This window comes from Arachis hypogaea, chromosome 16 (genome assembly GCF_003086295.3).
Source record: "Arachis hypogaea cultivar Tifrunner chromosome 16, arahy.Tifrunner.gnm2.J5K5, whole genome shotgun sequence".
NCBI classification, from domain to species: domain Eukaryota; kingdom Viridiplantae; phylum Streptophyta; class Magnoliopsida; order Fabales; family Fabaceae; genus Arachis; species Arachis hypogaea.
In genome coordinates, this window is record NC_092051.1 from 105717054 (window position 1) to 105789142 (window position 72089).

At 36.6% G+C, this 72089-nt stretch overlaps 4 protein-coding genes and 1 non-coding gene across 24 annotated transcripts; 1 reads left to right on the forward strand and 4 right to left on the reverse strand.

Annotated features, from left to right (window-relative positions):
- Positions 1 to 5408: 5408 nt before the first annotated feature.
- On the reverse strand, positions 5409 to 10623 carry LOC112754602 (uncharacterized). Of its 19 annotated transcripts, none has more exons than XR_011874413.1 (9): positions 10287 to 10442; positions 10010 to 10208; positions 9156 to 9305; positions 8986 to 9068; positions 7766 to 7863; positions 7628 to 7697; positions 7390 to 7498; positions 7248 to 7284; positions 6835 to 7129 (listed from the first exon to the last, which is right to left on the reverse strand). XR_011874413.1 is itself a non-coding variant. In XM_072220924.1 (7 exons), the coding sequence occupies exons 3-7, from the start codon at positions 9237 to 9239 to the stop codon at positions 7119 to 7121; spliced, it is 288 nt and encodes a 95-aa protein (XP_072077025.1). In that variant the 5' UTR covers positions 9240 to 9305; positions 10010 to 10208; positions 10287 to 10442; the 3' UTR covers positions 6835 to 7118. The 19 variants fall into 19 exon arrangements, 5 of the variants coding, with proteins under 5 accessions (XP_072077025.1, XP_072077028.1, XP_072077026.1 ...); XR_011874416.1 differs by having other exon boundaries at positions 7576 to 7697; XR_011874414.1 differs by lacking the exon at positions 8986 to 9068 and adding an exon at positions 9755 to 9910 and having other exon boundaries at positions 10287 to 10428.
- Positions 10624 to 14250: 3627 nt separating this feature from the next.
- Positions 14251 to 19782, reverse strand: LOC112754604 (dynamin-related protein 5A). Of its 2 annotated transcripts, none has more exons than XM_072220928.1 (9): positions 19238 to 19782; positions 18900 to 19060; positions 18203 to 18300; positions 17843 to 18001; positions 17174 to 17234; positions 16023 to 16144; positions 15144 to 15272; positions 14844 to 15039; positions 14251 to 14658 (listed from the first exon to the last, which is right to left on the reverse strand). In XM_072220928.1, exons 5-9 carry the CDS (start codon positions 17211 to 17213, stop codon positions 14477 to 14479), a joined length of 669 nt encoding a protein of 222 aa, XP_072077029.1. In that variant the 5' UTR covers positions 17214 to 17234; positions 17843 to 18001; positions 18203 to 18300; positions 18900 to 19060; positions 19238 to 19782; the 3' UTR covers positions 14251 to 14476. The 2 variants fall into 2 exon arrangements, with proteins under 2 accessions (XP_072077029.1, XP_072077030.1); XM_072220929.1 differs by having other exon boundaries at positions 18203 to 18317; positions 19238 to 19576.
- A 567-nt stretch (positions 19783 to 20349) lies between these two features.
- LOC112754605 (NDR1/HIN1-like protein 10) lies at positions 20350 to 22020 on the reverse strand. The gene has a single exon (XM_025802301.3). It carries the CDS (start codon positions 21472 to 21474, stop codon positions 20788 to 20790), a length of 687 nt encoding a protein of 228 aa, XP_025658086.1. The 5' UTR covers positions 21475 to 22020; the 3' UTR covers positions 20350 to 20787.
- A 1104-nt stretch (positions 22021 to 23124) lies between these two features.
- LOC140180171 (putative fucosyltransferase-like protein) lies at positions 23125 to 23460 on the reverse strand. The gene has a single exon (XM_072220597.1). It carries the CDS (start codon positions 23458 to 23460, stop codon positions 23125 to 23127), a length of 336 nt encoding a protein of 111 aa, XP_072076698.1.
- Positions 23461 to 69503: 46043 nt separating this feature from the next.
- On the forward strand, positions 69504 to 69611 carry LOC112761132 (small nucleolar RNA R71). The gene has a single exon (XR_003181541.1). It is a non-coding gene; the product is annotated as a small nucleolar RNA R71 (small nucleolar RNA).
- Positions 69612 to 72089: the final 2478 nt, after the last annotated feature.

The window sequence follows — 72089 nt, forward strand, 5'->3', positions numbered from 1 at the left end:
CCGTTGAAAATACATAAGTGAAAGGTCCAGGCATGGCCGAGAGGCCAGCCCCCATGATCTAAGAACTAGGCGTCCAAAGATGTTCAAAGATGTCTAATACAATAGTAAGAAGTCCTATTTATAATAGACTAGCTACTAGTGTTTACAGAAGTAAGTAATTGATGCATAAATCCACTTTCGGGGCCCACTTGGTGTGTGCTTGGACTGATCTTGAAGTCTACACGTGGAGAGGTCATTCTTGGAGTTGAACGCCAGCTTTTGTGCCATTTTGGGCGTTGAACTCCACTTTGCAACTTGTTTCTGGCGCTGGACGCCAGAATTGGGCAGAGAGCTGGTATTGAACGCCAGTTTGCGTCATCTAAACTTGGGCAAAGTATAAACTATTATATATTTCTGGAAAGCCCTGGATGTCTACTTTCCAACGCAATTGGAAGTGCGCCATTTTGAGTTCTGTAGATCTAGAAAATCCATTTTGAGTGCAGGGAGGTCAGAATCCAACAGCATCAGCAGTCCTTCTTCAACCTCTGAATCTGATTTTTACTCAAGTCCCTCAATTTCAGCCAGAAAATACCTGAAATCATAGAAAAACACACAAACTCATAGTAAAGTCCAGAAATGTGAATTTAACATAAAAACTAATGAAAACATCCCTAAAAGTAACTAGATTCTACTAAAAACATACTAAAAATAATGCCAAAAAGCGTATAAATTATCCGCTCATCACGCGCTCATCGATGCATTTCCAATTCTTGTTTTCTCATGCATTCTCCACTTTGTATGCTTTTCTCCTCATTTCTTCCATCCAATACTTGCCTTATGAACCTGAAATCACTCAACAAACATATCAAGGTATCGACTGGAATTAAAATGAGTTAAAATTACCAATTTAGAGGCCTACAAAGCATGTTTTTACACTTAAGCATAAATTAAGGAAGAATTACAAAAGCATGCTATTTCATTGAATAAATGTGGGAAAAGGTGATAAAATACCCTAGAATAGGCACAAGATAAACCACAGAATCGGGATTTATCAGTTCTCATTAGGAATCACAATCGAATGCTCAATTATTGGTTATGAGTTTCACGGAGGGGGTTTGGGTTAATAAGGCAAGAAATTAAAGCAACAATTAAATAAAGCAAGTAATAAAGAGAGACATTCATGGCAAGGATTGAGAATATAAGCTTTCTATCCTAGTCATTAATTATCATAAAACAATTAACAAGAGCTAATCCTATTTAGTCATCTTCAACAATGGAAGAAGGTACATGTTATCTTCACATGAGAGAAAGTCAAATAAGACTAGTTAATATCAATCCACAAGTCCTAATCAACTTACTAATTGAATTAGCAAGAGATTAGAGTCAATGAAAACAATATTAACTAACAACTCTAGATGACCAACATGAGTTGGGTATTAATGACTCAAGATTGCCTAATTTCTCTTTCCAAGCCAAGAATGCTCAAAAAGCTACTCTAACATTCAACTAAGCATTTTGTCAAACACTTGGAAGGCATAAAAGGAAAGCATGGTAAAATTGTAAGAATAATAAAATCTACTACTACCTAATGCAAGAAATTAACACTAACAACTCAATTAAACATCAAAGAAACATAAAACATAAATTGTATTAAAGAAAATCCAAATCTAACAAGAGTGCATCGACATAAAAGTGACATGAAAGAGAAATTAACAAGAGAACTAAGAAGAACAAAGATATAAGAACAAGAAATTGTAAAGAAAACAAGATGAAAACAAGAATTAAAGACTAAACCTAGAAGAGATCTACCCTAAATCTACCCTAATTCTAGAGAGAAGAGGGAGCTTCTCTCTCTAGAAAACTACCTAAAGCATGGTTCTAATCTAATCTAATTGCTCCCCCATTGACCCATCTTGAGTTCTGCATCAAATAGCCTCAGAAATGAGTTGGATTTGGGTTTGGGAAGCTCAGAAATCGCCCCAGCGAATTCACTTTAATGAGGTCACATGATGAGCGTCACGCGTGCGTGTGGTCGACGCGTGCGTGTCGCTGGCAAATTTCCTCCTCATGCGTACGCGTGGGTGACGCGTGCGCGTGGCCATGAATGTCCTTCTCACGTGGACGTGTGAATGATGCGTGCGCGTGGCCTTCAATTCTCCAAATGCTCATTTCTTCACGAATTCTCCACTTTGCATGCTTTTTCTCTTCACTTCCTCCATCCAATACTTGCCTTATGAGCCTAAAATCACTCAACAAATATATCAAGGCATTGAATGAGAATAAAGTGAATTAAATTTAGCTATTTAAGGCCTAAAAAGCATGTTTTCACTCTTAAGCACAAATTTGAGGAGAATTACAAAACCATGCTATTTCATTGAATAAATGTGAGATAAGTTGATAAAATCTCCTAAATTAAGCACAAGATAAACCACAAAATTAAGGTTTATCAATGTTCCACAGACATGGCAAGATGAGTCATTCTCATACCCGTTCCGAAACAACGTGCAGTCATTGCGACATGCATCGATCTTTTGGTATTCAAGACCCAAATTCTTCACCATATTTTTTGTTTTATCAAAAGAAGTAGGAATATTCAAATATGGCATTTCTTCTTTCAATAATTCCAAGAGAGAAGTGAACGACGCATTACTCCAACCATACAAGCATTTTAACAAGTAAAGATAGATGGTAAAGGATAACCTTGTGAATCCTTTACACCTTGAGTATAGTTCTTGGCTTGTCTCATCTACCAATTTATAAAATTCCTTTGCACATTTATTGGGCCCCATGTTTTGTCCATCAAGTTATATAGTATCTCTAAATCTATCACGTAATAACTCATCAATGTTATCATTGCAGTTATATTCACCGTCTATGTCACTGTCAGTCTGTCAACATCTATAGCAACAAGTGATTCCCCATGATTAAACCACCGCCTATAACCTTCTACGAAACTGTGGCATATTAGATGATCATATACATCATCTCTCTTTAACCAAAGTCTATTACAATACTTTGCACATGGACATTGAATTCTTCCCCTTGAAGAACTCCCGTTTATGAGAAAGCAAAGTGTAAAAATCTTTCTACACTAACTTGATATTCTTTCTCATGACGTGGTGCAGGCACGGACCCGGTAACAACAATAGGGGGCACTTGCCCCACGTGTTTTCAATTTTTTTTTAAATTATAGTTATACATAATGTATTATGTGCCCCACTTCAAATTTTAAATGATTTTACTACAAATAAACTAAACTCAATTAGCTAAAGCCTCAAATTTATTTTTTTTATCTTTTTTATCATTTTGATTATTAGTTAACCTAATCAAATTTAGTTCTTGCACTGTCATTTCTTTATTCCCTTAAACCCTCTTCTTAGTTTTATATTTTCAATCTTTCCTTTCTATTCTTTATCTAGTGGTTATCTTTTCTTCATCAAAAGGTAAATTTTAAATTCTCCATGTTTTTTTTATATAGCTCTCTCTATATCTTTCAATTTCATTGTTTCTCTTTTTGATATTTTTAATTATAAATTTTAATTTAAACCATTATAGTTTAGGTATTAATCTAGTTTTTTTTATTCTCTTTATGGATTTATATATTTTATTTTATTCTCAATTTATTCATCTGTATTACTTATTTTTTTATCTTTTATTCTATTATATGTACTTGCGTATAAATTTTTGAAATAAATTAATTAATTTACAAATTTAGAATATATTTTTTTATTTTCAGAAATAGTAATAAAAAATATTTTAATTATAATACATAATTAAACAAATGCATAAAATCTTTCAACTGACATTATATCAAATTAAATTAAAAAAATATATACAAATTTTATTATTTTAAAAATAAAAAAATTATAAATTAAGTTTCTATTATTTTATATAAATATACTTTTCATATACATATTTAATTTTTTTAGTATTTATATATAATTCTAGTTTCAACTTCTAAATACTAGTATATCATTAGACGTTAACATGTCCATTGATTTAGTATTTATTATTAAATGTGTATAAAAATAAATAAAAATAAAATTAGTTAGGATAACAAATTATATATAATTTAATTAAAATACTTTCAGTCCAAATTTTAGAAATAATTTTTTTATAAATTATATATAATGAATAGTATTTTAAGAATAAAAGTGTTCACTAACTCTTTTTAATTTTTATGTCTTGATATAATTAATAATGTTCAACAAAATTTATTTTAGTAAACATATTTTTGCCCTTCACTTTTAAAATTTTTTAGGTCTGTCACTGACGTGGTGTATCCATCCAGTCCTTGGACACATCCATCGAAAACATATATATTTCAAATAGATAGCTAAGTTTCTAGATTAAAGTCCTTATTGTTAGTCTCACTAACTGCGAATCTAGCTTCCTAATTAACTAAGAGACAATGGTGTGCAAGCCTCCAAAATACTTTGAAGGAATTAGACATAAAATAACAAAGAAAATTGAATTTTAGCAATGCTTAAAGAAGGTCCTAAAGTGATGAGTGCCTCAGAAAAGCACTTAAACTGTACACATAACATCAATAACAAATTAATATATGTATTCAAATTCGCCTAAACCAATCTTAATTACTGTCTTAATCCGTACCACAACAGCAGCAAAGTGGTAGTGCAGCAGAAATAGAATTAGAGAGGTAGCAGCAACAGCAAATAACTATTCGGCAGCAAATAATTAGTACCACAAAAACAGTAGAATAAAAGAAGTGATTGCAGTAGTGGATAGAATAAAATAAAAGAAGTGACAGTAGTAATGGATAGATAAATATAAAAATCTGAACAAAAATAGACTTAGCCCTAAGTAAATACTAAAATAGAAAAAATGTGCATTGATTATATTGACTAATGTATATATAGTACAGTGTATGATGCATGAATTTATTAGGTTTTTAGTTTAAAAAATTACCCATTAGTATTAATTCGAATGTAAGATAAATTATAATGATAAGTGTCATTGCATCATTAATTATCAACTCATTTAGAATTGGATTAAACCCTGTTCTCGATATGTGAATTAAGTCATTAGTCTCAAATACAATTAAATCAAATAAACCTCCCAAATTACATCTAATCTAGACTTGAAACACCGATGCATGCATTAGAGGAGTGGAATGGCGACTTGCTGAATCACCTAGCTAGAATGAATATAAAGAAAACTTAGAATATTTTAACATCAATGATCAAGTCAAATTATTCTTATACAAAACAAAATTCAAAAATTTTAAAATGAAACGGTTTGATCATTTCTAGTAAAGAAAATTGATTACATGTTTTGTCTAAATTGTTAAACTTGTTTATACATGAAATTCAATCCTACAAAATTAGGATTCCAAACCATCAACAAGCATGCATCGTCTAAATCATATAGAAACTTGCCTGCACATAGTCGTTAAATGTGATGTGGGCAAACATTCTCCTTATATACTATATATCTATATATTAGATGAAAAAATTCTACCCATTATTTACTTTGACTAATGCGTGCATCCAAAATAATAGTCAATAGTGAACTAGCACTTCAACACCGAAACAAAAGAAAAAATCAATGAACTAAACTACTGTCAGATATGATTCCCCGTAATGACTTCCTACACCAGTGATATGATCAAACTAGATTATATCTTGGTCTCATAGCCAAGCTGAATCCAAGCACCAGTGAGTTGATTTCTTTTGGTTTCAAGGATAGAAGAAAAAGCTGCTTATTGACCTAGTCAAAGAGGAAAAGACAAGTTAGATATAGTAGATCCAATAATTATGAAAAATATTGACAATGTAACTAATGCCACCCAATCAAATCCCCGTGCATATTCAGCCACCACCAACATAACAGAATCCATATAACTAGTTTATAATTTGGCTATGTTATATACTCATTAAAATGTGGGAAAAATCAATTAATTCAATAAGATACAAATATATAAATACCTACAAGACAATTATCATTAGCATCGGTATTAATAATTCATCTAAACTATAATGAGATTATTGTCGCAATTGGGCCTATAATGTTCACCAAATTAGAAATTGATAAACCTGGGTAGCTATACTAATCAAACAATAAATAAGAGACTTTATTCAGAAACAAACATTAAGTGAACTGAGGCAATAGCACACGTTTTATGATAGTTTTGATTTTTAACACCAACTATACTAAGAAGAGAAAAATGAACCATGTCCAGAGGATAAGACATTGAGCTATTAACTTGTTTGGAAGCTCATAGTAATAATATAAATAGACAAGTAGTGAGTAAATATTCATTTTAACCACCAAAAAATTTGATTTCTGATGCTATGAAAGAAAAAAATGATAAAATAATTGTTTCTGGAACATTTGTAAACTTTTTTATCTGCAAAATATGGAAAAAATAGAAATAAAATTGATAAATTATTTTGAAGTTTCACTTTCCATTCTAGGCAATACTAGTTTTATTTTCTTTTAGTCCATCACTCAAACGCTACAAGGTTTTTGTTGATTTATGGCAGTTTTTTCTCCTATTTGTGGAGGTTTATAACCCCCACTAAATAGTTTGTGGAGGTTTCTAAAATCCCCAAAATTTGAGGTGCTACGAGGATTTTGTGGGGATTTTGTGTATGTTTAGTGGGGGTTTTATATTAGATTTTGGTGACAGTTTTAAATCACTATTGTAACAGTTTAAAACCCCCACAAATTAATTTTTTAATTTAACAAAAAATTAACTATTTTGTAAGATTTTCAAATCTCCATAAATCATGTAATTATTTATTTATTTTTAATTTCAAATCATTCATTAATCTCATCTCATTTACATATTCTCAAATTAAAAATTTAAAACATAAATCTTTTATAACACAATTTCTCAATATAAGACTTAATTCTATATATAAAAAAAATTCTTAATGTCAATAGTTCCAAACATAATTATATATGGTATTATTCTACATAACTATTATTGTTTTTCAAAAGAAACCAAAAGTGACAAAAGAATGATGTATCACAACATCAACAAACTACTAAATTAGCCATAGAACTCTTACAATGCCCTTCATTTCAGCACATTTCTTGATAGTATTACACAGAAAACGTGTGCACAGTGAGCTGAGAAGTTTACAACGGTCCAGCGCTCAATCCTCATAGGTTTAACTGGTTTCTGAAATATGGCATTCAATGTTAGATTAACAATTCTAACTTTTCAACAATAAGAATAGAAAATAATAAGATAAAACAATACAGAATACTAATTTTATTATTGAAATTCCAGCGCCCACCCTTTGGAATGAAGCTCTCCTCATTTCCAACTACAAGCTGCAAATACAAGAGACATATGAGAACACCTTCAGAGGCCTTAAAATGAAAATGTGAATGAAAAACTAAACAGATTTAAGAAGCTGAGGAGATGAAAACATATACTTTTGGGGGCTGTAGAATATGACCTTCAACCCGAGTAAACTAATTGAGCCCTTTGTAAATTTGTCAATGCCTTGGTGTACCGCTGCAATGAAATCAAGGTGCCTTAAGCCTGCAATGAGTAGGGGAATTCAAAATCAAAATGGAACAAAATATTAAAAGGATGTAGGGACCTGAACATAGGTATACTTAGATTTGCATGGACCGTTGAAGGAAAGAAGCTTTAGCATGAAGGTCTTGCCTGCTAGTATTATAAGCTTAGATATATCTCCCTTGCTTGAGCACACTGCTTTCCACACCTTCTCAAATGCCTATGCATATATCTTTATTAATATTTGATTGGGATAAGAAATGTAATTCAAATAAAGTTATTAGTTACCGGTGAATCGTTGGTTTGTCCATTTTCAACTGCTCCATATTGTAACACATTGAAACTTGGTGTCACACTCAATCCTATTGTAGCCACACTCAGAGCTACTATAACATCCAACAATAACTCTTGTATCAAATAATATGTTAGTTGAAACAAGCTAATTAAGGTTGGTTTTATCAAATGGGTTTGGAGATGGTGTTTTTCTATGGGATTGGAGTGGATCTGCCTGGCATGAGGGACCAGAAGCAGCAAAGTGGTTCTCAAATTATTTAGGAAAAACCAGTGCTTTGATCTGCTTCGATATCGGTAGGCCATTGAGTTTGTGTATCTTTAAGCCCTATTTGGTAACTAGCTCAAGACAGAAATATAAACAGATACACAAACTAAATGTGTTTCTTATGGAACAAAATTGTAATGAAACTATCCATAACTTTCCAACTTAATGCAGAGTCACCAGCTAGACTCGCAGATCCGGAATACTATCATAATAAACAAAAGGTCCTTTTTACTGATGGTTATCAATACTTAATTGCATCTCAGGTTAGTTAGAGTTTTCAAATTCAATAAAGTCTAAATTCAATTTCCAATTGAAACTTTTAATCAATGTTTTTGTCACATGTAACTTTCAAGGATCATTGGATGTAGTAAACCAGCATGCTTATATATATATATATATATATATATATATATATATATATATATATATATATATATATATATATTATTAATAATAATATGTTAGTTGAAACAAGCTAGTTAAGGTTGGTTACACACAATTGACAATGAAAATGACTTTGATATTTTGTGTTTGCATTAGGTTCAAGTAGTAGTTATTGTAAAGAGTGTAAAATCCTCAGGCCTATTACCTACACAAATTAACTTCTGCATATACCAGATTCTCCATGATTATTAGAATAAAAGCAATTCAATTGTCACAAATTTAGTACTAAAATGTCACAAAAAAAATTTTTCAATACTAAAATGAACAAATTACTTGCCTACTTTCTAATAAGTATTATTGATTTTAGATTTTAGAGGCAGTTAAGTTCCATTGCCATCTTATTATGCTAGTTTGTTATCTCTTTATCAAAATTAGTTATTGCTTCACAATTGCAGCTTCTTTTTGGATGTATTAATAATTGAGATATATATATATATATATATACCTCTCCAACAAACTATACAAAGAAAACAGATTTAGCAACCATATTGTTTAAACAACTTACTTTTGAGTCCTGTAAGGATTATCACTGAGTTCACTGATTTTTTTTATTAGCCTTGATTTTGAGGTTTTTCAGCACTCTTTTTGCTTGAAAGTAAACAAAAACAAAGCATCACATTCAATACACACAAACATCATAACCTTGATATAATTAAAATAAGATAGCAATATTACCTTGGTCCAATCAATAAGATTTGGATGCTTCACATTCTTATTCTCACAAAGGAAGTCCAGTAAAGGGCCAGGCTTTACAACCATAGTAGTTGACACATCAGGATGGAATTGTACCTCATGATGCAACAGAGCTTTAGGAATCACTCTAACCTAGGAAAGATAAACAAATGAAGTTCAAGAAAGTTTAGAAAAAATTTACAATAAAAATAGTATATAACAGTATATAAGCCATTAGTCCTAATCTTCCACCATAAACCAAATCAATCTTCTTTCAACCTTTCAATACAACAACTAAGAATAAAACACATGCAAGAGTTCTTTAAAGGAAAAGGAAAAACAAGTAGAATACACAAGTATATTCATAATAATGAATTGGTAAACAATATAGTATGATAAAAATTACCAGCAATTTACCAAGCTCAAGAACATCATCACCAAAAACATCCCAGTTATTTAGAAAAAACCTTGTTATTCTCTTATTTTTCTTTTTAAATTAAGAATGTTATCATGCCACACACTAGAACAAACAGCAAGTGGATTCAAAATAACACCACGTGCATTAAAAATGGTAAGGGAGATTGCGTTTCAAATTCCAATACCTTAACTACATAAGAAACTGAAATTAAAATTTCAAAAAGGACAGTTTCATGCTCTTCCTCTTACTATCTGGATATTTGATTAACCGATGATTCCAACAACATGCTCTAAGAATACAGATCTCTTACTTATGGACTCCATCAGCGTAACTTCCCATTCTACTCCATTTCAATTGCAAAAGCAGAGAGAAAATCACAACTCGCAAAAAAGGAACTGAATCTAATTACACAAGGAAAAAAAAGCAGCGAAAAATTCACCTGGACAAGCTATGGCCAAAACAACTCCGGGAATACCAGCACCCGTTCCAACGTCCATGAGGCTAAGCCTCTCATGTGACGACGCGCCGCCGCAGCACGTGCGGTAGCAATCCCTAAAAGGAGGGAGGATCGTGAGCGAGTCCTCGACGTGCCTTTCCATGACTTCGTCGGCGTCTTTGACTGCGGTGAGATTCATGCGCTGCAATTGAAAATGCAGAAATTAAGTGTTAATGTAGTTGAAGAGTTGAAAGAATTGGAAAGTATGAATTATGTATACCTTATTCCATTGGAGAATAGCGTGAACATAGAAATGGATCTGGTGTCTTTGGCGGGAGGATAGGGTTCGAAAGATGTAGAAGATTGATGGCGATTGGGCTTAATCAGAGTAGGTTAAGGACTAATTATTTGTGTGAGGAATTGGGCTTAGGAATTTAAATTAACATTAATTAATGGGGGTTTTATATTTTGCCATAAATAAAATATGTTATGGAAGTTTTTTAAAACTTCCACAAAAAATCCAATAAACAAATAGAAATCTTGTAGTGAAAGTCACAAACTAAAACATGTATTATCATGTAAAAAAACTTTAAAAGAATATTAAAGAATAAAAGAAAAGGAAACAAGAAAAATCATATTAAATATAAAATATTATATAATTGCATGAAATACAGTCCTGTCAGTGTGATGTTAATTCCTAATATTCAATAACAAAAGTTAATGGTAGGCCAACTATGATAAATATTTTCCCCTGATTGAAAATTTGTTTGTCAAGACTTAAATTAGAATTTTGCCTTCCAGCTGAAAAGAACAATCTTCATTTTGGTTCATTTTAGTTGATCTACCTACCAATCTGATTTTAATACATTACCAGTATTATTGACAATATATTTGTGAATCTAAGAGTTTCAAACAAATTCTGATGAAGCTTTATGTGGGTGAAAGCATAAATATATCTTATGATGTGAATGTAAAGTGTTCTTTCTAGTTTCTTGTCAAGTCTTTTCAAAGACAATACACTGACGGGGAAAAGGAATATTCACTTGAGAGAACAACTGCAAATACAGGAAGAAGGCACCAGAGGTTGAGATTGGAACACAGAATCATGTTCGAAACAGAGCAGCTTGGTTCAAAGCATTCCTTTGTAATTTAAGTTCAAAATAAGCACTAAGTTCTACAAAAAAGAAAATCAAAATGACAATCACTAAGTTCAACATCCCCCACATCTATGATAGAAACAATTATATTTTCATTTCCAGTGTCAAAGCATGAAGAAATTAAAACTTATAAAGGTGCTTTTCTCATTTCCATTCAAAAATTTTGAAATTAAATCAATAAACTATGGACTATAATTCTATAGAAAAGAAATGGCATATCAAAATTCTCAAGTACTCATAATATAGATACTATTACTATGCATGTAGATCGTTCTGACAAATACCTATCCAAACTCATAACAAGATATCCCTTTCGACTAACGGAAGGGAGCGGCGACAGAAGAGGTCACGGGTTTGCAGCGATGGAGGGAGAATCCACGGAGGACTTACGAGGGAAGTCAGAGTTACCGCCGAGAAGAGGGTTAGGGGTTTATGGTGGGACCAGCGATGGTGGGAATGCCGAGGGAGGCATTGTGAGCGTCGGCGATGTTCTTCGTTCTTCAGGGGTTATTAGGGTTAGGGGTTGTGAGTGACGGAGAGTGAGAGAGTCTTGAGGCTTTTGGCCAAGTTTTAGGGTTATTAAGATTAGGGGTTATTAGGTTTGGGGTAATTATGTTTTCTTTTTTTAAAACCTTTTGGCCACGCTTTTAAAGCATGACAAAAGAGTAACAGGATATGGACACGCTTTATAAATGCTACTGTAATGAAATTCTGTTGCCACGCTTTCAAAATGTCCCTGTTTCTCTCTATGGCCATACTTTTGAAGTGTGGCAAAAAAAAACGTGGCCATATCTCTAATCAATTGCCACTATCACAAAAGCGTGGCGACAAGTTTTTGAAGCATGGCGAGAAAAAATGTGGCCGAATCTCTAATCAATCGCCACCTTCATAAAAGTGTGGCCATAGGCCTATTTTCTTGTAGTGACATTTTCTCCCTCAATAGAGCTCCAGCATAGAGCAAAATTCTAGAGAGTGTCTTTCCGTTGCCAAGTTTTTCCAATTGCATATTTCTCTCTAGAATTTTCTCGAAAAGGTGGATTTGATGCAAGAGGTGGATGGCATGGAATTCTCTCTCTGGAATTCTCTCTCGAAAAGGTGGATTTGGGGCAGTTTTGTAATTTAAAAAATAAAAAGTGTTATCTTTTAGATTTTTTATTTTATATGTGGTATATTTATTTTATTTAACGGAATATTTTGTTAACTTTAACTTTTTATAACGATAGGGACTTAATTATAAAATTTGATATGGTATAGGGACTCAATTGAAAAGAAAAAATATATAAGAATCTAATTAAAAATTTAGTAAAACTATAGGAACCAACAGAGTAATTAAACTTATATTTTAAAAATTTTTCTACCAACCTTGATCAGCAAAAAATGGTACATCTTGAAGGCATACAAAAGATAACTATTTCTCATTCTAAAATTTGAATTGACAAATTACTAAACACTTAATTTATAGATATATCTCAATAAGATTGCATCAATAAAAGAGAACAGCCTCTAATGAAAATAGTTAAACCTAAAGATCACCTAAACTATGAACTTAACATCATTTTTACTTCATAAAGAAATCAAATTTTTCAATAGAGAATAATAATTTTTTATTTATGTCTCTTTACCTTTATAATATATCAAATCAATTTAACTAAATCTATATCAAATCCTTTTTCGTGACCTGAAATATTTACAAAAGAGAAGAGTATATTAGAACATAAGAAGTGGGATTTGTGTATACTCTTTGCCAAACTATATCATCAAATTATCACAAAAACTAATATCGTTGAAAAAAAATTGAAGAATTGAAGAAAGCAAAGAACAAGAAAAATTAGGAACAAATCCTCATTGTAATAAACTCACACGACATGAAAATTAGTTCCACGAGATCTGATAACTTTGAACGTAGTTTCAATCGAAGCTTTTAGAGACTCTCGCTAACTCGCCTTCTTGATCTCCTCAGCTAGCACCACTGAATATGCGCCCAAACCGCACTCTGAGTGCTTCAAGCTGTCGAAGGAAAAGCAGAACCAGCAGCACAACTGGCAGTGAAAGATGATGCAGAAGCGAAATATCTAAAGCATTATCGAAACAATCTGAATGGAATCATCACTAAAATACTATGTCCAGAGGTCAACGAATTCAGAGACTCCACGTTTATCTCGTCCGCCATTCATAACTCTATCAGCGACATGTAGACGGAGGAGACAATGGCAGCAAAGAAATGAATGGCGAAAGCAATGACATCGAGATTTTAGGGTATCATAGAAGTCCCTCTCCCTCTCTCGCTCGAAGCCCTCTTTTAAATGTTTTTTTTTCAATTTTTATTATGGGCTAACATTTATTTGGGTTGGAATATTTTTAGTATTGATTAGGTTGAGAGTCTTTTAATAACAGCGAGAGTTTTTGTTAATAATTTAGGGAGGTTTTACAAATTGGCACTAATAAAACACTACAAAAAAAGGGGTTAAAACGGCGGTTATTTTGGGGAATTACGGCGGTTAGAACCGCCATTATGACCAAAACTGGCGCCTCCAAGAAACGCCGTTATTCTGGGCGCCATTCTGGTTATTACGGCGGTTTTTGGAAAACCGCCGTAATAACCTATGGATAATACGGCGGTTTTTTGAGGGATAAATGGCGGTCTGTAACTGCCATTATTTCCGGATAAAATGGCGGTTTTTGAACAGCCGCCGTTTTTACCAGGATGTTGTGGCATCAGTTCTGTTTAAAATGGCAGTTGAAAACCGCCGTTTTGACCATTATAATCGCCATTTTTACTAGGTTATAATGGCATCTTTTGTGTTTAAAATGGCAATTTCTAGCCGCCATTTTTACCAGGTTATAATGGCATCTTTTGTGTTTAAAATGGCAGTTTTTAACTGCCGTTTCTACCAGCGTATAATGGCATCGTTTTCATTTAAAATGGGGGTTTCTAACCGTCGTTTCTACCTAATTATGATGACAATTTTATGCTTTTTAAAATAAGATTAAAACTACCAATTTAAAGTGATATTTTTGAAACTCACTTAAAAATCTCGTAATAACCAAAAGGCATAGTCATAAAATGAGTATAAATAAATGAGTAAATGAGCGCTAAAGAATAAAATAAATAAAATTCATGTTGTATGTTGGACAGCAACATAAGTAGATAAGGCAACATATATAAAGTGGACAGCAACCTTCTTTTCTTCATCATATATAATATAAACTGCTTCTAATAATTTCAAGGAACCAGCTTACCAATAACTAGCTAAGGGTATCATAGAATTCAATTTCTATTTTCAATCCTTTCAAACTAATTCATATATAACATCTATACATCTAAAAATACTAATAGAACATCTAGTTGGAGAAATGGACTGGTAACTGAATCAAGGTGGTGCCTAATTAGTTGTTTGCATTGTTTTGAAAGATCCTTTATGAAGCGGCTGTATGCACACCTTAATGCAGCATGAAAACCAATACAGCCGTCCATGTTAGCTGTTTTACTCCCATCTGCAATGAAAATAACCACCACTCAGCTTCTCTAATCAGATGTATTAAACATATAGTAAAAGATAAAACAATTTCACACAATGATCATTTGCAATTCTGTCATAGGATTTATTTCATAACATTCTAGTGGTAAATACACAACCAAATGAAATAGTGATAAATTTTCAGCAAGGAGAATCACTTACACTCTGAGTCATTACTGCGGTTTCTTTCTAGAGCCAAATCAAATAAGTTTCCTAAAACAAAACCAAGTCTGTCACAAGCAGTATCAAGAAGAGGAGCAAGCCATGATCTAGCAGCAGAACGAGCAATTTCTGCTGCAGCTTCTGTTATTCCTCTTGCACTGCCTCGGCTAGCATGGGCAAGTAATATATTCGCAACCTATTGAAAGCATATCAAAAGAATCTCAAATTGAGGAAGAAAAAAAAGGAAAGATGATATGTTTCCAAATCAGTTATCTAAATTCTAAAAGGTATATGAAGTACCTTCTCCCTTGACACTGGAGGGCATTCAATGGAATAGGCAGCACATCGAAATTCATGTATGACTCTTTCAAAAGCAGCTCCTCCATAAAGGTGCAAAGTAGAATTTGGGGGATAAAAAAAATGGGATTCCTGTTTTGACCTCAGTTAGTAGTTTAAAGGAAAAAGATGAGCATCTAATTAGTAAGCATCTATTTGAAAGGAAATTGGGCTTATAAAAATCATATTTACATTTAGTTTGATAACAAATTATTTGCTACCTATCTCCATAATCTCAAGACTAAATGAGTATTCAACCGACAATTAAATCTCCTCCAAAATTCTTATTACTGCTTCATTTAATAAAGGATATAAGTATATATTAATCTTTGCTACCAAATACAAAGGGTTCTGAAGAATCTTATTCAATAAAAATGGCTTTTTTATAAAATAAAAAAATTAAATGATAAATTATAAATATTTTAAATCATTTAAAATCAAACAAACAAGTAACTTAACAGCAATTGTTTTTACTTTTTATTATTTTTTTCTCATAAAATCTCAAAATCCAGAAAATAAAACTATAAAAAGTAAAAAATAAAAACGCAATAAGGGTCAGTGAGTAAATAAACATGCTCCTGATTCCTGAAGCATGGAAGTCATGACATATAGATACTAGACTCAGAAAAGTATATTAAGGAACCAAAGCAAACTAAAGGGTTAGAGAGATCCAAATTATAAATACTCCAATGTTTAATACTCCTAAGTTAGCAATACACCAATACAACCATGACAAGGCATAGAGATAACTATTTGTATCTCTTTCAGATAGGAATAAATCTTCTATTAGTAGGAAATAAGAAAGAGAAAAATTATAACGAGGAGTGAGGACCTAAACATTACCTTGGTCACATTAGAATGGTCAAGCTTATGCCAAACAACAACTTCTTGTGTAAAAGCTGCCCTCAGAGAAGCTATTTCCGCTTCAGAACGATGGCCCTCTTTCCCCCAATCAAGAAGCTTAACTGACAAAACAAAATGAAAATTATGGATAAATTACTCGTTATTACATCAGTTGGAGAACTGTCTTCACTACTTACTTTGAATTTTTCTTTTATTCAAATTCAGATGAAAGTTACAGGGTTGAGTTCAGCACACATGAATTATTAAAGATAAAATCTTCACCATATTAAAATATAACATTTGAAAAACTAAAACAAGGGCACTAACATTAATGATGACTTTAACTTGAAGAGTACTTGTAGCTAACTCCAAGGAGAAAAAATGTATTATTTTTATTATTCTAATCAAAGAAATTTATTATGTGGCAGCATAATAACCGGCCATTACCATCCACAAGTTTCAGTTATTATATTATTATTATTACTACTACTACTACTACTACTTCTACTACTTTTGTTCTCAGCCTTACATTGATTCAAAGTAGTAAAATTAGGTGCATATCAGAAACAAACAAGAAAGCTTAAAATCAATGGATCTGTTGGCTAAGTAACATAGGTGTCACACTTTGAACTGAAACATTATGTTCAACAAAACTTCATATAAAATTTAGAGCTAGAAACTGCATAAATTTGATGAAAGGTATTAGTACATTTTCTCTTTTTTTTTTTTCTTTTTCTTTGTTTTTAAAACATGTGTAAGGAATCTTGGCATTTTACATGAAAGGTATATAACAGAGAAGAACAGTGCATGAAGATAGACCATTGGAGGGCTCTATTGTTAGTGTGCATGTTGGATTAAATGTAATAGCAATCTTAATCTTATTATATAACTATAACCAATTTTTGGTGGATTTAAAATCCAAAGTTCAACAAAGTAGGCTTTATGTACTCATGTCTGAATTACATGAAAAGTCTAAAACCAACCAGAACTGCAGCTGGAGTTGTGAACATAAAGCATCCAATAAATTCAATAAACTCAATTATGGCTAGAACTCCTAATGCCTCCATACTTTCAATTATGTAAGATTATAAATTGAAGTAAATAAAATTTGACATAGGCTGCCACCAGAAGCACAAATTTGATATTCATACCTCTTAGATGAATCTCCCAATAAATTGTTTTCAAACTCATTAAGCTAATAAACAAATAAACCTGCATGAATCAGGTGAGAAACAGGGTGAGAAATCAACTATCACTCGGTTGCAAACGTCGGAACTTATAGCTATAAATAGATGCACAAAACACAAATATAGATTCTGACCAAGAATATATAAGCTCAAAGTTTGAAACTATAACGAAACATGCAGCTTCTCATCAATCATGAAGCCAAAGTAAATAGCCAATTCATATAAGAATACTTTTTTTTTTGTTATTGTTGTCTGTATCTGTGACAGTAGCATTTGATTTGAGTCATTGGAATTCATATAAGAATGTCACTACCTTAATTATGTTCCACTGTCATTAATTATAGCTTCCTTAAGATTCTACTGCTAGAAGGAGAAATATAAAGGGGGGCAGAGTTTTTGACACAAAAGTAATAAATGAAAGGCTAATATGGAAGTTGTGTACTAAAACTGGAACTGGAAGTTGAAGTTCTTCTGAACCAAAGAATTAATGCCTATATGGTACTTCTAAGGAAAAAAGGTCTCAAATTTATTATTATTCTGAGCATGTAGAGGGTCAAGAAATTTAATGCAACAAGAATTACTGTCTACTATGACACTTTTACTAAAAATAGTAACACTTGTTGGTTACTTTACCAGTATCAATGAAACTAATTATGATATTTTCTTGGTTCCTTATAGAGTAGCCAAGAGTCTCCATGGTTTGGTCATCAAGAAGCCCCATGAAGTCCCATGAATGAGTTGTATGCAGCTTTCTCTTGGAATTGGGGAACACAAAGATCACTTCTGGCATTTCTGCTCAAATTTAAACACAATAGAAAAGCTATTACATTAGACATTACTACTAATCTTGGTCTAAATGGATCAAAGGAAAAAAATATTATTTTACTTCATCTATTCTATAATATCTATCAAACTAAAGATTTGGTACATTCATAACTAACTGTGATACAGATGATTTGCAAATCAAATAGAAGAAAAATCTCAATAGCATACTTGAAATATGATAAGCTTGTTCATCAGTGAGCTTGGCTGCAAATCCTTTAAAACCATGCTTGTAGCTATAAACATGAGAAGCTTGTGCTTCCTCAATGCTGCATCAAAAACAATTCTAATGACTCAAATCAAATGCTACTGCCACAGATACAGACAACAATAACAAATTATATAATAATATAGAAACTAGGCATAACATTAGGAGAAGAAACTAGGCATCTCATCCAGATAATGATTAAGCAACTTATATATCAAGTTCATTGAAAAATAAGCTAAAAAAATAATTCTAATTCAACATATATGTTGCTGGATATAGTTAAATTATCATACATCAAAGAAAAAAAAAGTAACGAATCAAAGAAAAAAGAGTAGTTGACTTGTCTGAACCAGTAAAATTTAGTCAAAGCAAACAAATTTAACAAAATAAGATAATTTAACAAACCCAAACTTGTCTAAATCAAAAACGGATACAAATGCAAATTTAAACAAGTCAGAACACTAGATATTTGAATCAACATAACAAAACCAGTTAAGATAAGAAGTGGTCTTTAATCAACATAACCAGTTCAGAACAACCTCGCCAAGTCGTGGAGAGATCTGAACTTATGACCCCTCGCAAATCAACATTGGCACTAGATCTGAGATCGAGGAGAGAGAGAGAGAGAGAGAGAGGAGGGGGTAAGGTTATGGAAACAACCTCGCCGGCTTTGTAAGCAGTGTCGACGGCAGATGCAAGGAAGGAAGATCCAAGATCCAAGATCTGAGATCTGAGACTGGTTGAACATAAGACCCGATCGGCGTCAATCACCCCTGCACCAACGTCAATCGAATGCTTCAACACAAGACCCGATCGCGGAGCTGCAGAGAAACAAAAACCTCCAAAAATCAGCAACAAAAACAATTCTAAAACCATAACCCGAGCAAAAATGAAGAAATCAGTAATTTCAGTTTCGGTTTCGCCTTCTCTAAAGAACTTGAGAGGGAGCTGCAGAGAAACAAATCAGTAACTCAGTTTAACTTGAGAGGAAAAAGTACCTAGCGAAATTGTAACCGGCGGAGAGAGGAGAAGCCGAGAGGGAAGAACGGCGTTGTCGGAGGAGACGAAGGAGAGAGAGAAGCGAGATTGAGAGCGCCGTAATGTTTCGTTTAATGAGCTAGCTAGGATTGCAGTTCTTTTCTTTTATATACGTGTGAAAACGGCGGTTCAAAACCGCCATAATCACCAGAACCGCCACCAAACATGCCATAATAATCGGATATTACGGCGGTTCTTTAAAACCGCCGTAATATCAATGCCATTTTAAACTCTTTTTTTTTGTAGTGAAATATATTATGAAAGCTTGTAATATCTTCTTCTGAAAAACTTCCACAAACAAACAAGAATTTTTGTGGTGATGTTTCTTTTGTTAAATTTTAAATTTTTAATTACACTTGGGATGCGTTTTTTTTTTTGTTAAAATTAGAATATTTTTACTATTAAGTTGGAATATTTTTCTTGTTAAACTTAGGATATTTCAATGCAGGTGAACCCCGCAAAGTGCACAGAAGAGTTGCGATGAGGCGGAGAATATAACAGCAATGTGATGGGCATTTGAAGACGAGATATAGTGACACGATGAGAAGGAATGAGATGGAATTTCACATTAATGAAGCAATTATAAATTTAAAATTCTATTTTAAAAAATTCAAAATTTTATTTGTTAAAAATGGTTACAAATTTAAAATTCTATTTTTAAAAATAAAAAATTTTAGTTTTTAATAATTTTAAAAAATTGTTCTAAGTTAGCTGGTAACTACTTGGGTACTAGCGGATTGAAAAAAAAAGTATATATCGTGTGAATACCGCTATACTTATCTCGTATCCGTGTTCTTCTCGTGTTATTAGTTTTTACTAACCCGCTTCTGTAGCATTAATGCATTATACTACATATTATTAATCTTGCTCCGATCCTGTTTGGATATTTTCAGAATTGAACCTTTCTTATTAGCGCGATTGGAGAAAAGGATAGAAAATGTGATTTCATTGTGACCTTGTAAAGATTAAGATAACGGCACAATTACGTTAACAATATATTTTCACATGGCTAACAGACAACTTGAGAAACCGGGGAACTAACTAATTACTAATCTACGTAAGACCGAGGGGATATTCAGATTTTATTTATTTATTTATTCACAAATAATAAGAAGATAAATGTATAATAATGCCAAAAATCCTCTCCACTGAATGGAACCGAAGGATATGAAAAATAAAATAAAATAAACGTACATAGTGTAATAAAATCCTTGAATAAGTCAAGGTGTATGACTATAATGTATAGCTATGTCCAAATAAACAATGAACAAATATCCCGTCTAAGAAACAAGAAGGCGAAAAACACAAGGCAACACTGCCAAACGCATATACATGCAGAAAAGAAAAATGCTATATTAACAACTATAGACTGGACAACTACATCAATAACTGGATTTAAACGAAGAGATCGTTTGCGTTTAACTGCAGTTATTAATTTAATTGTCTACAGTATATACTTACTGATATAGCATTTTTCTAAACAAAAGCATAAAACTAATTAATAAATCAATCAGCGACTCCAATCGCACTTGGTGGTCTGAAAGATATCAGAAGAGGAAACACCTTTGGAAGAAGTCAAAGGTACCTGCAAGTCGCAGGTAACCTTTGGCTTGACCTTCTTGGTCTTGATTGCACCAAGCTTAAATCTCACCTTCAAATACAATTTCACTCGGATATCATAAACTCCTTTGCTGTTCTCCTTGTTTAGCTCGGAAACCTGGTCGGTGCTAAGAGGCACCACCTGCTGGCCCTCGAACACGTGGCCCAGCACGGTAGTGTTCTTGTGCCCCTGGTAGAAGGTAGGCAAGAGGTCGGAGTCAAACCTAGAATCCTGAAACAGCGCTCTGGCTTCGATATAGTCGTAGTAGATGCCGAGCTTCTTGTTTGGGTTTCGGATGGAGAAGTTGAGGGTAAGATTGTAATTTAAGGTGTTGCCGCTGTAGTTGAACTGGGTAAGGGACGCGTCGGTGACGTGGACCTTAACGACGTTGGGGCGAACGATGAGCCAGAAGATGAAGATGGCGATGCCGATGATGATGACGATGCTGAGGATGAGCTTGAAGATGAGGCTGAAGATGCAGCCGCAGCAGCAGCCGAGGAGGCCGCCACCGCCGCGTCCCGGACGGTGGTAGGATTTAGAAGGGGGGATGGCGGGGCCGTAGTAGGCTCCGTTGAGCTGTGGCTGGTTCGCAGACATGGTTTGCTGATGATTTGTAGGAAAGAATAATAATTAAGGTGTGTTTGGTTTATGACAAATGAGGGGAGAAATGGTGTTTATAAAGAGGCTAGAACACGTGGAAAAGCGCGTTTAAATAGTCAACAAAATTAACCGCAAGTAACCGGCAAGAAGCTAAGAAGAGTAGTATAGTCACTAAATAATTAACGCGTGTTTGGGTGCTTCCGTAAGAACACAGAAAACATTGCAAGACGCGGTTACTTTGTGTTTGTGTGTGCGGGAGAGAGAGAGGTTTTGAGGCGCGTGAATAAATCAAAATTGGAGCAATTCTGTGTGATTAGTTAGTTCGTGGAAACTTCTAAAGGCAATGATTCTTCAACCTCCCTCAGCTGCTCCCTTTGATTCCTCTCCTTTTCTTGTGTTCCAACTTAATTCTCATGCATTCACTTCTGTTTAGGATTAGGTTTCTTTTAACCTTTTGTACTAGCTTAGATTATTAGGTGAGACATATTTTATGATATTAATTAATATTAGTATTACACATACTCTCTGCTCCATATTGTTTGTTCCTCCTTAAAATATTCTCCCTATACTAATTCTTCAAACTTATATGTAATGCCACGTAATCAACATGTAGAGTTAATTAATTAGTTATATACCTACTAATCGAATTAAAATAACTTATTTGTGCCACTAATTTTTATCTTTCCTATCTTAATATTTGCTAATTGGAAAACGGTAATACCGAAAACATAAAAAAAATTATCTTATTTAATATTATTAATTATCGTTATAATTAAAAAATATTAAATAAAATAAATTATAATTATTTTTGATTAATTTTTTTTAATTATTAAACATTTTTTATTGAAAAACACTACTATTCATGATGATCATCGTTTGCTAGTACTTATCGGCTATCGCTATTCAACCATGAAAATTAAAATTAAACCGACACTTCACAAAACACCAATTCAACCTTATCGTGCCTTTGATTATATATATGAAAATGAAAGATACACATATATTCGCTTTGTTTAAGATATCCTTTTACTAAGTTAAAATGAATAAATTAAAACTTTGAAAATTAAAATAAGAGTAAACTATCATTTCTATTCATAAAAGTTGAAAACGCTAATATGACATATCTACTCATAGAAGATAAAAATTACCATTTATACCCATAAAAAATTGATTTCGCAAGCAAAATTATCCAAACTCTAAATAATTACATAAAATCTCCAAACTATCCCCTTCTCTTCTCTCACGCACGCACCTACCCTCACTCACTATCTGCAGCATCTAAACTATCACTGCAGTAGCATCATCTCCCTTCCTTCTCTCTCTCTCTCTTTCTCTCTCTCTCTCTCTCTTGAACATCAACATAGCCCAACCACTATCCTCTTCAAAATCACAAAAAAGAACAAACTCAGATCAAATTGAAGAATAGAACATGTATAGATTCAAAATAAAACCCTAATTTCTTAGAATCTTCACCAAAAATTGTCAATTTCTCAGATTCAAGATCACTATTTCATTGCAAATAACACAAAACATTAATTCGATTTTGGTGACGCTGGGAGGAGATGACGAAAACGCATCGCTAGGAGGAGAAGAGAGCAGCGACGCCGAGAGAAGAAGACGAAGATACGACGACAAGTAAAGCAAAATCTAAATCATCAGCACCATCCACTCTTTGCAGCTCTCTGATTCTGAATTCTTTTTATTAGTTCTACCAACAAGCAAACCAAAATCTAAATCATCAGCACCATCCATCACGGACGCAGCACATGACCGATAGAAAAAGTCAGTGACCATAGCTGCATTCTCCGCCATGTTGAGCCTCCCTAAAAACGCGATCTCCACAATGACCACAAATGCCACCACAAGAGGCATTAGATTTGAACATTTTCGCTTCAGAACCAAACCCAATTGAACCGATAAAACCAGTAAACCTTCGTGAGTTGACTCGGTTCTCGAGCTTCGCAGGTTCTGCACGAGACCCATCGATCAACGGATTCTAGCTCTAATTTCTTGATTCCTTCAATTTCAAATTTTAAATTGGCCAAAAAATCCAATTGGGGATGTAAAGGGAAGAACTTGGTGCCGTTGTAGCTACGATTCTAACCCACTTTCTACGATTTGAATGAAGTGAGGGAAGAAGGATAAAAATGAAGACTTGTAATTTTTTTTCTTTTACCTTTTTTTTGTCAGTGGAAGAGGTAAATATTTTTCAAAGTAATGCAAAAACCTCCCGAAGAAGAAGAAGAAGAAGAAGAGGGGAGGGTGCTGCAGCAATGCTGGTTCACGGTTTAGATGAAGATGAAGAGGATGAGATTCAGAAAGGGTAGTTTGGAGATTTTATGTAATAATTTAGGGTTTGGGTAATTTTGCTTGCGAAATCAATTTTTTTTGGATACAAATGATAATTTTTATTTTCTATGGGTAAATATGTTAACATTTTCAATTTTTATGGGTAGAAATAGTAGTTTACTCTTAAAATAAAAATCAAAAAGTCAGCTTTATACTATATATACATAAATGTAGATGGATACGAAAAAACTTTTCTTCGTTTTTGTATTTATATTTTTATTCTTTTAGTTTTTAATTTTTTATTTATTTTATATACTATTAGACTCACTATTTTTATTAAGGAATAATGAGTGGTTCAAATTAAGTTTAGTAAATCTTTTATTTTTTATAAATAATTTTTAAAAAATAATTTGTAAAATTAAATTAAAAGTAATTTATAATAATAAATACAAATAACTATAGATTATATTTAGTAAAATAATAGTACTACTTGTTTTGGCATATGATAATTAGGAGCGAAAATTGGTCAATTTTTATTTGTAAAAAGTTAGATCTATCATATAGTTAATTAGTTTGAGTTTGGCCTCTAATTTATCATAGATTTTTTTTTAAGTATTAAGGGTTCGTTTGGAAACTCCAAAAGTTATTTTTTTTTTTTTTAGCTTTTGACTTATAAAAAGTTACATTAATAGTGTTTGGTATAATTTTTTAGATAAACTTTTAACTTTTTAAAAAGTTATTTAAGAGCTTTTGAAGAAGTTAAAAAATGTGACTTTTTCTATTTTCAAAAGCTATTTTATTACTCCTATTTAATGCACAACTTTAAAACAAGGATTTCTATAATAACTTTCCAAATACAAAATAACTTATTTAAAAATTGTTATTAATAAAAGTACTTATATTTTAAGCTCCTTTTTCACAAGAACTTATTTAAGAAGTTTAGCCAAACTGGCCCTAAATCTAAATCTAGCCTGACCTGAAACTTAGTAAAATGCTTGACATTTTTTATTACAAAAATTAATAAAATTTAAAAATATTATTTATCAAAATTATTTTTAATAGAAATTATTTATATGTAATATGCCAAATTTAATATTTTTAAAATTTTTAAAGTATTTAATATATATAAAAATATTTATAATAAAATATAATAAATTAAAAAATCTAATAACTTTATTAGTAATAAAAAGTTATTTATATGAAAATATTTAATAATAAAAAAAATTAGTCAAAAATAGTCAAAACTTATCTTATTTAACATTTATTAATTGTTGCTAAATTAATGAATGTTAAATATGATAAGTTTAAACTTTTTTTTTTGTCTCCTAGTATTATCATTATTTATATATTTATTTATGTTTTAATAGGTTCCAACAGGCTTGATAGGCCAATAAGACAAATCAGTGAGTTTGAGACTAGTCTATTAACATATTAAGACTTTATAATAGCCTAAGTCTTGGCCTATTTTATAACAGACCATGTTAGATCAGACTGTAGGCCTCTGACAGACCGTCTGATTTATTTCTACCCTAACAATGATTAATTAATACATATTAATACGATAAATAAAATAGACGAGTAAAAAAATGCCACATAGATTATAATATCTGGGTTAGCATTAATTTTTCTTTCTTTCTAAAAAAATATTTTATATATATATATATATATATATATATATATATAAAAGTAATTATTAAAAATTCTGGAGAGTAATACAAGAAACAAGATAAATTAGTAGTCTTAACTAGTATAAATGAAACACTGGCATATAGAAAAAAGTTTTAGGTTATAACAATAACGCTAATATAGTTTCATTTTACTCTCTCTTTGCATTACAAGATAATTGAGTTTTCAAGGACATTAGCTTTCTATTTTGCAACCTTAAATCATCTTGACATGGTATAAAGAGTAGGATCGATCTATGACATTCCAAATCAATCAAAAGAACTTTCTTTTTCCTATTTTGGATAAACTCGCTAAAGTTAATTATATCACTTGGCAGCAGCAATTGCTCTTCACCATTATGGGATAGAACCTTGAAGACCATTTTCAAGAAGACAAAGTTCCTTCTTAATTTGAAGATTGTGGATCAATTAATTGCAATTAGATATTCAATTACCAATGAAGATCATATAGAAGCTATTTGTGAGGATTTACATGAAGAATTCTCCAGTTGTATAACACTGGTACAAGCTAAAGCTAAGCTATTTGATGTAGGAGCATCTATTAGGTTATTAGAAATACTAGTTGAAGTAGTAAAGCTTAGTTATGTTATTATAGTATACATATGAATTACTCTCACATCGCCTAATACTCAAAGATGCCCCCTCCCCTTACTACTATAAATAAGTTGATGAGCGGATAATTTATACGCTTTTTGGCATTGTTTTTTAGGTAGTTTTTAATATGTTTTAGTCACTTTTTATTATATTTTTATTAGTTTTTAAATAAAAATTACATTTCTGGACTTTACTATGAGTTTGTGTGTTTTTCTGTGATTTCAGGTAATTTCTAGCTGAAATTGAGGGAGCTGAGCAAAAATCTGATTCAGGCTGAAAAAGAACTGCTGATGCTGTTGGATTCTGACCTTCCTGTACTCGAAATGGATTTTCTGGAGCTACAGAAGTCTAAATGGTGCGCTCTCAATTGCGTTGGAAAGTAGACATCCAGGGCTTTCCAGAAATATATAATAGTCTATACTTTTCTCAAGGATAAATGATGTAAACTGGCATTCAACGCCAGTTCCATGCTGCATTCTGGTGTTAAACGCCAGAAACAGGTTACAAGTTAGAGTTAAACGCCCAAAACAGGTTACAACCTGGCGTTTAACTCCAGAAATAGTCTAGGAATGTGAAAAGCTCAAGTCTCAGCCCCAGCACACACCAAGTGGGCCCCAGAAGTGGATTTCTGCACTATCTATCATAGTTTACTTATTTTCTGTGATGCTAGGTTACTAGTTTAGTATTAAAACAACTTTTAGAAATTTATTTTGTATCTCATGACATTTTAGATCTGAACTTTGTACTCTTTGACAGCATGAGTCTCTAAACTCCATTGTTGGGGGTGAGGAGCTCTGCTGTGTCTCGATGAATTAATGCAATTGGTGCAGTACTGGGACAGAGGCATAACAAGCTTCTGCATGTCATTTATTATGCTAGCCGCATTTTAAATGATGCCCAGAAAAATTACACAACCACAGAAAAAGAATTGCTTGCAGTGGTTTATGCCATTGACAAGTTTAGATCATACTTAGTAGGATCAAAAGTGATTGTGTATACTGACCATGCTGCTCTTAAATATCTACTCACAAAGCAGGATTCAAAACCCAGGCTCATAAGATGGGTCTTGCTTCTGCAAGAGTTTGATATAAAAATAAGAGACAGAAAAGGGACAGAGAATCAAGTAGCTGATCACCTATCCCGGATAGAACCAGTAGCAGGAGCATCCCTCCCTCCTACTGAGATCTCTGAAACCTTTCCAGATGAGCAATTGTTTGATATTCAGGAAGCTCTGTGGTTTGCAGACATTGCAAACTATAAGACACAAGGTTCTCCTTCTGTAACCATGGAGAGGAAGCATGAAAAGCTTCTCTCAATACAGAGTCAAACAAAACCTCCACATTCAAACTCTAAGTTTGGTGTTGGGAGGCCACAACCAAACTCTAAGTTTGGTGTTGAGAGGCCCCAACCCTGCTCTGATTATCTGTGAGGCTACATGAGAGCTCACTGTCAAGCTATTGACAATAAAGAAGCGCTTGTTGGGAGGCAACCCAATGTTATTTAACTATATCTATTTAGTTTGCATTGCTATTTTATGTTTTCTGTAGGTTGATGATCATGTGAAGTCATAAAAACTACTAAAAAATCAAAAACAGAATGAAAAATAGCATTAAAAACAGCTCACCCTGGAGGAAGAGCTTACTGATGTTTAAACGCCAGTAAGAAGCATCAGACTGGCGTTTAATGCCAGAAAGAAGCATCAAGCTGGCGTTAAACGCCAGAAACAAGCACCAAGTTGGCGTTCAACGCCAAGAAAGGGGAAAAGCTGGCGTTTAACGCCAGAAACAAGCAGCAGTCTGGCGTTAAACGCCAGGATTGCACACTAAGGGCGTTTTGCATGCCTCAATGGAGCAGGGATGCTAAGTCCTTGACCCCTCTGGATCTGTGGATCCCACAGGATCCACACTCCCTCACCATTCAAATTCAAACCATTCCCCTCCCAATCCCACCCATTCACACACCTCCATCTCCTCCATCTTCTCCACTTCTTTCTTCTTTTGCTCGAGGACGAGCAAACCTTTTAAGTTTGGTGTGGTAAAAGCATTGCTTTTTGTTTTTCCATAACCATTTATGACACCTAAGGCCGGAGAAACCTCTAGAAGGAGGAAAGGGAAGGCAAAAGCTTCCACATCCGAGTCATGGGAGATGGAGAGATTCATCTCAAGGGTCCATAATTCAGTGGTAGAGCATTTGACTACAGATCAAAGAGCCATGAGGGAGGAGCAACAAAGGCAAGGAAGAGACATAGAGGAGCTCAAGAGCACCATTGGTTCTTCAAGAAGAGGAAGACGCCACCCTCACTAAGGTGGACCCGTTTCTTAATCTCCTTGTTCTTATTTCTCTGTTTTTCGTTTACTATGCTTTATGTTTATTTATGTTTGGGTCTTATTACATGATCACTAGTATCTAAGTGTCTATGTCTTAAAGATATGAATGTCCTATGAATCCATCACCTTTCTTAAATGAAAAATGTTTTCTGAAAAAGAAAAAGAAGTACATGAATTTTAAATTTTAAAATAGTTTAATTATTTTGATGTGGTGGCAATACTTTTTGTTTTTTGAATGAATGCTTGAACAGTGCATATGTCTTTTAATGAATGTTAAAATTGTTGACTCTTGAAATAATGATGAAAAAGGAGAAATGTTATTTGATAATCTGAAAAATCATAAAAATGATTCTTGAAGCAAGAAAAAGCAGTGAAGAACAAAGCTTGCAAAAAAAAAAAGCGAAAAAAAAAGAGATAAAGAAAAAGAAAAAGCAAGCAGAAAAAGCCAAAAGCTCTTTAAACCAAAAGGCAAGAGCAAAAATCCAATAGCCCTTAAAACCAAAAGGCAAGGGTAATAAAAAGGATCCAAGGCTTTGAGCATCAGTGGATAGAAGGGCCTAAAGGAATAAAATCCTGGCCTAAGCGGCTAAACCAAGCTGTCCCTAACCATGTGCTTGTGGCGTGAAGGTGTCAAGTGAAAACTTGAGACTGAGCGGTTAAAGTCAAGGTCCAAAGCAAAAACAGAGTGTGCTTAAGAACCCTGGACAACTCTAATTGGGAACTTTAGCAAAGCTGAGTCACAATCTGAAAAGGTTCACCCAGTTATGTGTCTGTGGCATGTATGTATCCGGTGGTAATACTGGAAAACAGAGTGCTTAGGGCCACGGCCAAGACTCATAAAATAGCTGTGTTCAAGAATCAACATACTGAACTAGGAGAATCAATAACACTATCTGAATTCTGAGTTCTTATAGATGCCAATCATTCTAAACTTCAAAGGATAAAGTGAGATGCCAAAACTGTTCAGAAGCAAAAAGCTAATAGCCCCGCTCATCTAATTAAGACTGATCTTCATAGATATTTTTGGAATTCATTGTATATTCTCTTCTTTTTATCCTACTTTATTTTTAGTTGCTTGGGGACAAGCAACAATTTAAGTTTGGTGTTGTGATGAGCGGATAATTTATACGCTTTTTGGAATTGTTTTTAGGTAGTTTTTAATATGTTTTAGTCACTTTTTATTATATTTTTATTAGTTTTTAAATAAAAATCACATTTCTGGACTTTACTATGAGTTTGTGTATTTTTCTGTGATTTCAGGTAATTTCTGGCTGAAATTGAGGGAGCTGAGCAAAAATCTGATTCAGGCTGAAAAATGACTACTGATGCTGTTAGATTCTGACCTCCCTGCACTCGAAATGGATTTTCTGGAGCTACAGAAGTCTAAATGGCACGCTCTCAATTGCGTTGGAAAGTAGACATCCAGGGATTTTCAGCAATATATAATACTCCATACTTTTCTCAAGGATAAACGATGTAAACTGGCGTTCAACGCCAGTTTCATGCTGCATTCTGGCGTTAAACGCCAGAAACAGGTTACAAGTTGGAGTTAAACGCCCAAAACAAGTTACAACCTAGCGTTTAACTCTAGAAACAGTCTAGACACATGAAAAGCTCAAGTCTCAGCCCCAGCACACACAAGTGGGCCCCAGAAGTGGATTTCTGCACTATCTATCATACTTTACTTATTTTCTGTAAACCTAGGTTACTAGTTTAGTATTAAAACAACTTTTAGAAATTTATTTTGTATCTCATGACATTTTAGATCTGAACTTTGTACTCTTTGACGGCATGAGTCTCTAAACTCCATTGTTGGGGGTGAGGAGCTCTGCTGTGTCTCGATGAATTAATGCAATTATTTCTGTTTTCCATTCAAACACACTTGTTTCTATCTAAGATGTTCATTCGCACTTCAATATGATGAATGTGATGATCTGTGACACTCATCACCATTCTCAATCTATGAACACATGCCTGACAACCACTCCCGTTCTACCTTCGATTGAATGAATATCTCTTGGATTCCTTAATCAGAATCTTCGTGGTATAAGCTAGAATCCATTGGCAGCATTCTTGAGAATCTGGAAAGTCTAAACCTTGTCTGTGGTATTCCGAGTAGGATTCAGGGATTGAATGTATGTGACGAGCTTCAAACTCACAAGGGTTGGGCGTAGTAACAGACGCAAAAGGATCAATGGATCCTATTCTAGCATGAGTGAGAACCGACAGATGATTAGCCGTGTGGTGACAGCGCATCTGGACTATTTTCACTGAGAGGACAGATGGTAGCCGTTGACAACGGTGATCCACCAACACACAGCTTGCCATAGGAGGAACCTTGCGTGCATGAAGAAGAAGACAGGGGGAAAACAGAGATTCAGAAGACAAAGCATCTCCAAACTCCAACATATTCTCCATTACTGCATAACAAGTATTTAATTCATGCTCTTTTATTTTTCGCAATCCAAACTGATAGTTATAATTGATATCCTGACTAAGAATTACAAGATAACCATAGATTGCTTCAAGCCAACAATCTCTGTGGGATTCGACCCTTACTCATGTAAGGTATTACTTGGACGACCCAGTGCACTTGCTGGTTAGTGGTACGAGTTGTGAAAAGTGTGATTTACAATTCGTGCACCATAAGTCCATGTATTCCTTTTGTCACATGATTTGAGTAATAAACACTTGTTATATTATAAGAATTATGCTTATCTCCTCTTGGCTCTTTTAAGAGTAAAGGGGTATATCCTTAGCTTGGCCAACCAAGGTGAGCTTTTGGCTATCTTCACCATAGTGGGGTTGTTAACCTCATTAAGATTGGTGAGACAAACGACATCCCGACATTAGTTTGATATCAGAGCAAGGTCGGTCCTCACCTTGCTCTAGTAAAATTTTATTTTGTTTGTGGGTATGAGTCTTCAGTGCGGTGCTTCCGACATTAGTAATCGTCAGTGCAGGTTGTCTGTTACGGAGTTCTAGGTAATATCGTTCTTTTCTCTTCTTTTGGTGCTTTTTCTGTTACTAATTATCTTTCGCACCTTTCCATTATTATCATCATTAGTGCATTTCCATCATCGTTGTGCATCATCTCTCATCATAACATTGGTGCCAAAGCATCAACATCATTGCATAGATGTAAAAGATGACCCCAAAGCATAGAACTATTCAAGAGATTGAAATTGAGGAATTACGCCGTCAAGCTAAGGAGTTGCAAGAGCAACTTGTAAAATATGAAGTTGCCCAAAATAATCATGGCAAGCAGAGTGAAGACAGTTCTTCTAGCGAAGAGGATAATACAAATCCATTTCATTATTCTTCTACGTTTGAAGATTTATCCACACGAAGAGCACTACATAACAACAAGAAAGCTAAAGACTTAGGAATTAAAATTGATATTCTTGAGTTTAATGGTAGACTCCAACCAGATGATTTCATCGACTGGCTTTGCACAGTGGAAAGAGTGTTCAAGTTAAAAGACATTCCAGATGACAAGCGCGTGAAGCTTGTAGCAATCAAGTTAAAGAAGCACACGTCAGTATGGTGGGAGAATCTCAAATATCAACAAGAAAGAAAAGGACGGATGGTGTGCAAAAATGAAACTCACACAATTGAACCGGCAAGTGCACTGGGTTATCCAAGTAATACCTCAGGTGAGTGAGGGTCGAATCCCACGAGGATTGCCAGATTGAGCAAGCTGTGGTTATCCTGCAGATCTTAGTCAGGCGAATAGAAAGTTGATTGTTGTTGTTGTAGGCGCATTAATAAAGCAATAACGAAAGCAATAAAGAATTGGTGTAGAAACGATAGTAAGGAATCAGTTAAGGCCTCGGAGATGCTTATTCTTCTAGATTAATACTTCTTACTGACTATTTTAACGATGAGTGATTCATTCAATGGCAAGGCTGTAAGTGATTAAGCCATGGGTCATGGTCATTAATCTCCATGGTCCAAACTAAATACCAAGATGCTGATCGTTCAATCTGGACGAGGGTGAAGCTCACGTAAATCAATCTCTGTTGATCCTACTCAAAACGCCATAGACAAGGTCGGATCTTTTGGATTGGAGAATGATGCTCAGTGTTCTAGCCTTAATGCCACAGGGACCTCAATTACCCATGACTAACGAGATTTCATGTCACGTATCTCAATTATCCCAAATAACTTGTTGGAACCTGTGATGTACTCTCAAGCTGAGGCTCAATACAATCCGGGTCAGGACTTGTAAAGAACTCATGTAGAATAAGGGGTCAAACTTTCATTCCACCCCAGATTCATAGAGATGAAGGACGACAATACATCATAGAATGAAATCAAGAATGCATTAAAATAGAAGAGTAATGATATTAATCCATAGGAATGAGCAGAGCTCCTATCGTTAACCTAGGAGGTTTAGCCACTCATAATTCACAGAGAAAATAGAAAATAGGTTCTGAAAAGCTGAAGATCCTAAACATGGGTGATCTTCACCTATATATACTAATATAATAATTAAAAATTATAAAAATGAGATTAACTATACTAAAGGTACAAAAATCCACTTCTGGGCCCACTTGGCGTCCAACTTGAGTGAGTGGGTATTGAACGCCCACTAGAGGGTGTCCACACTGCTTCCTTGCTCCCTTGGTGGCATTGAACGCCAGTTTGGACGTTCAACTTGGGAGGTTGGTCATGTTTGTTGAACGCTAGAAAGAAGGTAAGTTAGGTGTTCAACGCCCATTTTGGGCAGTCCATTCCAAAGAAAGTATAGACTATTATATATTGTTGGAAAGCTCTGGAAGTTAGCTTTCCAACGCCATTAAGAACGTAGAAATTGGACCTCTGTAGCTCCAGAAATGCTCGTTTGAATGTAAGGATGTCAGGATTTGACAACATCTGCTATCCTTTCTTTGCCTTTAAACCAGACTTTGCCAAAACTTGCCATTTTCACCCAAAAATCAGCTGAAATCATAAGAAAACATACAAAAACTCAAAGTAGCATCTAAAAAGTGAATTTTGCACTAAAACCTACTAAAGCATACTAAAAATTGATAAAATGTACTGAAAACACTAAGAAAATGACCCTAAAAAGTGTATAAAATATCCGCTCATCATAGCAGCAAACTTAAACTGTTGTTTGTCCTCAAGAAACCAAAAATAAAGTAGGACTAAAGAGAAGAGAAAAATATAATAGGTCTCAGAGTTGTTAATGAAGCTCAGTTCCAAATATTGAGTGGGGCTATTAGCTATTTACTTCTGAACAGTTTTGGCATCTTACTTTCCTTTGAAGCTCAGAAGTATTGGCATCCCTTGGAACTAGAATGTGAATGATATTATTGATTCTCTTCTTGTAGCTCTTCTTGATTCTTGAACACAGCTTCTTATGGTGCCTTGCACCTTTTTGAGCCTAGCCGTGACTTTATGCGTTTTGTTTTCCCGTATTACCACCGGATACGTAAACGCCACATGCACTTGACTGGGGGAATCCTTTGGATTCGAATTTAGCTTTGCTTAAATTCTCAAACAGTGGTGTCTAGAGTTCTTAAGCGTACTCTTTAGCTTTGGATCACAACTTTAACTGCTTAGTCTCAAGCTTTTTGCTTGACACCTTCATACCACAAGCATATAGTTAGGGATAGCAACTCATTTGAGCTTTTTAGGCTAATTTTTGACCCTCCTAACCATTGATGCTCAAAGCCTTGGATCCTTGCTCTTTTCTTTTTCTTTTGAGCTTTTTATTTTTTTTCTTTTATTTTTCTTTTTCTTTTTGCTGCTTTTTCTTGCATCAAGAATCAATATTTTTTATTTTTTAGAGAATCAATAATACTTCTCTAAATTCACTGTTCTTCAAGAGCCAACATACTCAACTTCACTATCAATTACGCACAGTTAATTCATACATTCAGAAGATAAATGCACGGCTACCACATCAAAATAATTGGAATTACTTATGATATAACTCAAAACTTATGTATCTCACTATTCCTTTTCAATTAAAATTTTTCTTTTAAGCATGGTGAGGGATACAGAGGATATCTTATAACCAAACAAAACAAGAAAATAAAACTAGAAAAGAACAAAATACTAAATGTGAAAATGAACTTAGAAGAGAAAATAGACAGTAAATTAAAGTACAATGAAAACAGAAATAAAACAAATAGAGGGGTAATGGGACTCAACAACCTCAGTGATGGCGGCTGTTGCTCCCTCTGGAAAATTCAATGGAGCGTTTAAGCTCCTCTATGTCCTGCCCCTGTCCTAGCTGTTCCTCCATCAACCTTCTCTGATCTTCTCTAATATCATGGAGGATAGTGGCGTACTCCTTGTGCTCCACTCTCAGCTGATCTACGCTTGAACTTAGTTCCCCTATTGAGGTATTCAGTTGATCCCAATAGTCTCAAGGAGGAAACTACATCCCTTAAGGCATCTTAGGGATTTCTGGTGGAGGCGGCTGCACAGGTTCTTGCTGTGGTTCATGTGCCGGCTACCTCACATGCTCCATCTTCCTCTTTGTGATGGGTTTGCCCATCTCAATGAGGGTATCTCCAGCTATGCCAATTTCAGCTGAGTTGCATAGGCGATGTATAAGGTGTGGGAACGCTAACCTCGCTTGGGTGGAGGTCTTTTCAGCCACCTTTTACAATTCTTGAGGTATCACCTCATGTACTTCCACCTCATTCCCAAGCATAATGCAATGAATCATTATTGCTCGATCAATGGTAACCTCAGATCAGTCACTTTTGGGGATGATGGAGTGTTGGATAAACTCCAACCATCTTTTAGCCATGGGCTTGAGGTCAAGCCTACCCAGTTGGTAGGGCATGCCTTGTGCGTCCCTCCTTTACTGTGCTCCTTCCACACAGATATCCGCAAGGACTTGATCCAATCTTTGGTCGGAGTTGACTCTTCTAGTGTAAGAGTGTAGATCTCCTAGCATCTGTGGCAATTGTAACGCCACTCTCATACTTTCCGGGCTAAAGTCCAAGAGTTGCTCCCTCACCATGGTGCACCAGTTCTTGGGCTTTGGGTTCACACTTGTATCATGATTTTTGCTGACCCAAGCAGTGGCGAAGAATTCTTGCACCATTAGTGTTCCGACCTCTAAAATAGGGTTGTCAGAATTTTCCAATCCTTTATCTAGATTTCTTGTTGGATCTCTAGATACTCCCCTTTTTTGAGCTTGAAGGGGACCTTGGAAATCACCTTTTTATGCCTTACCACATCATAGAAGTGATCGTGGTGCACTTTGGTGAGGAATCTCCATGATTCCCAAGGTTCAGAGGTGGAAGCGAGGGCTTTTCCCTTCCTCTTTCTTGAGGATTCACCGGCCTTTGGTGCCATACTTAGGAATGGTAGAAGTCAAAAAGCAAAGCTTTTGCAACACCAAGCTTAAGAATTTTTCTCGTTCTCGAGCAAATGTGAACAAAAGCGAAGTAGAGGTGTAGAAGAAAGAAGAAAATGTAAAAGGGGAAGGAGGAGAAGGCTTCGACCAAGTGGGGTTTGAAGAACGAAGAAGAATAGTGTGTAAGGTATGTGTATGAAGGGGTGTATGAGGGGGTATTTATAGGGTTAGGATGTGGTAGGGAAATATGGGTAGGAAAGTTTTGAATTTGAAATTGGGGGTTAGTGGGGAAGTAAAGTGATGGGATTTACGATGGGTTTGGGGAAGAGTGTGTGTTGGGAAGAGGAGAAGTAGGGTGTGGGTTTCAAGGTTTAGAAAGTAAGAGAGAGAAGGAAAGGTGGGGGTAGGTGCGGTATGTGTGGGACCCACTGACTTAAAAATCCTTGAAACTTCGAGTTTCCTGTCCCCTACCTTGCGTTCAATGCCAAGAATGGGCGTTGAACGCCCATAGGGGGTCAAAATGCAGGCATGGTTGCTCCTTCAAGGGCGTTGAACACCCAGATTGATCCTCTCCTGGCGTTCAACGCCAGCTAGTATTCCTCCAGGGGCGTTGAACGCCATCTCCCTTGCTATCCTGGCATTCAACGCTAGCAATTCCTCCTTACTGGGTGTTGAACGCCCAAAGGGGATCCAGGAGTGACTCTTCTCAGCTCTTGAATGGGCATTGGATGCCCAACTTCCTCTTTGTCTAGCGTTCAGTGCCAGTAAGGGACTCTCCTCAAGGTGTTTTCTTTTCAGTTCTGTATGCATCTGTCACTGTTCTAAGTGCTACACATGATCACAAACGTCAAAAAGCAAAGAAAAAAATATAATATAAAACTTAAAATAAATGAAAATAAAAATGAAATCACTATGCTAAAGGTGGGTTGCCTCCTAACAAGCGCTTCTTTACCGTCATTAGCTTGACAGACAGCTCTATTACGGAGGTAAGTAGGGGCTCAGATATTCACCCCTCACAGTGAACTTTCTTCCTGTGCTCTCATGAATGAGCTCCACATGCTCTAGAAATAGGATCCGGTTCACAGTATGTGGAATGACTGGACTCTTAGTGAAGTTGACTCTCATGCCAAGTGTGACACCTTCAGTGGGAACCATCTTATCCCTCCAGCCTTTAGGTACCTTTTTCTTAGTACCTTCCTTCCTAGTGCTTGATGAGGGTTGCCCAACACCAAACTCAGAGTTGGTGTCTGGGGGCTCTGTATAACTCTGCACTGAGAGTGAAGGCTGAAACACTATGTGTTGCACAATGGTACCTCCTTTGTCAGAGGGATACTGAGGGTTGGAGATCTTGAACAGGATATGATCCTCCCACAACCTCAAGACTAGCTCTCCCTTTTCCACATCTATTAAGGCCTTTACAATAGTCAGGAAAGGCCTTCCAAGGATGATGGAGGCATTTCTGTCCTCCCCAGTGTCTAGGATCACAAAGTCTGCAGGGAGGTAAAGGTCTTCAACCTTTACCAGGACATCCTCCATCATGCCATATGCCCTTTTCAGGGACTTGTCTGCCATCTCCAGTGATATTGATGTGAGAGGATTACGACGATTCGGAATTTCTCAAAAACAAGAATCACTTCGTCGGTAGCATAGTCCAAACCGGCAGTTAAATCCCATCAATCAGAGTACAATTTCAATTTAAAATAACCGAGAGTAATTAAACCTCGAGTCGTTCTCCCTAGGAACTAGTGACAACAAGTGCATAAAATTGGTTGTGGAAAGCAAGGGGGTTTTCAATGGTTGAAGCAAATAATTAAGAAATAAAAGAACGATCAAAATTGCAATTAATAAACTAATAAAAGAACTAAAGAACTATGTATGTAATATAAACAAGTAACACTCAAAATTGATGGAATTGTGATTTAAAACATAAATGGAACCTTGACTTGGGATGAGTTATGAAATTCCTTCTTTTCCATAACCACAACTATGATAATTTTGATGGATTAATCTCACATAGTCAACTCTTAACATCAAAGAATAAGTCAAGTGAGCATAATTGCTATTAATCCACAAATCCTAGCTAACTTACTAATTACCTTAGTAAAAAGCTAGCATTAGTAGAAACAATAACAACTAACAATCCAAGAATTATCACTAAATGTCAGGCATTATGACTCTAGTATTTCATAAATCATTTCCCCCAAGCCAAGAGGTGGAAATTTACCCCATAATCAAAATTGGTATTTCATCAAACACATAGTGGGCATAATCATAAAACATGACAAAATTAGAAAAATGCTTGAAACTAAGAACAAAATCAACAATTGCAACTCAACAAACATATAAAAAATCACTAAACATCAAATTCATCAATTAAAACTCAAAATTGCAAAAGCATATATGTGTTGACAAAGTGACTTAAAATGTAAGAAAGTGAAGAACAAGTAGTGCAATAAAAGAGAAAATTAAGGAATACTTACAATGGAAATAGCTATAATCCAAGATCAAAATTGGGAATGAAAACTTGTAGATAAACCCTAATTAAACCTAAGGAAATTTGAAAGAAAACCTAACCTAAACTACCTAAAACTACTCCTAAGTGTGTTGTCTAATGTATGGTATAGTATGGTATCAAAGGGTATGTTGCTAGCCTCCTTATATGCTCCAAAGCCATCATAAATGGGCCAAAAAGCCTCCCAAATCGCGAGCCACGTGACTTTTTAATGAAGTCACGCGCAGGGACTTGGGCATACGCACAGGTGTGTGCGTACGCAGACATGCTAAATTTTCCTCTTGTGCGTACGCACAGATGTATGTGATAAACCCATGTTTCATGAGTTATTTTGTGCTTAATTTGAGCGATTTATTCAATCCTTCACCCACTTATTCATATTAATTGCATGGTTTTACTTTTCCTTCCTTATTATGTGATATATGTGAAAAAACATGTTTCCTAAGCTTTAAAATTAATTATTTTAATTACCCTTATTTCCATTCGATGTTGTGATTAGTGTGTTGAGTAGTTTCAGATTTTCTAAGGCAGAATGACTTAAAGGATGGAAAGGAAACATACAACATTGGAAGGAAAGCACAAAACGGAGCTTCTGAGGAAATTGGCATCCACGCAATAGCATGGGCGACGCGGATGCGTGCCAAGTGCAAAGAAGCAGCGACGCGGTCGCATGACTGACGCGACCGCGCGCCTTAAGCAGAATGTATATGACGCGGTCACATGACTGACGCGACCGCGTGGCAAGGAAAAGCTCCGAATGACGCGACCGCGTGACCCACGCGGACGCGTGACAGAGGCCATGCACCAGAAATTGCAGAAAACGCTCATAGCGAATTCTGAAGCCCTTTTTGGCCCAAATCCAAGTCCAGAAGGCATAGACCAGAGGTTATGAAGTGGGGGAATGCATCCATTCAGGGAGAGCTCGCCAATTTTCACTTTCCATGATTTAGATTTAGTTTGAGAGAGGTTCTCTCCTCTCTCTCTTAGGATTAGGATTTAGGACTTCTCTTAGTTTTTAAGAGTGACTCTCAATCCAGGTTTAATATTTACTTTAATCTATGTTTCTATGCTACTTTTACTTTAATGCTTTTATTCGTATCTATAAATGTTGCCAAATTGGCTTATGAACCGTTTCCATGTTATGATTTGAATTAATGATTATTTGAGGTATTTCAGTTTATTATTGTTCTCTTTGAATTAAGATATTTTTGCTTCCCATCTAAGGAAATTTTTATTCCAGCAATTTTACTTTTTCCCCTTTTGGTCTTGGTTAAGAAATCAGTAACTCAACATTATCAAACTCAGCATAATTGATAATCGTTATCTTGCTAATTGAACTGAACTTCAATAATCCCAACTTTTTCTTAGGAAATAAATAGGATTCGAAGGTCAAACTAATTAGTCCCTTGACTTTCCTTTGCTTTAAAGGTTGACTAAGTGGAATTAAGATTCAACTTTCATTATTATTGAGAGGGATAACCAAGTTGGACTTCCAATTTCTCTTACCCTGCCAAAAGTTGCTTTACAGTTATTTATTGATGTTTATTGCCATTTAAATCACTTGCTTCTCATCTTCTAAACCCCGATTACAACCTTTATAGCCAATAATAAGAACATACTTCCCTGCAGTTCCTTGAGAAGACGACCCGTGGTTTGAATACTCAGTTAACAATTTTTAAGGGGTTTGTTACTTGTGACAACCAAAACGTTTGCACAAAAAGGATTTTTGTTGGTTTAGAGACTATATCTACAACGCGACTGTTTTTATGACATTCTTTACTGGCAAAAATCCTGTTCGTCAAAATGGCGCCGTTGCCGGGGAACTGCTAACGTGTGCCTTATTATTGGTTATTGTGAATATTTTTCTTTTACTTGTTTATTTATTTCTGTTTTTCATTTTTATTTTTCATTCGCTACTATGAATTCTCACCCCTCTCGCTTTGAGTTTGGTTCTAACTTTGTTGAAGGAAATAGAAGTTACAGCAGGAATATGCATCAAGGTCAGACCAATCAAGGATGGATGGAGCCAAGAGGATCTAATCAACCCTTTAGGCAACAACACCCTCCAAGATATCATGGACAAAGACCATTCCACAATGCATACCCAGCTGGGAGATATGGTGGACAACCTTGTAACTACCAACAAGCCCCACCCCGTGCCCATAGACCATCCTCTCAACATAACCTCGAACCACCACACTCACAAGCTTCTTTTCACCATTCGCCACCATATGATCCTTTTCCACCCCAGTTCCAATCCACTCACTCCCAAGCACCACCACTTCCCTGTGTTTCATATCCAAATCCAGCACCCCGAGAATCAGAGGTTCGCCTCAAGGAAATAGTGAATAAACTTCAAACAACCATTCGACAACTGGAGCAAGCAGTAATTCAATGGGTTTCTAGACGCTCAAATATGCAAGGATCAACCACAGCTCCATGTGGACAGACTAATGAAGAGCGTAGCATGAAGGAGATATTAAAAACTCCAATGGACAAGACAGAACATGAATTCGTACTAGAACAAGTAGAAGAAGCTGTCATCGTTCAAGAAGAAGAGTTGGTTGAAGATCTAGGAGATGTTGAACCTCCATGGGAATGCAGAGCTGAAGAGAACTCCGTCAAGGACGTTACAGTTGATGCTAAGGAGGATAGTGCACAACCCCCAAGGCAAGTCGTTTATGAAGAATCAGACAGAATAATCCAAGAAGCAAATTCCCTTGATAGTGATAGTCACAAGTCTAGCTCTCTTAGTAATGAACTTGCATCCGCAAGTGAATTCTCTGAGATCGAAGAATCTTCCCCAGATGAATACGAAGATGATGCAGAGGTAGATTTCTCTCAACCTCCAATCTACGACTCGAGTGATGAGGAAGACATAGAAGACTTTGACCAGGGTGATACTACATCGGAAGACTCTTGCAAGGAAGTGGAGAAATTCACAAAAGAACCCAAGGGAGAAGAACTTACAGAACCACCAGAAACACCTACCCCAAGGCCATTTCCACCCAATACAAGCTTCAAGTGGGTACAATCCTTAACCTTTAACTTTACTTATTCACTTGAATATGGTTTACTTGAAACAGATAGCCAGCTTAGAGCTCTCTGCGGCTTTAAGAGTAAGAGGGAAATGGCTCGTACTCAGAGCTGGTGCACAAGGTTCAATAAGGTTCCATGCTTCACCTCGAAGTACACGGATTGGTATCATGCTCAATTGCATGGATCACGGAGAACGTTTGGTTACCATGATGAGATTCTACTTTTTAAACCACCCGGATAGAAACATGTAGATCAAGACGGAGGCGGATTTAAAAACAAAGCTTGGGATCATGGATTCTATTCTGACATTCGTCATCCCGGGAGCCTGAAAATCTGCTTGAAGCTGATCAGAAGCTTCACATGCCTAGTTTGGGACCCCGGAGGCTATTGGCATTCCAAGCATTGGTGGAGATTTCTGGATGAATTTAAACACAAGCCACCATAACAGGAAGCCCTTCCAATGTCCAACTTAAGGACTTTAACCAAAAGTGCTAGGTGGGAGACAACCCACCATGGTATGATCGTTCTTATTACACTTTTAATTTTATCTAGTTTTGTTTTTGAGTTTTATTTTGTTTTATTAAAACTGGGATCATGCATAGCATTCACATTAATCATTGCATTCTGCATTTTTCATGCGTCAAAAAAAAAAGAAAAAAGGATGCGTGACGCGACCGCGTCACCCATGCGATCGCGTCCAATGGCGAACTACACTTCCCACGCGACCGCGTCATCCATGCGACCGCGTGACCTGGAGATCGGCGTAAAGATCCAACGTCCAGAAAGTTAGGCTGGAATCATGCGGCCCTGGTGCGTTTAGCACAAAATGGACCACGCGACCGCATGCCTCATGCGATCGCGTCACATGCACACAACCAATCCCACGCGACCGCGTGAGCGACGCGATTGTGTTGCATGGATTGCACATCACCCCAGAAGGAGACAGAGAGTTGCGCTGAAACGACGCTGGAGTCATGCGTTTAGCACAATTTCAAGCGACGCGATCGCGCGACCCACGCGATCGCGTCATCCCCTCTTCTATCCCTTTTATGCGATCGCGCGAACCACGCGATCGCGTCACCTCCATTTTCACCCCACCATGCGACTGCGTCCCCCACACGATCGCGTGGATTTGAAAATATAACCCCCCAGCCACGCGAATCCTATCAGTTGCGCAACCCCCTAACCCTCTTCTCCCTCTCTTCTTCTTCTACTCTCAACCACCACCCAGCCACCATTACCGCCGCCCCGACCACCGCCTGTCACCGCCGACCACCTAGACGCCACCGCCACCCAACCCCCTCTTTTCCCCCTTTACTTTCTTCTTCTTTCTTCCCCTTCCCCCCTCTCCGCCACTGCCCTCTGCGAACCACCACCCACCGCCGCCATCCGTACCCACCGCGCCCACCACCACCCGCGACTCCCAACCCTCTCCCCTACTCCCCCATTACCCTTCCCAAAGCCCCTACCCCCCTAACAGCAGCAACCGCCGTGCCCACCGCCGCCAACAGCCGCGCCGGATGTCACCGCCACCACCCCCAGCCACCTCTGTACCCCAACCTCCTTCTTTCGCCTTCCAGGTTCCGCAACATGCAATCCTTTTATCCGTTCGTAGTTTTTCTTATTTTTTCCGTTTATGATCATGTTAGGATAGTTAGATATGCATGCTGTAGTGGATTCTAGGTTGTTAGGTAGCCTAGGATGTGGTTAGTGGATTTAGGTCTGATTACTTGCACTGTTCATGTTTCTGTTTTATCATATATGCAATTCTGCTGTTGCTATGACCCTGTTCATATGCTATGATTTCCTGTATTTGCTGCTTATTACTCTGAATTTTCATGTTTCTATTCATTATCTGTAACTGCAGCTTGATTTTTAATTCATATGAACTGCTTTGATTGTTATTTATTTTCCAGGATAATCCAATTTTAGCTGGAATGCTGCCCAAATTTCTATAAAAATGTTTTCACTTATGTTTCGGTTTGGCAATTTGAACTCTGTTTTCCTCTGCTTTAACCAAACCATTTCATGAATGCTTGGGCATGCATTCTTATCCTTTTTGATTTCCTGGTTTATAAACTGCATTTGTGATGTTTTGATTCCAATTTTTGCTTTCTTTATATATATTTGAATCAGCATCAACATGTTTTCTTGTTTGGTTGTGAGTTACTTATAGTTCCTACCTGTGAATCCTTGTTACATGGAATATTTTCTTTATGCCACTTACCTTAACCCACTTTTTACTGACTCCCTGATTTTAAATTACTAACTTCCTTTTCAAATTCTAACCAAACTACCCTTTTAAAATCTCTTTTCTGGTTTTTCACTTTCCTTTAACTTTCTAACCATGGCATAATGATAATTTTTTCTGTTTAACATGAATTCAATTACATTTTGGATTGTGAATTTTTCCTTTTGACCTTTTCATTCCTATACAATCCTGAATGCACATTTAGTTAACTCATTTACCTCATTCTAATTCTCCTTTGCCACTTTGTGTTTTCTTTGATTATTTGCCTATTTGCTTTCCCGGTTTTATTATATCCTGGTTTTCTGCTTTTTAGGATGTCGGATTCCCATAGAAAGGGAAAAGGCAAGGCCACTACTGGCAAAAGGAAAAGAGGAGAAGCCTCCATGTCTATCATCGACCTCATGCATGATGCCTCCTTGCGGGAGAAAAATTTTACCCAGCAGGAGAAAGCCGACCAACTGCTACCTGCTACTGATCCAATAAAATTTGCAAACCGATACTGTGAGCTGAGGTATCCAGTGTTTGCAAACTCCAGGCACCTATACCTGGGGCGGACTTTGAAGATCCCAGAAGAACTCCAGCAATACATCTCTGATCAGATCAAACAAAGAGGCTGGTTCTTTCTGGAGAGACCTCTGACTGAGGTTAATGCATCTTGGGTTAGGGAATTCTACTGCAACTACTTCAAAACTTCCTTAGATGCAGTGAACCTCAGAGGGAAGCAGATTCTGGTTACTGAGGAGGTAATAGAAGAGGTTCTGAAGCTTCTGCCTAAGACTGATCAGACAGATGGCTATCAGAAAGCTGAGGAGGACATGCACTATATGCGTTTTGACTGGGATGCTGTTAAGGCACGGATAGCCCTCGACCCGACTGTTCCTTGGGAGATGGGTCAGGACACCACCATGCCTAGAGGGATCAAGAGGGCATATTTGAATGATGAGGCTCGGTTATGGCATCAGATCCTGAGTAATTTTGTGATGTCGAGTACTCATGAGACGGAGATCCCGGCTGCTATGATCACCCTCCTATGGTGTGTGATGGAGGGTAAGGACCTGTACTTACCATGCTTTATCTGGCATTATATGGCCAGGGTCCACGTCCGCGGCACCCTCCCCTTTCCTTATCTGGTTACACAGCTAGGCCGTCGAGCTGATGTGCCATGGGAGGATGCCGATGAGAGACCACCAGCGGCGGACTGCAGGAAGATCATTCCTCACAGCAGGAACTTCCTGGCCTTGGACTACAGACCACCACCCTTCACTGCTACTGCTGAGACAGCCCCACCGTCTGTTGGACCCTCTTCCTCCACAGCTGCCCCTGCCACCACCACTGCACCTCCACCTGCCTCAGAGCCAATGTACCGCCTCATGCACTGCTTATTCCGACAGCTTGATCAGATGGAGCGCCGTAACCGGCGCCGATATGAGAGATCGGAGCGTCGCAGCAGGCGACGTTATGCGCATTTGAAGCTGATGATCCGACAGGGCAGTGACATCCCCTCCGAGCCTGACACACTATCAGAGCCATCAGTGAACCACTACATACTCATTTCTTTTATTTTGGATATTTTTCTGTATTTTTCTCTTTATTTTTATTTTCTGAGTACTTATACATTGCTACTTTTATGTATTTTTATTCTATTTCTGCATTTTGCATTTTAGTCATATCTTAGTTATTTAGTTTAGTTTGCAATTCTAACTTATTAGTGGATTAACTAGTATAGCTTACCCTTTTTAGCATAAGACAACTTAGTTTAAATTGAAAAATATAAAAAGGAAGTAAGCTAGGAAATTGAACATAACAGATTTAAATCCATAAACCTTGTATATATAGCATTACATCACATAGTTAAGTTAACAACATTTCATCAAGGAGAAACACTAAAACTTTAAAGCCATTCAATATAAATTTTACATTGAGAATAATGAGAATTTTTAACTAAACCTGCATGACATACATAACTGATAAATGATTTTTGAGCTAGAGAACACATAGCCTGTGAGTTTTGAGCTTAATTGTATGGTTACATTTAAACCATAATTTTTATTCCTGTGTGTTCCGCCCTTCTTTTACATTCTGATGTTCTTTACTTTGTTTTAATCTATATGTCCAATTATAGAATATAGACACATACCAAAAGAGTGATTGAGGCCATCATTTGATTTTAGCTCACTTATCCCAAAATAACTTACCTTTCACATCACCCTTGTTAGCCCCCTTGAGCCTTTAAATCCCCTTTTATTCTATTGACCACACTACTAGCCTTAAGCAGAAAAACAAAATAAAATTCCAAGTTGAATCCTTGGTTAGCTTAAGATAGAAAATTATGAATAGTTTAATTGTGGGAAACCTATTGGGAACATGGATGATAAAAACAAAAGGTAGAAGAGTTGAAAAGAATAAAATAATTCAACTAAGAAATTTTTGGGAAGAATGCTCATGAGAAATCAAAGTGATTAAATTACCATGTGCAATAAAAAAAATAATTTTAATAAAGGGGATAACAAAAGAATTCCCCAAATGCAAAAATAAAAGCAATGCACATGGAATAAGAACAAAAGTTGAAACATGAGCATGTAACATCCAAAAGTGGGAAAAGTATGGGAAAATAGGTAAAAAAAAAGTTTTGTCTTACTAAATATGTATGTTAGGTGAGATTTTAGTCTAATTAAGGATTCACTTATTAGCTCACTTAGCCTTATACATATATCCTTACCTTTACCTTGGCCCCATTACAACCTTAATTAAAGACCTCATGATTTTTGGTATGGCTGTATTCTATAATTGTTGATTGGTTAGATGAAGAACAAAGTTATAGAAAGGAAGAATAAAAAGAGGAATAGAGTGATTAACCCAATAAACACTGAGTAACTAGAGAGTAAACACAAATCTAGTGAGGGTTCAATAGCTCATTAACATTTATCTCTGTTTGAATTATCTAATTGTCTTGCAAATGTTTCTTCTCCCATCTCAATTGTAAAAGTGCTTATTGATTATCTACGGCTTGGCTATATATACATATATGACTCCTTGAGAATGTGAATTAATTTAACTACCTGTAAGATTTATATATGAGTGAATAAATTAGAATTGCATGATGCATCATTCATTTAGGTAGTTGCATTTAGAATAAGTTGCATTGCATAACATTCCACCACTTTAACCTTACTTTATTCTTTACCTTGGATTTAGCATGAGGACATGCTATTGTTTAAGTGTGAGGAGGTTGATAAACCCATATTTCATGAGTTATTTTGTGCTTAATTTGAGTGATTTATTCAATCCTTCACCCACTTATTCATATTAATTGCATGGTTTTACTTTTCCTTCCTTATTATGTGATATATGTGAAAAAACATGTTTCCTAAGCTTTAAAATTAATTATTTTAATTACCCTTATTTCTATTCGATGCCGTGATTAGTGTGTTGAGTAGTTTCAGATTTTCTAAGGCAGAATGACTTAAAGGATGGAAAGGAAACATACAACATTGGAAGGAAAGCACAAAACGGAGTTTCTGAGGAAATTGGCATCCACGCGATCGCATGGGCGACGCGGACGCGTGCCAAGCGCAAAGAAGCAGCGACGCGGTCGCATGACTGACGCGACCGCGTGACAAGGAAAAGCTCCAAATGACGCAACCGCGTGACCCACGCGGACGCGTGACAGAGGCCACGCACCAGAAATTGCAGAAAACGCTCATAGCGAATTCTGAAGCCCTTTTTGGCCCAAATCCAAGTCCAGAAGGCATAGACCAGAGGTTATGAAGTGGGGGAATGCATCCATTCAGGGAGAGCTTGCCAATTTTCACTTTTCATGATTTAGATTTAGTTTGAGAGAGGTTCTCTCCTCTCTCTCTTAGGATTAGGATTTAGGACTTCTCTTAGTTTTTAAGAGTGACTCTCAATCCAGGTTTAATATTTACTTTAATCTATGTTTCTATGCTACTTTTACTTTAATGCTTTTATTCGTATCTATAAATGTTGCCAAATTGGCTTATGAACCGTTTCCATGTTATGATTTGAATTAATGATTATTTGAGGTATTTCAGTTTATTATTGTTCTCTTTGAATTAAGATATTTTTGCTTCCCATCTAAGGACATTTTTATTCCAGCAATTTTACTTTTTTCCCTTTTGGTCTTGGTTAAGAAATCAGTAACTCAACATTATCAAACTCAGCATAATTGATAATCGTTATCTTGCTAATTGAACTGAACTTCAATAATCCCAACTTTTTCTTAGGAAATAAATAGGATTCGAAGGTCAAACTAATTAGTCCCTTGACTTTCCTTTGCTTTAAAGGTTGACTAAGAGGAATTAAGATTCAACTTTCATTATTGTTGAGAGGGATACCCAAGTTGGACTTCCAATTTCTCTTACCCTGCTAAAAGTTGCTTTACAGTTATTTATTGATGTTTATTGCCATTTAAATCACTTGCTTCTCATCTTCTAAACCCCGATTACAACCTTTATAGCCAATAATAAGAACATACTTCCCTGCAGTTCCTTGAGAAGACGACCCGAGGTTTGAATACTCAGTTAATAATTTTTAAGGGGTTTGTTACTTGTGACAACCAAAACGTTTGCACGAAAGGGATTTTTGTTGGTTTAGAGACTATATCTACAACGCGACTGTTTTTATGACATTCTTTACTGGCAAAAATCCTGTTCGTCAGTATGCGAACGCACACTTGCTGGTTTCGTCACTCGTGCATACGCACAGGGTGTTGTGTGTACGCACACTTGGCTGTGTACTCCTCCTTTATTTTCTTCATATTTTCTCCCAATTGCATGCTTCTCTTCCACTCTTATCAAGCCATTCCAACCTCTTACACCTGAAATCACTCATCAAAATCATCAAGGCATCGAATGACATGAAAGTGGAATAAAATTGATTAAATTAAGCACAAAATAGAATGTTTTCACAATCGGACATAATTTAGAGAGAAAACACAAAAGCATACTATTTAGGTGAATAAATGTGGGTTTATATGATTGAGCATCTATTAGGTCATTAGAAATACTAGCTGAAGTAGCAAAACTTAGTTATGTTATTATAGTATGCATATGAATTAGTCCCACATCGCATAATACTCAAAGGCTCCCCTTCCCTTTACTACTATAAATAAGTCCATGTATTCTTTTTATCACATGATTTGAGTAATAAAAACTTCTTATATTATAAGCTTTACGCTTATCTCCTCTAGGCTCTTTTAAGAGTAAAGGGGTATATCCTTGGCTTGGCCAACCAAGGTGGGCTTTTGGCTATCTTCACAATAATGGGGTTGTTAACCTCGCCAAGATTGGTAAGACAAATGACGTCCCGACGTCACTATTCACTATTGGTGAAGTAAAAATTTTGCCAATTTCTTATGAGGATATAATAGAAAAATTCAAGCAGTTTTCAATGTCAGTTGCCCAAGTGAATTTGACATAGTTTCAACCTTCAAATTTAAGATCATTCTCAAGACCTTGTGGAGGAAGAAGAGGAGCAAGAGAAGGTTGTTTCTACAGACGGGGCAGGAGCTCATGGCAACTTAGTAATTGGCAGAATTGTCAGGTATGTGGTAGAATTGGCCACATTGCACTTTAATGCTTTCACAGGTTCGATCAAAATTTCCATGGCAATTCATCTTTAGCGATCCATAATCTTCAACAAATTCCAATTCACTAACAACCTCTTCAGCCTCTTTCCAGAATCCACAATCTTTTCTTGCTGCTTCTTCTCTTGCATCTGATTCTGCTTGGTACCCAGACTCAAGTGCAAGTCATCATCCAACACCAAATGCAACAAACTTTTTTTCTACTTCAAAATTTACTAGATCAGATCAGTTGTATGCTACAAATAGGATAGGTATCAAGATCCCTAAAATTGGTACTTCTTTATTGAAAAATTTTACTACTAACAAGATTTATGTTTTAAAATTTTTTTTACATATTCCAACTCTTATAAAGAATCTAATCAATACATCAAAGTTTTGTCTTGAAAAAAATGTATATTTTGAATTTCATCCATATAATTGCTTTGTGAAATCTCAGGTGTCCAAGGAGGTGCTCCTTCGAGGGATACATAAACAAGGACTATATCCTTTGAGAATATGATCATACCTAAACAAATTCATGATCCATAAGTGTTTCAATCATTTTTGGCTATGTAAATTAAATTTAGTACTTTGGCATAGAAAATTAGGACACCCTTCCCCTCCTATTATTGTTGACATTATCCTAAGACATTGTAATATTCCTTGTTCCAATAAATCAGATTATGAATCATTTCTGTGTGAAGCTTGTTGTAAAGGGAAGATGCACACACTTACCTTTCCTAATTCTCAAACTAAATAGCTGGTCCTCTTGAACTCAATTTTATTGATATATGGGGTCCTACACCAATGACCTCAAGATTTGGTTTTAGGTACTATATGAGTATTTTTTATGCTTACAGTAGATATACTTGCTTGTATTTACTGACTTCTAAAGCTCAGGTTTTGCAGGTTTTGTAATAATATAAACAATTGATGAAAAAACAAACTAGTTTCAATCTTATAGCGATACAAACAGACAATGCTAAGGAGTTTCTCTCACATTCTTTTCAAAATTTTCTTCAAACTAATAGTATAATACATCGTTTATCATGTTCCTATACTCATTAATAGCAAGCACTACTAGAAAACTACTTATTACAGATGGATATTTTCGAAAAATTTTATCCCACAAAATACAGACAGATTTTGCAAGAGAATTTTCGTTAGAAAAAAGAAAGAATGAATTAGCATAAATTACAAACAAAAAAGAGAATCTGTCTATAATTTTGTTGAAAAATTAAGTTTTTTTGTGAAAAATAATTACCGACAAAAAATTTGTCTATATTTAAATGAGCAAAATGCTGAATTTTTTTAAATAAATAAAATAAATATTTTAATTACCGAAATATACATTTTGGAGCATTTGTACTGAAAAGTATCGGCACCTCTTATCTCATTTACAGTGTAAACGAGATAAGGCACGAGATGATGTGGTCGTATCACGTTTATACACGTGTTGTGTAATGGTCTTATCTCATTTATAGTGTAAACGAGATACGTGTTAACTTATTTCATTTACACTATAAACGAGATAAGAGAAGCGGATGCTATATATATGTATCTCATCCATAGACCCATTAACTTCCCTTTTTTGGCCTTTTCTCCTACTTTTACCCTTTTCTAATCATATTTCTAAGTTACTTGAAGAATATGGTGCACGCTGATAATCATAATGGAGACATTAATAGACTGAACGCGACTTGACACATTGTAGGGGCAGCCAACTTTGAGATTGGTGTTGTTTTGTGTTTTATGGTTATGTTAAAGAATAGATGTGTTGCCATGATTTGGGTACTTTTATGGAGGTAGTATGCAGTATATGTTAGGAGGATGAATATATTGGTTTAAATACTAGGGATTTGCGAGGTGCAGAAGTTTGTCCTGGGGATCTGTGGTGCTAGCATGGACGTACCACTCCTTATGCTCTGCAACCTACCGCTCTACCATAGACATCGCCAAGTGTACTCCTCTTCTCATATCTTGGATATACCAGAGGTTCCCTAAGTGGTGTCTACCTGAGCAACAGGTTCACATGTTTCCTTTGGCTGCGCGAGATAACTGTTTAGTTTGGTTTCACTATTCTTTATTTTTTGCATAACATTATTAGGACATATTGACTGAATGGTGGTTAATGTTGTAACTGTTCACAGATTGATCGGCATGACATAGCAGAGCAGGGACCAGCACAAGCAGAGGGTTAGGCCCCGAGAGAGCGCTTAGAAGTTGAGTCCGAGTATCACCAGCAGGAGGAGCACAATGATATCCTAGAAGACCAGGGTGACTTGCCACCTCCTTCACCACTACCACCTCCTCCACCTCCTCCACCACATCTGCCATCCGGGTCAGGCTCAGGGGCTGGTTGGGATGATTGGGACTTTGCCGCTCCTGGTTGGCATGACCTCGGTCCATCTAGCAGTCACCTTGAGGACTCGATGGTTGATGAGATAGACTTTGAGGAGGCTTTTCATATTCACACCACCAACCAATCCACCATGCAGTGCCATTGCGAAACAATTCCGAACAGGTCGAGAGCAAAGCATGGGTTAGCCATACCAGCATTCATCTGTGCCTGCATCCGCCATTGTTTGGGTTCCTCACATGTCCCTGGGATTTGGCACATCTTTGGTTGACACCTTGGACCCAATGCTCAGTACGCGACACCGCTGTTGGTAGATTACGGTCAATTGATGACAACATCGCAGTCGATGCTTGTACTACCTCTCCTTTGCCTTATCACCCTCTGTATCTGTCGGTGTCCTACTTTGATAGTTATGCTGCCCATTACCATCCAGACCCATCATAGTTGCATATGCAGCCACAGGCACCCGAGTATCACCCACAGCCTCAGGCAGAGCCACGTCCGAGCAAACCTCAGAGATAGGCGCAACTTCCGCTGTGTGGCACTGGCCATCGGCATCATTTTCAAGGTGATCACTGCTAATGACATCGAATACTTTCTATTGTATGCTGTTACTTTTCTCTTTACCATTAATGTATTTTGATGTACTCTGATGTATTTATATCACAATAGTTACATTTTGATGTACTTTGATAAAGTAACCTTTGATGTATTTTGACCTAATAGTCATGTTATGTACTGCTCGCTTTGTGCATGTTTCATGTCAACGTAGTTATGGTTTGTACTATAATATTTAGAATTCAATGTAAAACACCACAGATAGAGTACAATGTTGAGATACAAAATATGGAATACAAAATATTTAGAATTCGTTGTATTAAATGATGCAAATTTGGATACAAAATATTGCGAGTGAAAATAACACGAACTTAAACATAACTTGTTCCTCCAAGACACATAAACTATGCGAACATAAACCCTAAACCAAACACATACAAAGTAACAACCGTAAATTAGGCCTCGTTCGTCTGATGGTTTGGATAACCTCTTCGGGTATGACCAGTTTGCTTGCATAGACCGTACTTTTCTCTTGGTACTCGTCCTCGTCCATCTCATTACAAAACCGGGTGAAAATCAGTTTGCTAGTGGACTTCCTGCGTATGGCGGGGTTAGGTCGGAGGCATATCACATACCACTCTGGCCAAAGTTTCTCATTTAGTATTGGCAGAAACTCCGATTGGTATACCTTGAACACAGCCTGCTGTGTGTACACTGGATAGACGTATGGACCCCATTCGATACTCGTGGCAGCACAGGTGGCCAGCGCTGATGGTGCACAAAATTGTGATCATCAATGGCGCCAACAACTTGGTACGCACAATTGTAATCTCAACTCTTTGTCACAACTCCGCACAACTAACCAGCAAGTGTACTGGGTCGTCCAAGTAATAAACCTTACGTGAGTAAGGGTCGATCTCACGGAGATTGTCGGCTTGAAGCAAGCTATGGTCATCTTGTAAATCTCAGTCAGGTGGATTCAAATGGTTATGGAGTTTAAGATATTTAAAAGATAAATAAAACATAAAATAAGATAGAGATACTTATGTAATTCATTGGTGAGAATTTCAGATAAGCGTATGAAGATGCTTTGTTCCTCCTGAACTTCTGCTTTTCTATTGCCTTCATCCAATCATTCATACTCCTTTCCATGCCAAGCTTTATGTTGGGTTTCACCGTTGTCAATGGCTACCTCCCGTCCTCTCAGTGAAAAGGTCCAAATTCGTTGTCACCGCACGGCTAATCATCTGTCGGTTCTCGATCATATTGGAATAGGATCCATTGATCCTTTTGCGTCTGTCACTACGACCAACACTCGCGAGTTTGAAGCTCGTCACAGTCATCCCTTCCCAGATCCTACTCGGAATACCATAGACAAGGTTTAGAATTTCCAGATCTCAGGAATGGCCGCCAATAATTCTAGCCTATACCACGAAGGTTCTAATTTTAGATTGGAAACCCAAGAGAATATACTCCAGCTGTCGTCCAATGACTACGTTGAACATCATGTAGATCGCTTTGTGGTTGTCAGGCACGCAACCTTGGCTAAGCGAGTAATGAAGATTGGGTGATTGTCACGGGTCACCCCTTCATTCTGACTTAACTGAATTAAGTACGAGAGTATATCTTGGAGAAGAAATAGGCGTGAATTGAATAGAAAAATAATAGTACTTTGCATTGATTCATGAAGAACAGCAGAGCTCCACACCTTAATCTATGGTGTGTAGAAACTCCACCATTGAAAATACATAAGAACAAAAGGTCCAGGCATGGCCGAATGGCCAGCCCCCTAAAGAGGGTTCAATCATCAAAACATGATTAAAGGATGAAAATACAATAGCAAAAGGTCCTATTTATAGAAAACTAGTAGCCTAGGGTTACAGAAATAAGTAATTAATGCAGAAATCTTCTTCCGGGCCCACTTGGTGTGTGCTTGGGCTGAGCATTGAAGCTTTCACATGTAGAGACTTTTCTTGGAGTTAAACGCCAGCTTTTATGCCAGTTTGGGCATTTAACTCCAGCTTTTATGCCAGTTCTGGTGTTTTGACGTCAGAATTTTTATGCTGACTTGAAACGCCAGTTTGGGCCATCAAATCTCGGGTAAAGTATAGACTATTATATATTGCTGGAAAGCCCAAGATGTCTACTTTCCAACGCAATGAAAACCGCGCTAATTGGGCTTCTGTAGCTCCAGAAAATCCACTTCGAGTGCAGGGAGGTCAGAATCCAACAGCATCTGCAGTCCTTTTTCAGCCTCTGAATCAGATTTTTGCTCAGGTCCCTCAATTTCAGCCAGAAAATACCTGAAATCACAGAAAAATACAAAAACTCATAGTAAAGTCCAGAAATGTAATTTTTATTTAAAAACTAATAAAAATATAATAAAAAGTAACTAAAATATACTAAAAACTACCTAAAAACAATGCCAAAAAGCATTAAATTATCCGCTCATCACAACACCAAACTTAAATTGTTGCTTGTCCCCAAGCAACTGAAAATCAAATAGGATAAAAAGAAGAGAATATACAATGAATTCCAAAAACATCTATGAAGATCAGTCTTAATTAGTTGAGCGGGGCTATTAGCTTTTTGCTTCTGAACAGTTTTGGCATCTCACTTTATCCTTTGAAGTTTAGAATGATTGGCATCTATAGGAACTCAGAATTTAGATAGTGTTATTGATTCTCCTAGTTCAGTATGTTGATTCTTGAACACAGCTACTTTATGAGTCTTGGCCGTAACCCTAAGCATTTTGTTTTCCAGTATTACCACCGGATACATAAATGCCACAGACACATAACTGGGTGAAACTTTTCAGATTGTAACTCAGCTTTGCTAGAGTCCCCAATTAGAGGTGTCCAGAGCTCTTAAGCACACTCTTTTTGCTTTGGACCATGACTTTAACCGCTCAGTCTCAAGCCTTTCACTTGACACCTTCACGCCACAAGCACATGGTTAGGGACAGCTTGGTTTAGCCGCTTAGGCCAGGATTTTATTCCTGTGGGCCCTCCTATCCACTGATACTCAAAGCCTTGGATCCTTTTTATTTTACCCTTGCCTTTTGGTTTAAAGGGCTATTGACTTTTTCTGCTTGCTTTTTCTTTTTCTTTCTTTTTCTTCTCTCTTTTTTTCACCATATTTATTTTTTTCTACAAGCTTTTCACTGCTTTTTCTTGCTTCAAGAATCATTTTTATGATTTTTCAGATTATCAATAACATTTCTCCTTTTTCATTATTCTTTCAAGAGCCAACAATTTTAACATTCATAACTTCACTATCAAAAATATGCACTGTTCAAGCATTCATTTAGAAAACAAAAGTATTGCCACCACATCAAAATAATTAAACTATTTTAAAATTTGAAATTCATGTACTTCTTGTTCTTTTGCAATTAAAAACATTTTTCATTTAAGAAAGGTGATGGATTCATAGGACATTCATAGCTTTAAGGCATAGACACTAAGACACTAGTGATCATGTAATAAGACACAAATATAAATAAAACATAAAGCATAATTTTCGAAAAACAGAGAAATAAGAACAAGGAAATTAAAGAACGGGTCCACCTTAGTGATGGCGGCTTATTCTTCCTTTTGAAGATCTTATGGAGTGCTTGAGCTCCTCAATGTCTCTTCCTTGCCTTTGTTGCTCCTCCCTCATGACTCTTTGGTCTTCTCTAATTTCATGGAGGAGGATAGAATGCTCTTGGTGCTCCACCCTTAGTTGTCCCATATTGGAACTTAATTCTCCTAGGGAGGTGTTAATTTGCTCCCAATAGTTTTGTGGGGGAAAATGTATCCCTTGAGGCATCTCAGGGATTTCATGATGAGGAATTTCCTCATACTCTTATCCATGAGTTGGGTCTCTTGTTTGCTCCATCCTTTTCTTAGTGATGGGCTTGTCCTCATCAATGAGGATGTATTCCTCTATGTCAATTCCAGTTGAATTACAGAGGTGACAAATGAGATGAGGGAAGGCTAACCTTGCCAAAGTAGAGGACTTGTCTGCCACCTTGTAGAGTTCTAGGGATATAACCTCATGAACTTCTACTTCCTCTCCAATCATGATACTATGGATCATGATAGCCTGGTCAATAGTAACTTCAGACCGGTTGCTAGTAGGAATGATTGAGCGTTGGATGAACTCCAACCATCCCTTAGTCACAGGCTTAAGGTCATGCCTTCTTAGTTGAATCGGCTTCCCTGTTGAATCTCTCTTCCATTGAGTGCCCTCTTCACAAATGTCTATTAGGACTTAGTCCAACCTTTGATCAAAATTGACCCTTCTAGTGTTGGGGCGTGCATCTCCTTGCATCATGGGCAAGTTGAATGCCAACCTTACATTTTCCGAACTAAAATCTAAGCATTTCCCCTGGACCATTGTAAGCCAATTCTTTGGGTTCGGGTTCACACTTTGATCATGGTTCTTGGTGATCCATGCATTGGCATAAAACTCTTGAACCATTAAGATTCCGACTTGTTGAATGGGGTTGGTGAGAACTTCCCAACCTCTTCTTCGAATCTCATGTCGGATCTCCGGATATTCATCCTTTTTGAGCTTGAAGGGGACCTCGAGGATCACCTTCTTCTTGGCCACAACTTCATAGAAGTGGTCTTGATGCACCCTTGAGATGAATCTCTCCATCTCCCATGACTCAAAAGCGGAAGCTTTTGCCTTCCCTTTAGCTTTTACCACACCAAACTTAGAAGGTTTGCTCATCCTCGAGCAAAAGAAGAAAGAAGAGAGTAGAAGAAGAAGAAATAGAGGAGATGGAGGAGGGTTTAGTGATTCGGCCAAGGGGGGTAAGTAGTGTGTATGATGTGTGAAAATGAAGGAGTGAAGATAGGTTTATATAGGAGTGGAGAGAGGGGTAGGGTTCGGCCATGTATGGGTGGGTTTGGGAGGGAAAATGGTTTGAATTTGAATGGTGAGGTAGGTGGGATTTTATGATGGATGGATGTGGATTGGTGAAGAGATTATGGAGAAGAGGGTAGGATTTGATAGGTGAAGGGTTTTTGGGGAAGAGGTATTGAGGTGATTGGTGAAGGGTATTTGGGGAAGGGTGTTATGGGAAGGTGTGAAGAAGAGAGAGAGAGATGAGGTAGGTGGGGATCCTGTGGGGTCCACAGATCCTGAGGTGTCAAGAATTTCTCATCCCTGCACCATATTGGCGTGTAAACGCCCCTTCCTGTGCCAATCCTAGCGTTAAACGCCAGGTTGCTGCCCATTTCTGGCGTTTAACGCCAGCTTTTCTCCCCTTTCTGGCGTTTAACGCCAGCTCTGTGCCCATTTCTGGCATTAAACGCCAGTTCTGCTACCCTTACCGGCGTTTAAACACCAGTAAGCTTCTCCTCCAGGGTGTGCTGTTTTTAATACTATTTTTCATTCTGTTTTTGCTTTTTCAGTTGTTTTTGTGACTCACATGATCATCAACCTACAGAAAACATAAAATAACAATGAAAAATAAATAGATATAATTAAATAATATTGGGTTGCCTCCCAACAAGCACTTCTTTAATGTCAATAGCTTGACAGTGAGCTCTCATGGAGCCCCACAGATAATCAGAGCAGGATTGGAGCCTCTCAACACCAAACTTAGAGTTTGGTTGTAGCCTCCCAACACCAAACTTAGAGTTTGAATGTGGGGATTTTGTTTGACTCTGTATTGAGAGAAGCTTTTCATGCTTCCTTTCCATGGTTACAGAAGGAGAACCTTGAGTCTTAAACATAAGGGAATCCTCATTCACTTGAAGGACCAATTCTCCTCTGTCAACATCAATCACAACTTTTGCTGTGGCTAGGAAGGGTCTGCCAAGGATAATGGATTCATCCTTACACTTCCCAGTGTCTAGGATTATGAAATCAGCAGGGATGTAGTGACCTTTAACCTTTACCAAGACATCCTCTACAAGTCCATAAGCCTGTTTTCTTGAATTGTCTGCCATCTCTAGTGAGATTCTTGCAGCTTGTACCTCAAGGATCCCTAACTTCTCCATTACAGAGAGAGGTATGAGGTTTATACTTGACCCCAGGTCACACAGAGCCTTCTCAAAGGTCATGGTGCCTATGGTACAAGATATTGAGAACTTTCCAGGATCCTGTCTCTTCTGAGGTAATCTCTGCCTAGTCAAGTCATCCAGTTCTTTAGTGAGCAAGGGGGTTCATCCTCTCAAGTCTCATTACCAAATAACTTGGCATTTAGCTTCATGATTGCTCCAAGGTACTTAGCAACTTGCTCTTCAGTAACATCTTCATCATCTTCAGAGGAAGAATACTCATCAGAGCTCATGAATGGCAGAAGTAAATTCAATGGAACCTCTATGGTCTCTGTATGAGCCTTAGATTCCCATGGTTCCTCATTAGGGAACTCCTTGGAGGCTAGTGGACGTCCATTGAGGTCTTCCTCAGTGGAAATCACTGTCTTTCCCTCCTCTATGCATTCGGCCATGTGGGACGTTTTTATGGCATTGCATTCTCTCTTTGGGTTCTCTTCTGTATTGCTTGGGAGAGTGCTAGGATGGAGTTCAGTAATCCTCTTACTCAGCTGACCCACTTGTGCCTCCAAATTTCTAATGGAGGACCTTGTTTCAGTCATGAAACTTTGAGTGGTTTTAATTAGATCAGAGACTATGGTTGCTAAGTTAGAGTGGCTCTGCTTAGAATTCTCTGTCTGTTGCTGAGAAGATGATGGAAAAGGCTTGCTATTGCTAAACCTATTTCTTCTACCATTGTTGTTATTGAAGCCTTGTTGAAGCCTCTGTTGGTCCTTCCATGAGAGATTTGGATGATTTCTCCATGAAGGATTGTGGGTGTTTCCATAGGGTTCTCCCATGTAATTCACCTCTTCCATTGCTGGATTCTCAGGATCATAAGCTTCTTCTTCAGATGAAGCTTCTTTGGTACTGCCTGTTGCTGCTTGCATGCCTGACAGACTCTGAGAAATCATATTGACTTGATGAGTTAATATTTTGTTCTGAGCCAATATTCAGAGTATCAATCTCAAGAACTCCTTTCTTCTTATTTGTTCCATTATTCACAGGATTCCTTTCAGAAGTGTACATGAATTGGTTATTTACAATCATTTCAATGAGTTCCTGAGCTTCTGCAGGCGTCTGCTTCAGATGAAGACATCCTCCAGCAGAGCTGTTGACGTGGCGGAAATTGGCGAGTTAAGAAATTATTATAAGAGATACGTTGCAAGTACAGTTCTTAACCAACCGAAAATCCGTTCATCAATTTAGAAGGGTTGTCACAAAATTAGAATTAAAATACTGGGAGTATGAGTCCCAGGTCGTCTCCCAACGAGTTGCAGAAAGATGTGCTATTTTATTAATTAGATATTTTCAAAAATGGTTGAGTGATAAACAGGAAATTAAATTAGAGAATTTATATAATTTTAAATAAAAACCTTGACCGGGAGTAGATTAGTTGGAAGCCCTATTCTTGTTGGAGTACTCTCAAGATTAATTGATGATTGAAGGTTGTTCTGCTTAGTTATCCCTTACTAGGTAGAGGAAAGTCAAGCAAGTTGGAAAGCTATTTCTATTCACAAGTTCCAATCCTCTCCCTTGGAAAGGATTAGTGTTAGTGACTAGAGGATAATCCAACAATAAACCCAATTACAATTTTTCTCTTGAGCATTCCAACTCAAGGACCTCCTTTCAATCAACTCTAATTCAAGTTATGGAACTACTCGCTCATTATGAATGTAAACTTCACAAAATAATAAAGAGAAATAAAGATAGACATGATAGATAATAATCAAAAAGATCAATTAAAAATAAAAATAATTTTTGTATTAATAAATTCTAAAAATAATCCAATAGTAATTCTGAATAAATTAAGGACATGGAAGAGTAAGAGACAAATAAGGAAAACAAACTAGAGTAATGAAGTCTTGGCGGAGGTAATAACTCTTCTCAATATCCCAGTCCAAGAAGCAAAATAAAATCAAAATCCTAAGAACTATGAATGTGTAGAGAGAAAACCTAGAGGAGAAGTAAAATCAGATCTAAAAACTAAAATTATGCGGAGTGAATGTTGTTCTCTTGTCTCTACATGTTCCCTGGCTCTAATCTGCTTTTCTGGGCCGAAAATAGGGTCAAAATAGGGCCCAAAATCACCCCCAGCGAATTTTGCAGATTCTGCAGATCGCGCACGTCACGCGATCGCGTCATCCAGGCGTTCGCGTCATCCAGCGTTTTGTCTTGCCACGCGTGCACGTCGTCCATGCCTTCGCGTCACTTGTGCAGTTTCCAATCCGCGCGGTCGCGTGAGCCATGCGTCCGCGTCACTGCAATTTCTTCTATGTCGCGCGGTCGCGTGAGCCATGCGTTCGCGTCACTTCTCGCTGGTCATCTCCTTAATTTCTTGTGTTCCTTCCATTTTTGCAAGCTTCCTTTCTAATCTCCAAGTCATTTATGCCCTATAAAGCCTGAAACACTTAACACACAGATCACGGCATCGAATGGAATAAAGGAGAATTAAAATACAAAATTAAAAAGTTTCTAGGAAGCAAGTTTTTCAACCATGGAGTAATTTTGGAAAGGAATTGTAAATACATGCTAATTTAGTGAATAAGTGGGTAAAGATATGATAAAACCACACAATTAAACACAATATAAACCATAAAATAATGGTTTATCAACTTCCCCACACTTAGATATTAGCATGTCCTCATGCTTAGTTGAAGGAGACAAAATAAATGAGTAGGAACATGTAGAACTCATGCAATGCAATGCAACCTATATATGTGAATGCAACTATATGATTCTTGTCCACTTGGTCAAAAGTAAATAAGCTCTTCAAGACAATCACAAATCAAATTCCACTATTTCAATTCTTATACAGTAAGAACAGATAAAAATGCAAGAAGGTAGCTCATGAAAGCATGGAACATAGAACTTAAGCATTGAACCCTCACTGATGATGTATGTATGCTCTAATCTCTCTAGTGTATAGGGCAATCACTCTATCCTTCTCTAATCATGCTTTCTAGTTTTTGTTTTTCACCTAACCAATCAACAACATTTAATATACCAATGCAAACATCATGAGGTCTTTTCAAGGTTGTAATGGGGCCAAGGTAAGGGTACGGGCATATATATGGCTAAGTAAGCTTATAAATTGAATCTTTAATTAACCAAGCTTTCACCTAACACACATATATAAATTCTATATAACTTAAATTTCATACCTAGCTACCCAAAATTTCTCTTTCATATTCCATACTCATGTATCAACTTTTATTTTAAGGTTATCATATATGCATTGATCCTTGAATTTTTAACTTAGCATTAGGGTAATTTTGTCCCCTTATTTATTTATTGACTATTTTTGGATTTTTTTTAAACATAAACATAAAAATAAACATAGTTTATCAATGCACATAGATTTTTAATTCTTATAGTTTCACATGAGTAGGTACCCAAATTCCCATTATATCATCATGACACATTCCCTCATTATCTTTTGTTCCCACAATTTCCCATACTTAATTAACATACACAATTCTATCTTAAGCCAACCAAAGATTCAATTGGGATATATAATTATTTTTCCGCTTAAGGCTAGTGATGTGGTAAAATGCAGAACAAATGGGATTTAAAGGCTCAAAGTGGCTAACAAAGGTAATTGAAAGGGTAGGCTTAATTTGGATAAGTGAGCTAAACAAATAATGGCCTCAATCATATGCAGGCATATAAATATATTAAACATTGGACATATAGGATGAAACAAAATATAGATTACAATCATAGAGAAGTAAACACACAAGAATAAAATAATTATGGTTAAATAATGTAACCATGTATTTAGGCTCGAAGTCTTACTGATTGTGTGTTCTTTAGCTCAAAAACCATGTTCCAAATATAACTTCAAGCAAATTTAACAAAAAAGTTTTGATTAAAATTAGTGAAATTTTGTTCTAAAAATAGGGTCTTAGAAGAAACTTATTACCTTTTCAATCAAGTAGAACATGCATGCAACTAACCTATTACTATGCAATTTATCTTATTCTACAAAAGAAAAACTAACTAAATATCCTATTTTATTGGTGTTAGGGAAGAGAAATTACCTCCGGAAGTTAAGTACTGACCGACCTCCCCACACTTAAGGCTTTGCACCGTCCTCGGTGCCATCTGTCAGGAACAAAGGTGGGCTGGTAGCAGTATCTCCACAGTCGGGACCGTCATGGCTCCCTGTGCTGGTAAAGGAAGTGGAGTTTGGGGTGTCTGAGTCCTTGAATTTTCCCATAATAAGCTCCTTGAGGTATGTGAATCGGCGCTTGTTACGTCGCTCTCTTAGCTTCGCTTTCTGTTCTTGCCGATCCAACCTTTCAAGTAACTGATGGAGCAGTTGATTTGTTGTAGGTGCTTGTGGTGTTGAAGAAGGAATGTCTTCAGCCGGTTCAGTAGGCTGGCTTGTAGTGGCTGCTGGAGGTCTGATATATTTCCCGTTAGGGACATACTGATCATCCCGTGGAAGCATGGCTTTGGTGTCCCCAGCTCTGTAGGAGACTCCAGCTGCTGAGACAAGATCTGAGACCAGGGCAGGAAAAGGTAAGTTGCCCGCAATTTGTACGTGTCCCATAGTATTTCGGATGTGTCTTGGTAGGTTCAGAGGTTGATCTGTAAGGAGGCACCATAGTAGAACGGCCATGTCTGCAGTGAAGGAGGACTCGTGAGTGCTCAGAAAGACGTAATGGGACATAATCTGTACCCATACGCAAGCCTCCAAGGTAAGTGCGGAAGCCAATATTTCCTTAGGATGGGAACGATGGTATCCGTAGATCCATCTGCTGCCAGGAAGGGCAATAACTCTGAGAACAGCGTCCCAGTCAAATTGGTACATCTGGCGCTTGAGTGTAGCTTCTTGAAATGTGTCCAGTTCTTCTGGAGTAGGGGGAAGATCTAAAGCTCATTGAATGGCCTCTTCTGTAATGGGGACTTGCTTCTGACGGACATAGACAGACTGCAGGGTTGGCAGGTGGAAATTGGAGTAGAACTCGACTACCCAAGAAAGATTAACCTACCGTGGCTGTCTCCGTAGGAAACCTAGTATGCAAAATCGTGATCGTTCATTCCTTGGTAACGGTGTCAAAAACTTAATACGCACGTTCATAATCTTAGTTCTTTGTTACAACTTCGCACAACTAACCAACAAGTGCATTGGGTCGTCCAAGTAATAAACCTTACGTGAGTAAGGATCGATCCCACGGAGATTGTGGGCTTGAAGCAAGCTCTGGGTCACCTTGTAAATCTCAGTCAGGCGGACTCAAATGGTTATAGAGTTTTGATAATTAGAATATAATTAAAATATAAAATAGGATAGGAATACTTATGTAATTCATTGGTGAGAATTTCAGATAAGCGTATGGAGATGCTTTTGTTCCTTCTAAACCTCTGCTTTCCTACTGCTTTCATCCAATCCTTCATACTCCTTTCCACGGCAAGATGTATGTTGGGCATCACCGTTGTCAATGGCTACTTCCCGTCCTCTCAGTGAAAATGGTCCAAAATGCGCTTTCACCGCACGGCTAATCATCTGTCGGTTCTCGATCATACTGGAATAGGATTCAATAATCCTTTTGCGTCTATCACTACGCCCAGCACTCGCGAGTTTGAAGCTCGTCACAGCCATCCCTTTCCGGATCCTACTCGGAATACCACAGACAAGGTTTATACTTTTCGGATCTCAAGAATGACCGCCAATAATTCTAGCCTATACCATGAAGACTCTGATCTCACGATCAGAAAGCTAAGAGATACGCATTCAAGTTTGTTTGCATGTAGAACGGAAGTGTTTGTCAGGCACGCGTTCATAAGTGAGAATGATGATGAGCGTCACATAATCATCACATTCATCATGTTCTTGTGTGTGAATGGATATCTTAGAGAAGAAATAGGCTTGAATTGAATAGAAAAATAGTAGTACTTTGCATTAGTTCATAAGGAACAGCAGAGCTCCACACCTTAATCTATGGTGTGTAGAAACTCTACCGTTGAAAATACATAAGAACAAGGTCCAGACATGGCCGAATGGCCAGTCCCCAAAACATGATCAAAGGATCAAAAGATAATCCAAAGATTTCCAAAAGCTCAGATGCGTAACATGATAGTAAGAAGTTCTATTTTTACTAAACTAGTTACTAGGGTTACAGAAATGAGTAAATGATGCAGAAATTTACTTTCGGGCCCACTTGGTGTGTGCTTGGGCTAAGCATTGAAGCTTTCACGTGTAGAGGTCTTCCTTGGAGTTAAACGCCAGTTTGTAACCTGTTTCTGGCGTTTAACTCTGCTTTGCAACCTGTTTCTAGCGTTTAACTCCAGAATAGGGCAGAAGGCTGGCGTTGAATGCCAGTTTGTGTCATCTAAAGTCAGGCAAAGTATGGACTATTATATATTTCTAGAAAGCCCTGGATGTCTACTTTTCAACGCAATTGAGAGCTCGCCATTTGGACTTCTGTAGCTCCAGAAAATCCACTTTGAGTGCAGGGAGGTTAGAATCCAACAGCATCTGCAGTCCTTCTTCAACCTCTGAATCTGATTTTTGCTCAAGTCCCTCAATTTCAGCCAGAAATTACCTGAAATCACAGAAAAACACACAAACTTATAGTAAATTCTAGAAATGTGATTTTTATTTAAAAACTAATAAAAATATACTAAAAACTAATCAATTCATACTGAAAACTATGTAAAAATAATGCTAAAAAGCGTATAAATTATCCGCTCATCACAACACCAAACTTAAATTGTTGCTTGTCCCCAAGCAACTGAAAATCAAATAGGATAAAAAGAAGAGAATATACTATAAATTCCAAAATATCAATGAAACTTAGCTCCAATCAGATGAGCGGGACTAGTAGCTTTTTGCCCCTTGAATAGTTTTGGCATCTCACTTTATCCATTGAAGTTCAGAATGATTGGCATCTATAGGAACTTAGATTTTAGATAGTGTTATTGATTCTCCTAGTTCAGTATATTGATTCTTGAACACATGTACTTTATGAGTCTTGGCCGTGGCCCTAAGCACTCTGTTTTCCAGTATTACCACCGGATACATACATGCCACAGACACATAACTGGGTGAACCTTTTCAGATTGTGACTCAGCTTTGCTAAAGTCCCCAATTAGAGGTGTCCAGGGTTCTTAAGCACACTCTTCTTTTGCTTTGGACCTCGACTTTAACCGCTCAATCTCAAGTTTTCACTTGACACCTTCACGCCACAAGCACGTGGTTAGGGACAGCTTGGTTTAGCCGCTTAGGCCAGGATTTTATTCCTTTAGGCCCTCCTATCCACTGATGCTCAAAGCCTTGGATCCTTTTTATTACCCTTTCCTTTTGGTTTTAAGGGCTATTGGCTTTTTGCTCTTGCCTTTTGGTTTAAAGAGCTTTTGGCTTTTTCTGCTTGCTATTTTTTTCTTCTTTCTTTTATATTTTTTTCGCCATTTTTCTTTTCTCTTCTCTTTTTTTTTTTCGCAAGCTTTTGTATTCACTGTTTTTTCTTGCTTCAAGAATCAATTTTATGATTTTTTAGATTATCAATAACATTTCTCCTTTTTCATCATTCTTTCAAGAGCCAATATATTTAACATTCATAAACAATAATTTCAAAAGACATATGCACTGTTCAAGCATTCATTCAGAAAACAAAAAATATTGTCACCACATCAAAATAATTAAACTAGTTTCAAGGATGAATTCGAAATCATGTACTTCTTGTTCTTTTGTAATTAAAATATTTTTCATTTAAGAGAGGTGATGGATTCATAGGACATTCATAACTTTAAGACATAGACACTTAAATACTAATGATCATATAGTAAAGACACAAACATAAATAAACATGAAGCATAGTAAACGAAAAACAAGAAAATAAGAACAAGGAGATTAAGGAATGGGTCCCCCTTAGTGAGGGTGACGTCTTCCTCTTCTTGAAGAACCAATGGTGCTCTTGAGCTCCTCTATGTCTCTTCCTTGTCTTTGTTGCTCCTCCCTCATAGCTCTTTGATCTTCTCTAATCTCAGGGAGGATGATGGAATGCTCTTGGTGCTTCATCCTTAGTTGTCCCATGTTGGAGCTTAATTCTCCTAGGGAAGTGTTGATTTGCTCCCAATAGTTTTTTGGAGGGAAGTGCATCCCTTGAGGCTTCTCAGGGATTTCATGGTGAAGAATTTCCTCATACTCTTGTTGAGGTCCATGATCTCTTGTTTGCTCCATCCTCTTCTTAGTGATGGGCTTGTCCTCTTCAATAAGGATGTCTCCCTCTATGTCAATTCTAGCCGAATTGCAAAGGTGACAAATGAGGTGAGGAAAGGCTAACCTTGCCAAAGTAGAGGACTTGTCAGTCACCTTGTAGAGTTCTTGAGGTATAATCTCATGAACTTCTAATTCCTCCCCAATCATGATACTATGGATCATGATGGTCCGGTCTATAGTAACTTCAGACCGGTTGCTAGTAGGAATGATTGAGCGTTGAATAAACTCCAACCATCTTCTAGCTACAGGCTTAAGGTCCAGTCTTCTCAATTGAACCGGTTTGCCTCTTGAGTTAACTTTCCATTGAGCTCCTTCCATACATATGTCCATGAGGACTTGGTCCAACCTTTGATCAAAGTTGACCCTTCTAGTGTAGGGGCGTGCGTTTTCTTCCATCATTGGCAAGTTGAACGCCAGCCTTACATTTTCTGGACTGAAATCTAAGTATTTCCCACGAACCATGGTAAGTCAATGCTTTGGATTTGGGTTTACACTTTGATCATGGTTCCTAGTGATCCGTGCATTTGCATAGAACTCTTGAACCATTAAGATCCCGACTTCTTGAATGGGGTTGGTGAGAACTTCCCAACCTCTTCTTCGGATTTCATGTCGGGTCTCCGGATACTCATTCTTTTTTAGCTTGAAAGGAACCTCAGGGATCACTTTCTTCTTGGCCACAACTTCATAGAAGTGGTCTTGATGGACCTTTGAGATGAATCTCTCCATCTCTCATGACTCAGAGGTGGAAGCAATTGCCTTCCCTTTCCTCTTTCTTGAGGTTTCTCCGGCCTTAGATGCCATAAATGGTTATGGAAAAATAAAAACAACGCTTTTACCATACCAAACTTAGAAGGTTTGCTCGTCCTCGAGCAAAAGAAGAAAGAAAGTAGTAGAAGAAGAAGATGGAGGTGTGTGAATGGTTCGGCCAAGGGGGTTTTAGGTGGTTATAATGTGTGAAAAGGAAAGAGTGATGGTTTGAATTTGAGTGGGTGGGTGTAGGTGGGTTGTATGATGGTTTTGGAGGAGTAATAGAGGTGATTGGTGGAGGTTATTTTGGGGAAGAGTGTTATGGAAAGGTGTGAGGAGGAGAGGAGAAGAGGTGTGGTACGTGGGGATCCTGTGGGGTCCACAGATCCAGTGGGGTCAAGGACTTAGCATCCCTTCTCCAATTAGGCGTGCAAAATGCCCTTAGAGTGCATGTCTGGCGTTAAACGCCAGCTTGCTGCTTGTTTCTGGCGTTTAACGCCACTTCCATGCTCTGTTCTGGCGTTAAACGCCAGTCTGGTGCTTGTTTCTGGCGTTTAACGCCAGTTTGATGCTTCTTACTGGCGTTTAAATGCCAGTAAGGTCTTCGTCCAGGGTGAGCTATTTTTAATGCTGTTTTTCATTCTGTTTTTGATTTTTCAGTAGTTTTTTTGTGACTTCACATGATCATCAACCTAAAGAAAACATAAAATAGAAATGGAAAATAATTAAATATAGTAAAATAACATTGGGTTGCCTCCCAACAAGTGCTTCTTTAATGTCAATAGCTTGACAGTGAGCTCTCATGGAGCCTCACAGATGTTCAGAGCATTGTTGGAACCTCCCAACACCAAACTTAGAGTTTGAATGTGGGGGTTCAACACCAAACTTAGAGTTTGGTTGTGACCTCCCAACACCAAACTTAGAGTTTGACTGTGGGGCTTTGGTTGACTCTGCAGTGAGAGAAGCTTTTCATGCTTACTCTCCATGGTTACAGAAGGAGATCCTTGAGTTTTAAACACAAGGTTGTCCTCATTCAGTTGAAGGACCAACTCTCCTATGTCCACATCAATCACAGCTCTTGCTGTGGCTAGGAAGGGTCTTCCAAGGATGATGGATTCATCCTCATCCTTCCCAGTGTCTAGGATTATGAAATCAGCAGGGATGTAAAGGCCTTCCCTTTACTAACAGGTCTCTACTTGTCCATTAGCCTGTTTTCTTGAGTTGTCTGCCATCTCTAAAGAGATTCTGGTAGCTTGCACCTCAAAGATCCCAAGTTTCTCCATTACAGAGAGTGGCATTAAGTTTATTCTTGACCCCAGGTCACACAGAGCCTTCACAAAGGTCATGGTGCCTATGTTATAGGGAATTAGGAATTTACTAGGATCCTGTTTCTTTTGAGGTAATTTATGCCTATTCAATGCATTCAGTTCATTGGTGAGCAAGGGAGGTTCATCTTCCCAAGTCTCATTACCAAATAATTTGGCATTCAGCTTCATGATTGCTCCTAAATATTGAGCAACTTGCTCTTCAGCAATGTCTTCATCTTCTTCAGAAGATGAATACTCATCAGAGCTTATGAAGGGCAGAAGGAGGTTCAATGGAATCTCTATGGTCTCTAGATGAGCCTCAGATTCTTTTGGTTCCTCAAAGGGAAACTCCTTATTGGTCACTGAACGTCCCAGGAGGTCTTCCTCACTAGGATTCACATCCTTCTCCTCCTCTCTGGGTTCAGCCACACCAAGTAAGGTAATGGCCTTGCACTCTCTTTTTGGATTCTCTTCTGTATTGCTTGGGAGAGTACTAGGAGGGGCTTCAGTGACTCTTTTACTCAGCTGGCCCACTTGTGTCTCCAAATTTCTAATGGAGGACCTTGTTTCATTCATGAAACTTAAAGTGGCCTTAGATAGATCAGAGACTATATTTGCTAAGCTAGATAGATTCTGCTCAAAATTCTCTGTCTGTTGCTGAGTGGATGATGGAAAAGGCTTGCTATTGCTAAACCTGTTTCTTCTACCATTATTAAAGCCTTGTTGAGGCTTTTGTTGATCCTTCCATGAGAAATTTGGATGATTTCTCCATGAGGGATTATAGGTGCTTCCATAGGGTTCACCCATGTAATTCACCTCTACTATTGCAGGGTTCTCATGATCATAAGCTTCTTCTTCAAAAGATGCCTCTTGAGTACTGTTGGATGCAGCTTGCAATCCATTCAGACTCTGAGAAATCATATTGACTTGCTGAGTCAATATTTTATTCTGAGCCAATATGGCATTCAGAGTATCAATTTCAAGAACTCCCTTCCTCTGAGGCGTCCCATTACTCACAGGATTCCTTTCAGAAGTGTACATGAACTGGTTATTTGCAACCATGTCAATGAGTTTCTGAGCTTCTGCAGGCATTTTCTTTAGGTGAATAGATCCACCTGCAGAATGGTCCAATGACATCTTTGATAATTCAGACAGACCATCATAGAATATATCCAGGATGGTCCATTCTGAAAGCATGTCAGAAGGACACTTTTTAGTCAGTTGCTTATATCTCTCCCAAGCTTCATAGAGGGATTCACCTTCTTTCTGTTTGAAGGTTTGAACATCCACTCTAAGCTTGCTAAGCTTTTGAGGAGGAAAGAACTTGGCTAAGAAAGTCGTGACCAGCTTATCCCAAGAGTTCAGGCTATCTTTAGGTTGAGAGTCCAACCATATTCTAGCTCTGTCTCTTACATCAAACGGGAAAAGCATAAGCCTGTAGACCTCGGAGTCAACCCCATTGGTCTTAACAGTATCACAGATCTGCAAGAACTCAGTTAAGAACTGAAAAAGATCTTCTGATAAAAGTCCATGAAACTTGCAGTTCTGTTGCATCAGAGAAACTAATTGAGGCTTTAGCTCAAAATTGTTTGCTCCAATGGTAGGGATTGAGATGCTTCTTCCATGTAAATTGGAATTTGGTGCAGTAAAGTCACCAAGCATCTTCCTTGCATTGTTATTATTTACGGCCATGTCTCCTTCTTTTTCAAAAATTTTTGTCAGATTTTCTCCAGAGAGTTGTGCTTTAGCTTCCCTTAGCTTCCTCTTCAGAGTCCTTTCAGGTTTAGGATCAGCTTCAACAAGAATATTCTTATCCTTATTCCTGCTCATATGAAAAAGAAGAGAACACAAAAGAAAATATGGAATCCTCTATGTCACAGTATAGAGATTCCCTATGTAAGTATAAGGAGAGAAGAATAGAGGAAGGAAAAGATAAGAATCCAAACACAGAGGGGAAGAGTGGGTTTGAATTCTTGGGTGGAAGAGAAGTGTTAGTAGATGAATAAATAATTAGAAGGAGATGAGAGAGGGAAAAATTCGAAAATTAAATAAAATAAAATAAAAATATTTTTGTTTTTAATCTAAAATTAAAAATTAAAATTCAAAAAATTAAAAATAAAATTAAATCAAATTAAAATTTAAAACAAATAGTTAATCAAAAAGGGATTTTGAAAAAGAGGAAGGTGATTTTCGAAAATTAAATAGAGAACTAGTTAGGTAGTTTTGAAAAAGATATGATTGAAATAGTAAACTTTTAAAATCAAACAAAAAGTTAAGTAGTTAATAAAAAAAAGATTTGAAAATTAAATTTTGAAAAGATAAGAAGTTAGAAAAGATTTTGAAATTGATTTTGAAAAGATGTGATTGACATTTATTTTGAAAAAGATTTGAAAAAGAAATTTAAAAAGATTTGATTTTTGAAATTAAAGTTGATTACTTGACTAACAAGAAACAGAAAGATATGATTTTAAAATTTAAAGATTGAACCTTTTTTACTAGGCAAGTAACAAACTTAAAGTTTTTGAATCAATCACATTAATTGTTAGCATTAATTTCGAAAATATGAAATAGAAATAAGAAAAAGATTTTGAAAATAAATTTTTGAAAATTTCGAAATTATGAAAGAAAAATTGAAAAAGATTTGATTTTTGAAAAAGATTTGAAAAATATAGAATTTTTAAATTGAAAATTTGACTTGACTCATAAGAAATAACTAAATTTTAAAAAGTTTTGAAAAAGTCAACTCAAATTTTCGAAATTTATGAGTGAAAGAAGGGAAAGATATTTTTTTGAATTTTGAATTTTAATGATGAGAGAGAAAAACATCAAAAAGACTTAATGCATGAAAATTTTGGATCAAAACACATGATGCATGCAGGAACACTTTAAATGTCAAGATGAACACCAAGAACACTTTGAAGATCAAGATGAACATCAAGACTTATTTTTGAAAAATATTTAAGAAAAGAAAAACATGCAAGACACCAAACTTAGAAATTTTCAAACTTTAGACACTAATAATTCAAGAATGCATAAGGAAAACAAGAAAATATGAAGATCAAACAAGAAGACTTGTCAAGAACAACTTGAAGATCATGAAGAACACATGCATGAGTTTTCGAAAAAAAATGCACAAATTTTAAAAACATGCAATTGACACCAAACTTAAAAATTGACACAAGACTCAAACAAGAGACACAAAATCATTTTTGGTTTTTATGATTTTATTAAAAAATTTTGGGTTTTTTCGGAAATTATTTTAAAAAAAGAAAAATAAGGATTTCAAAATTTTAAATAAGAATTCCAGGAATCATGCAATGTTAGTGTAAAGCTTCAGTCTAAAGAGATTAGACAGGGCAAAACAAGCTTCAGCAGGACATTATATACAACAGCCAACTTGATGAGAATCAACTAGCTCCTGTGATGATAAAAGCATCATCTGAAACACTAGAATTCAATCTTTAAAAATTCTGAAGACATAGAAAAAAATTTTTTTTTAAATATTATTTTTTTTGAAAATTTTCGAAAATAAAAAAGAATAAAAACAAAAACTTAAAATTAAAATAAAATTACCTAATCTGAGCAACAAGATGAACCGTCAGTTATCCAAACTCGAACAATCCTCGGCAACGGCGCCAAAAACTTGGTATGCAAAATTGTGATCGTTCATTCCTTGGTAACGGCGTCAAAAACTTAATACGCACGATCATAATCTTAGTTCTTTGTCACAACTTCGCACAACTAACCAGCAAGTGCACTGGGTCGTCCAAGTAATAA

Bases quoted from the DNA above. Each gene is read 5' to 3' on its own strand.
- LOC112754604 (XM_072220928.1), bottom strand. From the start codon at position 17,213: ATGAGTTTGAAAACAATTTATTGGGAGATTCATCTAAGAG. The intron at 15,273-16,022 runs GTAATGTTTAGG...AGGTCAAAACAG, and splicing joins ACCATTCTAATGTGACCAAG to GAATCCCATTTTTTTTATCC. The intron at 15,040-15,143 runs GTACTTCATATA...TGCTTTCAATAG, and splicing joins CTCCAGTGTCAAGGGAGAAG to GTTGCGAATATATTACTTGC.
- LOC112754602 (XM_025802297.3), bottom strand. From the start codon at position 8,074: ATGGCCTACCGATATCGAAGCAGATCAAAGCACTGGTTTTTCCTAAAT. The intron at 7,698-7,765 runs GTAACTAATAAC...ATATATGCATAG, and splicing joins GACAAACCAACGATTCACCG to GCATTTGAGAAGGTGTGGAA. The intron at 7,499-7,627 runs GCAAGACCTTCA...TACTCATTGCAG, and splicing joins TAAGCTTATAATACTAGCAG to GCTTAAGGCACCTTGATTTC.
- LOC140180171 (XM_072220597.1), bottom strand. From the start codon at position 23,460: ATGGGTCTCGTGCAGAACCTGCGAAGCTCGAGAACCGAGTCAACTCAC.
- LOC112754605 (XM_025802301.3), bottom strand. From the start codon at position 21,474: ATGTCTGCGAACCAGCCACAGCTCAACGGAGCCTACTACGGCCCCGCC.